Here is a 58,358-nt window from a genome sequence, read left to right as displayed (position 1 = left end):
GATGTTTACAATCTCTGAACTTGTACTTAAGGGATTAGAGCTGGTTTTCATTATTCATCAAAAATTTGTCTGATATCCCAATGATTGTGAACCTTTTATTAAAGGAAAACAACATTTGCTGTTTTTCGTTATGCCAGATTTTAAGGGGCAATAAGTCAAAAAATTAAATGTGATGACTTTCAACCCATGTTTCACTCAACTATGGCCAGCCAATCAACTCATTCTACTCGCGTGAATCAACCAATCATATGACTCGTATGATAATGTGCTCAATTCAAAGCAATTTGATTGGCCGACCAATGCAATTTGGTTGAATCAGTGTGAGACCTAATAAAGAGGCTAATTTTTCACACTTTCTGCAGTTTCTTCCTGATTATTTGTAAACAAATTCTGGGAAGAGGGGTGCAGAAAATATAACAAATGAAGAGATATACCTAACCCTTGACCTTTGCTCCATGACAAAACTCTGCGTTTTGGCGGGATTTTTTTCCCCCTTAATTTTTTTTTCCATTCAAAGTCTTACGATGCTCTATCTTGCTGAAAAACTTTTTGCAATCAAAATCTGTTCTCTTGACAAAATATCTCTGTCCTTTTGTTTCCTTCAAAATATGAGAAATTGAAAAATTCAGTCTTGAACTCTGATTTTGAACCATGATTGTCGGGCCGCAGTGAAGTATAACTCAGCTTGTCTCGCTGTAGATTGCAGTTCTGTAAATAAATAGTGAGTTTTCGTTTTTAGCGTAAAGTAGAACCGTACTAGTTAACTGTGTAGATTTTATAAACATCAATTCAGAAATATTCTTTGTAATTCAAACACCATAAACAGTTCTAGATGATAAAAACAAAATCTAATTATATATCATTGCAGGACTAAGTGAACATTAATAATCAAATCCAGAAGTGTAGCTTTTAGTTGTTGGCCGATTAAATTTTTTTTTTTTTCATGTGATTTAATTTTTGAAACTACGCTGCTGCACATAAGATTTATAATTGTGTATACCGAGGTACTATGTTATTTTGCATTTTTTTTATCATATTTTGCACAAATACGCTTATACTGAATCTGCATTTGTTTGAAAAAGAGCAAATTTGTGTTGCGTATTTAGCCGGCTAAACGTTTGAATCTGAACAATTACACAGTTCCTGCGCTGTATGTATGAACATTTGTTTATAATAAATTAACAAAATATTTGTTTTGACGATATCTTTTGATCAAAATACAAAGCCAAGTCCTACGAGCGGAAAATTATTTAAAGATGCATTCATTGGATAAGCAATAATTCCGGGAACCGACTACAAAAAGGCAATAGGCATTGCATTGCAATTTAGTTGGTAACCGGAATTCGCCAAACAAATCTTTCCCATGTTTATTTTGTCTGTGCCAAATTCAGTTTGAGAATTTTAAAATAAGGGCTACATAATCGTGCAGTTTGGAATGAGCCCTTTTCTTTGTCACATGAGATTTTGAAAATGTTTTGGTTGAAATATTGCAGAAAATGCAGAAAAAAATACCTTAATCTGGATTGTTATTAGGATATCATAAAAGTAAATAGTTGACAAAAAAAATGCTTCAGTTTTAATTCATCTGAATGTTAGATGAATCAGATGTCGGGAAGAGGGAAAAATCCCCCTTTTTTATAAAAAAAAAGGCAGAAAAACGACCACCCTGCAAAACGGCGTTTTATTGTGTCGCCTAAACGAACTTTTGGGAGACACTTACCAGTCCTAAATTCTGTATGGCCGTGGACCCGTATGTCTGTAGACCCGTTCATGTATGTTAAAGTTTTGAAAAAAAAAGTATAACTTCTACATGCTTTCATGGATTTTGATGAAACTTGGATGCAGTGACCCTTGGGTGGGAAGACACAATTCTTCATAGGACTACTGAGGTCAAAGGTCATGTAGGGGTCATTAGAGGTCATTGTTCAAATATGCTTCAAATGTGTCCTTGTCTACAGAATTTCATGGATTTGAATGTAAGTTGGATGATCCTTGGTTGATGGTTCATCACAAGTCCTCCGAAATTGAAGGTCAAAGGTCATGTAGGGGTCATTTGAGGTCATTGTTTAAAAATGCACAAAATTTGACTGTTTATAAGGACACTAAACCTAATGCGGATTGACCGCGGAAAAAGGCGACACGTGCGGTCCGCGGATCACTTGTGGTGTGTTCTTCACAATAAAAGTACCCAGCATTTCCAATTAATAACCTATGGCACAACACTTGATGAAAACAATGTATTTATTTCTTAATTCAACAACATGTAAATCGTTGCATGAAGCTGTGTGTTATAGTCAACAAAGACCACGTGTTCAAAACTCACAAAGATTGTGAAATGTTACTTTATACCTGAGAATTGATTTTTTTTGTATATTTCAAATGATATTGATCGGTTGTGTATTTGAGTATTTTTTACACAGAATTTAAAAAAAAGCAAAAGGATTATATAATGGATTATATATATTTATATTTGTGTATGTGTATAAATGTGACAGTTGTGATATATGGTATGTAAATAAGTATACATTTGTGGAAAAGATAAACAAAAAAACAAGTGTGGATGAAGAAAAGTGAATTTTAAGCTAATTAACGATAAACTTTAATGATAAACAAAGCAAAGAAATTTCGAGCAACACGCGTGCGTGTTTAGAACATTTTGCAAACTGCGCACACACGCACCTGACGGCGTTGAATACGCAATTGTAAGTTTCCTACGAAAATGGCGTGCTACGAAAGAGATCCATACAGACTTGGCAAAATCTGTTTCAGAGCACAAATACAAACAGGGAAACATGCAACAACAACAAAAAAGAAAAAAGGAAAACGTACTTGATGTATCACCGCAAAAATAATCGATGTGTCACATTTGTAGAGTCACATTTTTTTCAAAATTAACATTTCCAGAAGTGCGATTTTTTTACGAGGAAATTGAACGAATTTGCCTTGCTTAAAAGCCGATTTGAGCATAAAATAAGCATGGGTACCGATTGCCTTTTGACAAATACGTGTACTTCAGTAGAATTTGTAAAAGAAAAAAAACAAAGGAAAGTGTAGATTTTTGGGCCACTGTTGCAACTGAGGGCTTCACTTAATCCATTTTTATTTTTCACCTAAATGACAAGAAGACTTCATGTTAAAAATCTGAAACCTGCTAAAAATTGCAACATCCAATGTGATATTTTTTAACAGTGACTGCCTCCTTTAATTTTTATTACCTGTTTGTCACCAACTTGCTATGCTTTACTTTACAATCTGCATTTTGCAATCACAGGCACTTTGATTGGTCACCTGACCAATCACAGGGCACTTTGATTGGTCACCAATCCAGGTGACCAATCAAAGTGCCCTGTGATTGGTCTGTCTGATCCCAGTCAATTTTTCCTGAATTCAAAATGGCAGCCTCCAACAAGGCGTTTGTGACAAGGATGTTTCCCGAATTGAAGGTGAAATTTCTCTTTTCTTCCAAAAGGTATGTGAACCTAACCACCACCATTTGTATTTTCAATTCCCACTGAAGCCTACAGGGGCGCACAGGCAGTTTGAGGACTGTTTTGGGGGTGAAATCTGAAGATTTTGATAGGGGGAATGAGTGAAAATGGTCAAAATAGGTTATTGGTATTGCCATGTACTCTAAGATCATAGGACCCTACTATCGCCTGACTATCTCCAAATGTTAAAAAAAAGGCGATTCGTAGAGTCCTAGTTACTCGGACTACAGTTGTATCAGAGACATATGATTCCAAACTTGTGTAAGTTCATCCCATATATCGCCGTACCAGAACCAATGCATTAAAATGAAAAGAAAAGAAAAAAGAATCATTCGTGTACATGTATATATTCCAAAATGAACTAATAAAAACATTACAATCATCAGTTTTATAGGTACTGAAAAACAATTCCACATTTTCGGACAAGTGATCAGTTTCAACTTAAATCCACCATGATGTTGAACAATTGTAACTGTTTCAAAAATATGTCAGGCCAAAACTCTTGTAAAAATTGTCACATTAAATTATTGTGGGTTTTTTTTCATTAAAAAAAAGCCAATTGTCTATGATACAATCTGTAATTAGCACATATTGTAATAATACCCATCTTAACGAGGCGATAAAAGAAATACTAATAAGGTTAAAAAAAAGTCTGTGCAATAAGTCCTAATTGCTGGATGGCGTGATTGGTGAACATACCAGGGAATTTGTATGAAAACAACACTGCCCTGTGCAGTTGGGCACCGGTGAAATTGTGTCTGTTTTATCTTGCATGATGTAATATGAATGTTCACGAACGCTCGGAGTGTCCAGTTTGTAAAAGCGACTATAACATTCTTCACATCACCCCATGTTACACCATACAGGTATGAGATGGTCAATTTAATAAGAAGTCTGAAAATTGAATCACAGGTCGAAAGGTATATCTCTTTCTATACTGGTAATATCTTTCTCTCAGATTCAAAAAGTCCGATTTCAGACAAAAGTCTGAAAAAATCTCATGCCTGATCATACCAGTCACAGAACATGATCTCATGTTTTATGCTGAACTTTAAGAAGCGTATGTTGTATCATACATTAGTTGCAATTTGCTGTGACTATTCAATTATTATTGCACACAAGATTTTTCATATAAAAAAACACTCATTCAATATGTGTTCCATCCATGTGGCACTTGTGTTCATGTTAATCAGAGTTTGCAGTGAGCTAAATTTTTTGTTATTGCATGGCTGCTTTTGGCATACATTTATGCTACGTGTAACAAAACAATGGTTGACTTTACGGTTGTCTTGTGTGAGGAATGAGCCATGTTTTTTTTAAAGGCTTTTTACAAGGCATGGTGTCCACAACTATTTTCTGAGGTGGCGCCGTGGAGATGCGCTCAGGCAGTACGCACGTTCTCCGGGCTCCTTCGACCAATTCGGGTTGCCAAAATGCGCGTGCGCCTTGTCTTTAAGAACGCGTGCAGCATGCACGCGGATGTGGCACCACTTCAAAAATGGTTTCTAATTTTGTTCCCCGCATTAGTCTAAACGTTTCACAAAGTAATAACTAGTCCTCATGATTATTAAAATCAAAAGTCATCACTTTCATATCAAGTTGCCGCTATTGAATCAACTGAGATAAAGTCATGTGAAAATGTGATTTTCCCAAATTAAAAAGTCAAGCTTTAAATCAATCATTGATCGAGAGGATTTCTAAGTAAACAAGCCGTGAAAAAAATGTGTGCGTGTATCTACAATTACCTTTCTAAGGGAAAATCCCTTTATACAAATACACTAAAAAAAAATCTTGCATATGACTTGAAGTTTTGCATGGCGGATGAAAAATAAGTAGAAAGATTGCGGGCAACACCATGTGGAAAGTAATCTCTTCTTGGAAGAAGTTTGGTTCTGAAAAGAACCGATTGGTTGAGTGTAGAACTTCAACCAACCGGTTCTTTTCAGAACCACACTTCTTCCAAGAAGAGAATACTTTCAACATGGTGTTACCCGCAATCTTTCTACTTTAAAAAAAAAAAAATCATAACGTGTCATGTCCGAACTAACTGTGACTTTGTAAATAGTTTTGACAAGACAAAAAATCAATACACGAACTTGTATTTTGTAACCGTTGACTAAAATGTATTGGTACGGACTGTTGTTGTGAATTGTGTACACTGACTTGAAAACAAAAGCAACTTGTGTTTTGTAGAATATTGTAAACAAAACTGGAAAATAAGTGAATATTGTGTCACTGTTTGTATAAGAAATTGTACAAATTACTGCAGGATGTAATTTTTGAAATAAAACGTAATCCATCAATTGGAAGAGTGACGAGTGTCGAGTCATTTTATTTTTTAAGCTCTGGCAGGTGCTTCTACATGTCACTTAGTGGTCGGTCGGTCTGTCTGTCTATCTGTCTGTTCCCAGAAAATTTACCAAAAATATTTGGCCAAAAAATTGAGCAAGTACCATGTCATCGTGAGTTAATGCACTTTTAACAAAAGTTAATGGGTAAACGCGCTTTGTCTCGATCGATGCGCATGCGCGCCTATTTTGCCTATGTCTGTCCCTGGAAATTCGACCAAAAATATTTGACCAAAAATTGAGCAAATGCCATGCTATCGTCAGTAAACTCTAAAAATTGTTTGTAACAATTTGTAAAGTTTTTTATGAAAATTTTGTTAACGAAGGCAAAATATGTGCAGTAATGTTATACTCATGTGGTATTTTTTTTTGTATTGGTTGGACAGTATCCAGGATGAAATGAAAATTGACCTATATTATGGTGTTTCAAATGCGCCATCGGCGTCACATTTTTCGCCAGAAATTATTGTGCACATGCACTTGTTTAACACACCATTAACTTTTTTTAAAAATTATTTATACCCCCGTGGTATGCGACAAATCCTATAACCCAATCAAAAATGAACAATTTCACAATGAAACGGATTTTGTAGTAATTTTAAATTCTGTACGAATATTTTTCCAATGCAAATATTTTCTGTCTGCACAAATTCCTTCTTTAAGACGTCTGAACCCGTTTGTTTTTCCCTTTTTTTTTACTCAACTTTCCTTGGCGCATAATAAAAGTGGTTCAATCAGACAAAAGTACCACGTAATCGGATTAATTTTCCTCTTTCCAATAGTCAGCAATGTGACTCACAGTCTTTGACTGCTAAAAAGGCATGATTCTACTCAACACATTAATAACATGAAAACCAGAAACACTTGTCACCGTTTACTTTGAAAACATTTTATTGTATGGCATCAAGTCCATTTTGTACATACGGAAATCCTACTCTTGCCTTTTGACTGCTAATTATTATCAGCATATAATACAAGGTGGAGCAGCTTCTAATAGTCCATTTACTTTTTTTTTATCTTTTTTTTTTCGAAGGATGTTTATAAAGAGAACGCTTAATTTAAAAGACAATTAAGAAATATTGCTAGCTACATTCTACTAACGGGTGTTTATTTATACCAACAGTGTGTTAAAGAGTTCCTTTTCGAGACGCCCGCCGAAATGAAATTTTAAAGGATAAATGGGAGAAACAAATTTAGAACGGCATCCAAAGATTTCAAAATCCTGCTGTTGAGTTTTACAAGATGAAACCAAACGATTTACAAGAATGTTGGAATTGGTGAACGCCGTGAAAAAAAAAGTTAATTTCCAGCTCGGTGTGGAAATAATTGAAGACATCTATGAAGTTTTCTTATTTCTTATTTATTCCTTTGCAAACCAAAGAAATGTCAACATGAGAGTCCCTTTAATAAAAAAAAATTAAAAAAATTTTTTTTTTCAAAAGCTAAACAGCATAGTTTGCGTCATTAACTTGAAAAAAAAATGACTCGATGTTAGCCATGCAGAAAAAAATAACAAAAGAGCCTTTCAGAAAAAAAGGGGTTAGTTTGGGATGCACACTTAAATGGAGGATTACAAGAAAAAGTCATGCAATCGTTTTGGAATAAAATTTACATTTCTAGTCACAAGTTCACGAGAAAACTTTTGAAGTAGGAATTTAATGGGGAGTAAGACAGTCTCACTGGAAATTTGTTTTTTAATCGCAACTGCATTTTTTTTTAAAGGTCTTTATAAAAAAATAACAATTTTCATATCAGACCTTAAACGGTACGTCCAAATCATTTCAGTTGCATTTTACACCTTTTTTGGTTTAAAAGGAACGTAACACACAGTAAAAATAATGCCATCGCTGAAACTATATTTAAACCGAGCAACACGATCCAACACTACTGAACCGGACACAAACGACAAAATATCACGTTCTGTTTTTGAAATCTAAACATAAAAGCCACCTTTGCGATTTGATTGACTAGGGGAGTTTCCTCACACTAGAAGTGTAGCCCTTTTATACAAATCTCAATTTGCTATCGATGAAGAAAATTCTCAAAATATTTTTTAAGGACAAAACTGTTTTTTTATATACAAAGGGCACATAACAATGTTGATTAATTTTTTTTTTTAAGTTAAACCGTCTTCCTCCGGTGCTGAAATAATGCCGGGGACACTTTGAACAAATTCTTTACGAATAATTTGGTACAAATTACAGACGCTTTTGAAACGAGCTGCCTTTTTTTTTCTTTGCTTTCTTTCAATCAGCGCTTTCCCGTGGCCCGTCCTTGTCCGTTTTTGGCTTGCCTTCCTCCCGCGGTTTCCCTTGACCGAAGATGGAGCTGCGCTGCATGGCGTCCGCCAGTTGATTGACGGGCTCCTTGACGGTTCGCTTCTGGAGTTTGAGCTTCGGCCGTCCTGCCGAATCAGCTAAAACATTGTTCCAAAAAAAAGTATGTGCGTATGGTATTAATGGAAAGTTATTGAAAGCCGCAGTCCATCACAGGCTTTGATGGGGACAAACTGGCATTGTTTTACCATTGAGAAGCATGTAGGCCCATATTGGTCATTTTACAGTATGTCCCCAAAAAAGGAGTCCGTCTGACTATTTTTTAGATAACTACAAAACCACGCAGTCAATTTTGAAATTGTTTAATTGTGCAGATACTTCATATTCTTGGCCTAAATCCTTATGAGTTTCATTTAATTACCCTCGCGGCTCACTGCACTATGATCAATTGATCACAATAACATTTTTGGACACTGTGACCAAGTTCCTTGCCTTATTCAATTTCAGTACTGTGTTAAGTAAGCTGTGTAAAATCCTGCATGTTGTGAAAAGGGCTGCAGCGCAGTTGGGATTGGAATCATTTGCCTTGCTATCAGTCATCATGGCAAGACCTCAGTTTAATGCTCAAGGGCAAATGATTCCTATCCCAACCCAACCCTTTTGCACAACATGCAGGATTTTACTCAGCTTACATAACACAGCGCTGAAACTTCGGTACAGGCCAAGGATAAATTGTATCTGCACATTCAAAAAATTTCAAAATGTACTTCATGGTCTTCTAGTTTTCTATGGTTTTTCTCTTACCTCTGAACTTTGTAATTTGCCATTAAAATATCACTAAGAATGACTTCAAACAATTTTTTTAAAATTTTGTTGGGTAGTTTGCTGTTCACTACCACTCTTGGAGGATGACTGCATTTCTTTTGTTTCTGATACAGGAAATCTTGATAAGTCAAACTCTGATAACTCAAAACAACTGTTAAATCAAACAAAGAATCTATTGCCTTCAGTAGTATTACAATGATATACAACCCTGCTTAACTCAAAACTCTGCTGAAGTCAAATGCTGAACCCATTCCCTTGGGGTTTGACTTATCGAGATTTCACTGTGCAACTAAATTTCCACAAAAAATTGTCCACTCACCAGGGTCGGGCTCTCTGAAGTCGTCTGGCCTGCCAGTGCGTTCGAACCCCCCTCTGTCGTACCCCCCTCTGTCTCGGTAGCCACCCCCTCGGGATCCTCTCGACGGCCCGTAGTCATCGCGTGCCCTACTGCCTCCCCCACCCTGGTACCCGTCGTCCCCCCGTGGGGGTCCCCTGTCGCCCCTTCTGAAGTCGTTGCCTGGCAGTTGAAAAAGATGCAAACAGTAATATGAACTCTAACTATCTAATAAAAATAATAATAATGAAAACACTGGAGTCTTCTATAGCGCACGTATCTACCAACAATTAGGTACTCAAGGCGCTGGTAATTATGTCCATTTTTAAAGACAGGTAAATGAAGTTTGTGAGAAATATGAGACCCATTATGTAGCACCTTTTAAGGGTTTACAAGGTGCTGCGGCGCATATTGCAGCCACTGCCAGAAACACCGGGGCAAACCCCTTCTCTTAGCGATAAGTGTTGCTGGGTTCTTTAACGTGCATTACACAACACACGGGACCTACGGCTTTACGTCCCATCTGAAGGAGGAAGCAATAATGGTAAAGTGCCTTGCTCAAGAGCACAAGCACCATGTTCCCGTCAGGATTCGAACCCATGTACCACGGCACACGAGTCGAACACCGTAACCATTGGACCACAGCGCCCCACAAATGTGCTTGATCTAGACACCAGTAGAATTGTTTTTATAAGTAGATAATGCCAAGTTAAGGCAGGGAGCACCTATGGTCTGAAAGGATGCTTGACAAAGGAGACTAGAGATATGAGATGGAGCTTTTTGATGAAGCTCTTGAAAGGCTGTGGGTTGAAGGATGGTGGTAGAGAGTTCCTTAAAACCCTACCCCTGCCAGACGCAGCACAGTGTATCAGGTGGAAAAGTCTGGTGCACTTTGATGCATTCAGCTATCAACACCAGTGCATAAACAGCCACTCCTGAGACAATGAGAACTAGCCCCATAGAACAATGCCACAGTTGTATCCTGCTGCGTTGGGGGACCACAGACTCTGAGGCAGTGTGGCCTTGAGACTTTTGACCCGATGGATCTTGCTACACTGGGCAGGCTTGTCATTTAGACAAGTGTTGCATGTTGCTGCGTTTGGCAGGGTTTCTAGCCAAAATACCCATGAGGGTTAGGGTTAATTTGGATGGGTGGACAACGCAGGCTGACAAGTGAGATATACAGTGCGAGACCCAGGTACTGATACTGTGAGAGGGTCGGCATATATGAGAGTACATTGTCTATGTGAAAGAACGCAAGGAACAATGATGAGGACGAGTCTTACCTTCGTCCCTGAATCCCCCTCTACTAGGGCCGCCTCTGCCCCGCCCACCTCTACCAAAACCTGCCAAGAAAAAAAAAAAAAAAAAAATCACACTATCAGGCCAAGGAAATGGAGTTTGTTGCCGCCAAATTGCCGGCCTCAAACTTGTTGCTGCCACATTCGGCCAAAAATTTCAAATAAAGTACATGTATACGTGAAATTAAAAAATTCTTCCCTATGCCAGTTTTGTGTGTATACAAGGTGAGTAAAAAAAAAACGAAACCAAAATGTCGGGACCATTGTTTTAGTGAAATTCTCCATGTAGCACTTTCAAAATCTAGGATATGAAAGCCCAATTCATAAGCTTTCTTTTAGTACAAGAATCATTCAAATCACTCTTGTACTTTTCAAGTTACGGAAGTTTAAACACAACCACCGTTTTAAGGTTCTGTCCACGGATCACAAAAAAGTTGAGTGTTCTTTCAGCAAAACCAAAACAAATCACATACGGATGTGTGTGAATTGTGTTATTGGATAACACAAGTTCATTGTACAGAATACTGTTAAAGGTACTAAACTAAACAAATTATGTATAAAGACCAATAAATAAACTTTAAAAAAAAATCATTTCCAACCTCCCTACCTTGTTAATTTTTTGGCTGTTACAGTAAATAAACAATTTCTAAGCCTAAATTGACTATTTTATAACTGGTATGTTCACTACTGTACTGTACTGCTTCACAGTATGCCAATATTCAACTCAAGGAATTAACAGGATCCAGAATCAAATTAATTAAATTAAATTAATTGAAAAGGTTGTTTAAATTACCTCCCCGCCCGCCATCTCTTGGTTTCTTGCCATCAGCAATATCAACCTTCAATTGCTTGCCTTCAAAAACCTGTGCACAAATATGGTAAAAATCATGATTGATAAAACGAATGCTGTAACGTAAGAAGCAAACAAATACATAAACGCTGATCAAAATAAGGCAAGAAACATCTCCAAACTTACAAATCGGAATAATTTTTCCTAAATTTATATTCTCTGTTTTTTTAGCAAGCAGCTTTCTTGAATCTTTCTTGAATCTTGAATAATTTTTCCTTAATTTAGTTTCTCTCAAATATTTTTGGCAAGAAGCTTTCTTGAATCTTCCAATATATCCTTTGAACTTTGCAAATTCAAATTTGCAGAAAATGTCACAAGTATTTTTAGGGAGAATAAAGTGTAATTAACTATAATTTGTGTGAATTAACAATTTGGCAAGTTCTCATTTTACAAGTATTTTTTTTATCTTGTCCTGAACCTACCAAAATATTGTAAAACCAGGTTATTATATTTGGGTGGATTTGGTGGCTTTGTATAATACAGGAGTCTTATATAGCGCACGTATCTACCAACAATTAGGTACTCAAGGCACTGGAAATTATGTCTATTATTAGAGACAGATGAATGAAGTACATGAGAAATATGAGACCCATTATGTAGCACCTTTATGAGGGTTTACAAGGTGCTATGGCGCATTAAGCAGCCACTGCCAGAAACACCGGGGCAAACCCCTTCTCCTAGCTATAAGCATTACTGGGTTCTTTAACGTGCATTACACAACACACGGGACCTACGGCTTTACATCCCATCCGAAGGACGAAGCAATAGTGGTAAAGTGCCTTGCTCAAGAGCACAAGCACCATGTTCCCACGGTCAGGATTCGAAACCCATGTTCCCACGGCACACGAGTCGAACACCGTAACCATTGGACCACGGCACCCCGCTAGTTGTAGTTGTACTTACAGCACCGTTGTACTGAAGTGCTTCCTTCAGCGCCTCCTGGTCATCAAATTCTACATAACTGTACCCTGGGGAGAGGGGGGGGGGAACAATTGAGAAAAGAGAGGATTCACTTTGAGAACTGACAGTTAGTGGAAGACAGTAAACATTTACCTCACAGGAACATATGGCATATGATTTGAAGGTCTGCATGGTGAAGTAAGCTTCAGTGTTGTAGTCAAGTACTTTTTTCCGAGTACCGAGTGCTTAGGTTGCCGAGTACGAGTACTTGTACCTCCGAGTACAAGAACGGGTCTCCGAGTACGAGTACTTGTACTTCCGAGTACGAGTACTGCACTTCCAAGTATGAGTGCGAGTACGAACATTTCCGAATACGGCAATACGGCCATACGGCAAATGGTTCATTGTGCGTAATTGGCCCAGGCCCAGTCAGACCGATATATACAGACCCACTCACGGCTAGCTGTTAAATGTGTTTGTCCAGACGTGCACAGAGGAAAATCAGGAAATGTCGATTTCTCTACAAGCCAATCGACCATTTTAAACTGAAAGTATCGATAAAATAAGGCCATCGTAAGTGAAGCTATAACATCCCCCCCCCCCCCCGAGTACTGCTATTCGAGTACGAGTACTTTAATGATCGAGTACAATTTCGACATGTCGAGTATGAGTACTTTGCTGCCCGAGTACGAGTACCGTCATCTTGAGTACGAGTACTTTGACATTCGAGTAGAGTACGAGTACGAGTACTCCAAAAAAAGTACTCAAGTAGTACTCGAGTACGAGTACCGAGTACGAGTACTACAACACTGGTAAGCACTAAGACTAAGTTGCAGTTGCACAAGTGACCAAAACAAACCCCTCTTTGAGAGTTTTTGAGTTTCCCTTGGTCCTATTCAGAGCCTCACAAACTCACAAATGAGATATCTTGTCATGAGGTGCAACCGCCAACCCCTGCAAACTTGCTGGCCGAGTGGTAAAAATATTTGCACTAGTGCATTGGAGTTTTACGGTTCGAGTCTCAAGATATTTTGGTTTAATTTTTTGAGACGTTCCCCAAGTTCACTAGAATTGACATTAGATATTTTTGAAGGTTTTAAAATTGTCCTGTTATATTGTAATTTCCAGACATACATATATGGTAAACCATCAAATCATATTCTGAGGGCATTGTCCTTACAGATGTTTCACAATTTTGGAATGGATTTGAGGGATCTGTAGCATAGGTAGGATAAGACAGCGAGTGTACTTACCTTTAAACGTGTCTGTGTCCCTATCACGAACCAGGCGTATAACTTTAATCTTCTCCTGTCGAGAAGAAAAACCTCATGCTTAAATTAAATCAGTCTTTAGGGGCGAGTGGGGAGATACTGCAAAATGCACGAAATAATGTTTTTTTTTCACAGAACTGATTTATTTTTCTAAATGTAATAGGGATGTAGGCTCAGTTAGGCAACAAAATAAATAATAGGATGGTTGTGATATTTTAATTAACCCTAACTCCCTAGGCATTTATGTTGGATGTAACGTCAATTCTGCAAAATCGTCAAACTGCCTCCATGTAAAAATAGCATACAGCCTCAATCCTGCAAAATCCTGTGTTACTTCTTGAATGTGGTCCTTGGAGGGGTGACCACTGCCTCAATCATGCAAAATCCTCCGGCAATCACTGTTAATATGTTGAGGCAGAGCCAGTGACATCCTGGAGCAATGCGGAGGATTTCATGTATAATCTCGGCCTAAAATTATGCACGGTTGAGCATAAACAACACAAGTCCGGCCTAAGATCTTGACACAATGCATCTGCCGAAATCAGCCACACACTTTTGCCATATAGCCTCAATCCTGCAAAATCTTCCATTTTGCAAAGAGGATTTTGAAGGATTTGGGAAGGTTATAGGCTTAATATATTTTCTAACCCCAATCATAATTATTTGAGATTTACCGACAAACTTGAGAAGATTGTCTCCAGATCTCCTTGCAAGCAGTCGTTGGGTAGGTTGCCTACATATGCGGTGTAGGGGGGCTCAGTGGGCATCGGCTTCTGTGGCCTTCCCCCACCGCCTCCGTAACCCCCTCCCCCACCGTATCCCCCACCCCCACCGAAACCACCACCTCCAAAACCCCCACCGCCCCTTCCGAAGTCATTGTCACGATCACGTCCCCTGTGTAGAAGTGAAATGGTAGAAAAATCCTTCGTCAAAATATATTCATTTTACTGAAAATTCAATGATAATGAAAGTGAAAGACAGAAAGAGTAAAGAGGGAAATTTTTAACCAAACTGAATACATGTAAATTCAGCGAGCAAAAGTTCAAAACGTCGATTCAATGACTTGTGCATAAATTAAAAATAGGACTATTGACTGAAAATGAGGACCATGGATGGTAAAATGCAAAATTTATCACAAAAAGTTTCTTTACTTTTTATGTTTTTTTTTCATCAAATAGGCCCTACTACTTTTTATTGAAGTAGGCCTAGATATCATTTTTTTTCTTAATCAGGGGCTTCGGCTGATATTTTTTTAAAGGGAAATGAAGTCCGAGAACTATTTGGGTGATAGTCTGGTCGCAAGAGCCAGACGCTGAATATTTACAGGTCATGCAGGTCAGGGAACCAGACGGTCGACTGCCAAAACGATAGCCATAATGGCCACTGCGATAAAACAATTGAACTGTCATTTTTTGGGGGTTATTTATAACTTAAGAAATATAAAACAAACATAAACATTATGTTAGGGAGCAACTATAGAATGCAGGGCCACGCCGAAGCAAGGTTTTTTATTTTGCCTGGAGGCGTGGATGGAATAGGAGTAATAGATATGCAAACCTGCAAAAAAGTGCTAAGTACAGCGAAGGAATGCACTGCACTTGTCTTCAAAGCTTCTCATGAAGGATCGGAAGGGAGGGCGTGCTTGTAAATGTGTTGGGGGCACTGTCTGGAGCGGCGGAGGCGCGGAGTCTTGGAGTCGCAGAATCGCGGAGACGCGGGGCACTGGAGTGGCGGAGGCGCGGAGTCGCGGAGTCGCAGAGACGCGTAGCGATAGAGGGCGCAATTCTCGGCGGAATCTTTTTGAGAACGAAGCATCCATATCCATTTTAATTGGGCGGGCCAATTAGGAAGGGGGGGGGAGGGCGACGGGGCACTGTCTGGAGTCGCGGAGGCGCGGAGTCGGGGAGTCGCAGAGTCACTTTAATTGGGCGGGCCAATTAGGAAGGGGGGAGGGCGACGGGGCACTGTCTGGAGTCGCGGAGGCGCGGAGTCGGGGAGTCGCAGAGTCACTTTAATTGGGCGGGCCAATTAGGAAGGGGGGAGGGCGACGGGGCACTGTCTGGAGTCGCGGAGGCGCGGAGTCGGGGAGTCGCAGAGTCACTTTAATTGGGCGGGCCAATTAGGAAGGGGGGAGGGCGACGGGGCACTGTCTGGAGTCGCGGAGGCGCGGAGTCGCAGAGTCGCTTTAATTGGGCGTGCAAATTAGGAAGGGGGGGGGAGGGCGACGGGGCACTGTCTCTCAGTGGTGGAGGCGCGGAGTCGCGGAGTCGCAGAGACGCGCACCGATAGAGTCGCAGAGACGCGCACCGATAGAGGGCGCAATTTTCTGCGGCTCCACGACTCCACGATCGATTTTCAGAGGAAGGTCGACTGCGGTTCCACGCCTCCACGCAGCCGTACGGAGGCGCGGATGTAGAGTAAAGTGGCCCTGCATTCTATAGTTGTACCTATGTTAGGACTGAAGACAGGATAACATATAATCAGATGACATATTTGCAGAATTTGGCATTACAAAAATAATAGATTTGCAAGAAATGTGCACATTTATTAAATGAGGGCGCCCTCTTGCGCCAAAAGCCATGCTGTATTTTTTGTGCATAACATATTTTCAGGCTTCACACTTATACTTCAAATTTTTGCACAATGCGGGCAGTAAAATAATCAAAAATAACACACATTGAAACTAGATAGTCCAAAGATGTTTTTTATCGGTAAAATATAAACTGGCTAACCTCGAATAATTTCCTGCGCCGCCCGAAAATGCGTTGTAGTTATCAGCATGTCCCGACATCTTGGATTAGAGTCTAAAAAGACATCCAGATTGACCTTTTGACCTCTAAACTTCAAGAGATTTAACTGAATATGATATTTGTAAATTGGTTTTAAAAATAAAACAAAGGAAGTAGTGGAATATTAAAAATGTAATTTTCCAATATAAAGTCATATCTTGTAATATTTCTTCGGTTTAGACCCTGATTTCAACCCAAAATATCAAACTTATTGGAGTTACGAAATTTCGACCCAACAAACATTAAATTCCAAATAACAACATGGCGGCCGACAAGCTGCACGTGGACGCGAAGGCTACCGTGAATAAGGTTCACAAACAGCCAGAAAAACACAGTAAACAGGACAAGCAACTTTTGGAAACATTCTGGGACCTTGCGGCCACAGTGGATGATAAAAGGGTGGAAGCTGCGGGAAGACTTATTGATATAGTCAGCAGAAAGCAGACGGAGCATAAACCTGATGACACGGTCACGGCCGCGGTGCGTAGTGTGGTGCAACATGTTTAACATCGTGTTTTTCACTTTGGCATAGTGACACTTCGCCCCATTGTCAAATCGTCCCATTGTCATGATTGTAATTTTACCCAATTGCTGCTTGGCCCCATTGCAATTTCTCCCCCATTGCCACTCCGCCCCAGAAATGGAAGTGCATTTTGTTTAAAAGTTTAATGCGTGTTTCGTTTTGTTTGCATTTTAAAAAAAAATTTGACTGTGAAGACAGTGTGAACTGTGATTGTTCGATTGATTTTACATGTTTTAGTAGTTTTAAGGCGATCGTGTAGTGTAGGGCCCCTCTTTTATTTTGATCAATAGTTAGAGTCAAGGGTGTTTTTTCAAAAATGACATTTTCAACCTAAATCAGACTTTTTTCAATTTTGAATTTGATGACACCTTTTTTTTGGAATTTCGAACAGTTTCTTAGGAGGTTGGGGTAGAAATTGCGATTTTCATTCGCGGTTTACGGTTGGTGCCTTGCAATTCAGCGTGATATTGCATGTTCATGGTACATCACGGCGATCACCATCTACATTTGTATATTTTCGTGTTGCGTTTTGTCATCATCATCATCAGTTTACCCCCAAATTTCCTTCAAAAATTCAAAACCCTGCCCACTATAGTAATGACATACTGCGTGTTCTTAATGACGCCAACTACTTGAACTAGTTTGGTAAGTGAAATACATATATTTGAAAAGTGGATTTTGATCTCTGTAGGAACGGGGACCTATACGATCACCAAAAACATGACCAAAAAGTATCATAAACCACATTCCGCGGAAAAACAAGGAAATCCTCGGGCTTGCGTTTTCAAGCATTTTTTGTTAGTATTTTTTTTTTTAATTGAATGCCTGAAAATAAATAAACAGGCTAAATAAACCATTGCTTGTTCTGATTGACTTTGTCCATACAGGATGTATTGTGCGAGGAAGTCCAGTATGCTCTCAAGAGACTTGTCAGAGGGCTGGCTTCACCAAGGAAGGGAGCACGGCAGGGATATGCGATGGCTCTAGCTCAGGTGATTGATAAAGCCCGCACTAAGTCGGTGAAAAGAGAGGTTACTGCCGGGGGGGGGGGGGGGGGGGGGGGGGGGGGGGGGCTGAGGTCGTGCCGGGGGATTGAGGGCTCTTAAGTGAAAAATGGCCTTATTTGAGACAATTTCACTTCAGTGACGGGTACTTTTAGAACTGTAAGGTTTTACAAACCTTACAGAAAGACCAATTGAAGTTGCTGTAGCAGAAAATTCTCAATTTTTTCAAACCTCCAAACTCCCCTGTCATGAAATGTTCGGCCTCAATATTTCACAAGTATTATCTTGATGTGGATAGGTACCTCTAGGGTGGGTTGAAATCCCTCAAATGTGAAATTTACCAGAATTTTGTTCACCAGGATCATTAGAGTCTCGCACTCGGCCGTTTCTCATCATTTTGCTGTCAACTGAGGGCGCTTTAATTCTCTGGACCAACTACAGCGCGGCTTTCATTCCGAGAGTGTTTCCGTGCCCCGCGCGATGAAATGAAAGCCACACTGTAGTTGGTCCAGAGAATTAAAGCACCCTCACTGCTCTCAGTACTGAGTCCATAATACCCCAGGCCCTTTTGGCTAGGAAGCATCCTCAATCCTGAAAAATCTTCCAATTGCCACCATGTACAAATTATGTTCTGCCTTGATCCTCTACAATCTTCCGTTGTTTCTTGAATGTGTTCAGTGGAGGGGGACCTTTGCCTCAGTCCTTTCAAATCCTCCAAATTTCTTTTAAGACACTGAAGCAGTGCGGATGATTTAATGTAGGCCTGCATTTATGTATGGCTGAACATAAAAAAATGTAACATAGAGCTTAAAGGGCCTCTAGGTCCTGAAATCCCCGAAAATTACATGTTTTGGATTGTTTACTTATCCTATTTCAAACATGTGGTTGAAAGGAAACCAACCTAATGTCTTACCGTTCCCGAGAAAAGACGGGAAAAAACGGTTGTTTACATCGGACACGACGGAGTACGAATACGTTTTTCGTGTCGTTCTCTAGTGTACGATATACACGTTGTGTGTCTCAGGATCAGCGGTGACCAATCACCAATGCAAAAATCAACGTCCGCAAAAGGCGAACACTTGACGCGTACGAATGAAATCACAACTAGCATCCAAACGGCTCGAATTTATGGGGTCGCAAAAGTGGACCCCGAAATTCGTTCTCGCACACATAATACAGGAATAACACAAAAACGCCCAGTTTTGAAAGGGTAGTTGTGTGGATGTTCCTATCCTAGTTTTAAATGTTCTTTCCGATCAACATAATCTCGTTCAAAGCGCATTTTGTAGCCCAATTGGGCTGTTCCAGGACCTAGTGTCCCTTTAAGACCTTGACAAAATGCACATCCCTCCAAAATCAACTGACACTTCAAGCTATGCAGCCTCAATCCTCAGAAAATCTCCAAACAGTGCTCGTTTGATTTTGGAAGATGGAGGAGGGTCTTGGCTAGTGTGAAGATTTGAGACTCTCAATACTGTGTATGAGAGTCCCAAAACTTAAGTACAACCGTGCAACACAAGAAAATAGACTGGCACACGAAACAACCAGTCCAACACCCCTTGAGTACTGCATCAATCAACTGTGTCAAAAAAAAAATCTGGTATCTATTTCTACATATAGTCATGCCAGCAGAGTACCGAAGGGTCAATCTTTTCAAAAAGTTGGGCATGTACCAGTCTGGCCTTTGGCTTCAAATTAAAATCACTTGGCTTCCCTCTCAGGTGCAAAATGTTGAAGAAAAGTCTCCTTTAAAAAATTGAATTGAGACCTCGAACTTGGCAGGTGAAATACTGAGGACCTTGTCTTTGCCTCATGAAACTTTTGAAAACTGCTTGACTGGGACATGGCGCAACAAACAATACCATTTTATGAGTAAAGAATGTCGAAAGATACTTTGGTATCTAGTGTCTTCTACGTGTTTTCTTCTCAGACCACTGAAAAATCCATACTTTAAAAACACTTCTTGATTGATACTAACTGTATTCTGCATTCTTATTCTGTTTCCCAGCTGCTCGAGCACATAGAACAGATCTCACTCGCGGAAGTCTTCAAGCTTATCAAGGAACATCTTGAAATCAAAGGACATAAAAGCGTAAGTGAAACTGTTTTTGTTCAAACATGTTATCAAGTATGCATGTTCCAAACACGGGTGGCATGGGTGGCTTGGGCGTAAAGCGCTCGCCTCTCACCAATGTGGCCCGGGTTCGATTTCTGGCTCGGACCATATGTGAGTAGAGTTGTTTGTTGATTCTCTCCTGTACCACAAGGGTTTTTCTCCGGGTTCTCCGGTTTTCCTCCCTCCGCAAAATTTTTTTTTTTATCTCTGGCTGTGCTCCGTGGTCAGGCATGGGTCATATGGCAGCAACCTAAGGCGTCTTTACAAGTTTACATGCATTCGGCTCGACCACATCATATCCCGTCCTTCGCAATTCAGCTTCTCGGCTGCGAGTAAGGATGATTAGCCCCCTTTATTATTATCATAATCTGCAACTGATGAAACTTTGTCTTACTGCATGCTATTGGCTTGTATTTGAGTTACTTTTATGCGTTTACATTGCAAGGCTTACCAGGTATCATTTTAGATTCTATTACAATAACAGTGTTTGTACATACAGGGTGAGTTAAAAAAAATGAAACCCAAATGTTGGAACCAGTGTTTTAGTGACGTTCTGCATGTAGCACCTTCAAAATTTAGGATATAAAAGCACAATTCATAGGCTTTCTTTTAGTACATAAATCATTCAAATCACTCATGTACTTTTCAAGTTACGGAGTTTTAAACACAACCACCGTTTTAAGGTTCTGTCCACGGATCACAAAAATAGTTCAGAGCTCTTTCAGTGAAACAAAAAACAAATCACATACATGTATGGATGTGTGTGAATTGTTTTCATTTTGCTGAAAGAACACACAACTGTTTTGTGATCCGTGGACAGAACTTTAAAACGGTGGTTGTGTTTAAAACTCTGTAACTTGAAAAGTACATGAGTGAGTTGAATGATTCTTGTACTAAAAGAAAGCTTATGAATTGGCTTATGTATTTGACTCTGTCAAATTAGACTTCCAATTGAGTACATGTATGTGATTTTAACAAAGATAAGTATTCTGGTAGCATAAAATCTGTTGGACCACTTGTCTAAAATGTTTAGTCGCAGAATTCATTACACTGAAACTTAAATCACTGGACTCTGTCGTACTGTTTCACTTTTCTTTCTCCTTTTTAGGAAGAGAAGCAATGTTTGTTTGGGAAAGCCTTTGCCTACCTATCGATCATCCAGTCTGGGAAACTACAAAAGGTTTGTCATCTTTTGAAAATCAGTTCCATATTTGTAGAGTTACCCTAGTCTGAAAATGTGGGACTCTCAATGCTGTGTATGAGAGTCCCAAAGCTAGAGACAGTGAAAACATGCAACACAAGAAAACAGACCAGCACATGAAACGACCAGTCCAGCACCCCTTCAGTGCTGCATCCATCAACTGTGTCAAAAGAACATCTGGTACCTTGTCTCTGTTTCTATTTCTTACTGTACCTGACTGTCCCCTCAAATGACAAACGTATTAGTGAAGCATGGCCGAATCTGCCAGCTTGCCCTGAGCCTAACCACACAAAAGAATTGTGTAGGGATTTGCAGTGTTATCCATATTCCACACAAGATTTACCGCAGAAAAATTTGAAATGTCGGTGCTAACTGGTTTTGTAAACCTTGAAGGGTTGTGAAGTGCAGACGACTCAAGAGTTAGTATTCTGTGGAGTCATTTCACACAACTGCAATAGTCAATTTTTTGACGCCTGCATGATATGTAGTTGCTCTTTACTTTTTAAAACCTCAAATCTTCATTTACGTAACTCAAATCCGGGGAATAACTTAGTTCAGCATCACCCTGGAATACCAGTCTGGTTTGGGAGTGACATTCCCCTTATCTGATTTGTTTTTCCCGGACTGCTTTTTATCAGGAGGACGGTCGCTTCTCAGCCGAGGTGATCAGACAGCTTCAGAACCTGTGCGTCCAGAAGGGCTTCCTGGAAGACATCTGCTTCAGAGCTGTGACTGACCTCATCTCAAGGGTAAGCTGCTACAAATATCCAATTTGTAACAGTAAAATACTGATTATTAAATCACGGGTTAAATGGAATGTCATAATTAGCAGTTCTTCCTTTCAGAGAATTTTTAGAAATCACCCTTGCACGGAATTTTTTTTGTTTTGTTTACATTTAGTAGCATTACTGTATTTTTTGGACAAGGTTAGGTTTGGGAGGGAGTCTGGCCTAATGGTTAGGGTTTGTGACACATGATCAGAGGGGCAGGGGTTCAAATCCAGCTGCTGGCCGTATCTTGTGTCTTTGGGCAAGCCACTCTACCCACACTTGCCTCTCTCTATCCACCTAGGAGTATCAATGGCTACCAGCATTAGCTGAGGAGTAACCATCCCATCCAGGGGGAATAGAAATATTCTCACTTTTTCATGCCACTGAAACCGGAGATAAACCCGGCCTGCTAGTCCATATTGGCTCGTGACAGACTTTACTTACTTAAGTTTTAGAGTATTTTACAGCATAGATAGAAGCATGGGGAGACCTCTCTTTTTTGCTTGGGATAGTGTTATCAATCTCCTGCAAATTTGAAGTCTGTAGACCCAATGCTCGTTGAGAAAATTTGATTTATATTTATGCACATTCTCGCGCTCATTGCTTATGGTCTAAATGAAATAGATGTAGTTTGTTGAAGAGAAAATTGTGAGCTTTTGTAAGTGGCACAACAAAACTGGATCAGAGCGTTGTGAATCTCTCACCCATCATGTTTTACTCATATTGCACTGAACCATTGCTTGGTCACTCAGAGTAAACTGGAAGCTTTTGAGGAGGACATCTGGCCGACGTTACAGCAAGAGTTACGACAGGGCTGGGGGTCCTGTAGTCCCCACACGCTGGCCTTGCTGGCTGTCTGTAAACGCAGCTTCCCTGTAAGTCAACTCATTTGTTGTTTCCACGCTTTTTTTTTGAATGGAGGTTGTCCTTGACAAGTTTAGAAGCTGTTTAAGGTTAGAGGCTGAATGAAACGGGGGAAAACGTTGAACAGGCAAAAAAAAGGGTAGTGCCAATGCCATGTTTTACTGAGATGAGCAGTCATCTCACAAAAATATGGGTAAAAGCCCCTGAGAATATGAAGAAACCGAGTGCAAAAAATGAAGACATAGTTACTCAGCTGTGTTTTGAGGGAGAATGCTGACCCTTAGAACCCTTAGGGAGACTGCCGACCCATACTGAATCCCAAAACTGAACTAACATGAACACTAGCATAAGAAGGAAACCAATGTATGTTTGTCTCCTTAGAGTATTGTCGATAAGAAGTTCATGCAGAAGCATTGGGACCGTCCAGATCTGCTGGATGCAAGCAACCTGCCCCACATAGCCAGAATCATAGCGGTAAGTACTTGAAGCTGACAGACTTGTAGTATACATGTACTCCAGGCTTGACTCGAACCTGTCTTGTCATTACAATAACGATGCACAAAGCCATGTAGCGTCTTCGTGTGAGCATCAGGCGTCATTGGCAATGCGTTTGAATGTCCCTGCCAGTGGTCTCTCCCAACTCTCCCTTTGTAACCATCGAGGGGGTACTTGTGCACGGAGTCCATGGGGTATTCAAATGCTTACATTGTTTGTGAAAAAACCTGAGTGTGGTGCGGTATTGACCTATTGCCGTTTACGAGTTAGCCACGCCCCTTAGACAACCCTATGGAATTTTGTACGTTAACTTTTGTTTGTCTCAGATTTTGCGCGTACCGCGTCATTTGTATATCATGTATAAAAATTGGACAATATTTCACAAGCTGTGTTGACGCGATTCTACCGCGAAAGGTCAATTGTATCAAATGGGTATTGTATCAAATGGGGAGTACTCAAACATAGAAATTAAATTATTCCAATAGTGCACAGTAACATGTTTTGCTGCGAAGGTTACATTCCAGCACTGTGTTGATTTTGATGATTTGATTTTGTTTATTTGATTTTGGTGATTTGATTTTGTTAATTTGATTTTGTTAATTTGATTTTGTTGATTAGATTTTGTTGATTTGATTTTGTTGATTTGATTTTGTTGATTTGATTTTGTTGATTTGATTTTGTTGATTTGATTTTGTTGATTTGATTTTGTTGATTTGATTTTGTTGAATTGATTTTGTTGATTTGATTTTGTTGACTTGATTTTTACTTGTGCAGAACTTTTGTTTCTTTATTTCCAGTCTGCAAAATGAACATCTTTAAAAGCTTTGTTAAAAATCTGCCTTGTGTATCATGAGCAGACAACGGATCCGTCATTTAAAATGTGTGTTCTCTCCTTGTTTGCCCATCAGAGCTCCACGTCCACCTCCCACCCCAATCCCCATGCTGTATGTGACATCCTCCTGTCCTGGGTGTTGGACAAAAGAGAGAAATTTCCCGTATTCTGGGAAAAGGTCGTAGATGGTAAGTTTTTTTTTTAATCTTGCTTTACCCATTGTTTACCCGAGAAAATGCTGACTTCATTTGTAGACATCGCCAACTGTATTCATTTTGCACTTGATGACAAAGACTCTGCAGTTTTTTAAATGTGTGCAATTGACGTTTGAATCTTCCAATTCATTTATGTTTTGTGTGATACCACATGTAAAACAATGAAGATCTGTTACACGATACCCTGTGGAGACATGGGTATAATAGGGAACAAAAAAATTGTATATGTCTCCACAGGGCAATTTCTATAGATGAATGCGTCTCCACAAGGTTATCATGAAATAGATACATGGATTTTACTAAAAAACTAGGCATTTCCAAGGTGTGTTGATCCGTCGCAAATGGAAGTGTTTTATCAAATTAGGTTTTGCCCTTCACCGATGAATAAACACTGTATACTCAGTGTGTTTCCTCCCGAATGAAAGTTGGAAAAAAATCACGCAGGTGGGACTCGAACCCACGACCTCCTGCTTTTTAGTGCAGATGTCTTACCACTTGACCACCGAGCTCACGGGATCGGTTGGCTGGTTCGAATCTGATGTACATAGCAGCGGGTACCGCATAAACTATTATAAGATGGAATTTTGCATCGGGGTGATATAAATCAAATTAGGTTTTTTGCCCTTCACCAACGAATAAACACTGTATACTCAGTGAAAGTTGGAAAAAATCACTCATCTTCCTTGCCTTCTGCTTGTTGAAAGTGTTTTATGTAAGGGATATTAAGTCCGAATTTCACCTCAGGAAATTAATTCTGGTAAAAAATATGAGCATTTTGAAACTACACTTTCAAACTCTAAAATTTTAGTACAAGACAATAAAGAAATGACTCCACAAGAATACAAATTCCAGTATGTGTGAACTGATGAAGTGTTGAAATTGTTAGTACAAACCCCTTTGTGCACACCAAACAACCTTCCATGTGATAAGCATACAAAAAACTTAACCGGATACAGTGTGTGTTTATGTTGAGATGAAAAAGTTCCACTTTGGGGGTTGATCAAAACTCCCACCACCTATCACCCCCACTTACCCTCCCCCAACCTACCTCCCCCCACCTACCCCACCACTCCACCCCTCGGTCTCAGATCAGACAATGTGTCTGTTGCTATTCATACATGCATGTTGTCCAATCCGGCTACCCACAGGTCACCTTTGTACCAGCTCACAGGACGAGTGCATCTTCCTTGCCTTCTGCTTGTTGGAGACCGTCCTCCCAGCATGCACCACGGCAGAGATACGTACGGTCTTATCCAAGAACCTCCTCAGAAGCTTCATAAGCAGTCTGGCTAACCGACAGGCTGGGCTCTATGCAGCCGCCAACAAATTGGTCAGTTCCAAAGTGTCAAGAGTTTGGAGAGATTTATTTGAGTCATGCTAACCTGAAACTCTTGTCGTTTGCAATTCTATTTTGATATGTTTTGGTAGTCTTTGGAATAGACTCTTGTCAAGCAAGCGTCTATAATATCCGAGCAGATTATGCAAAACAGCACTGTGTTTTGACCTCCAGATTCTGACCATTCAGCGGGGGCCTTCTATTAGGGTCTTCAGTAACATGATGTTGTATGAGAAAAAAACATGGCAGCTATTGACCAATCAACAGCTTTGGCCCAATTTCTGCTCTAAATGATGTCACAACTTCTAAAAGCAGCTCTGATTGGCTGGCACACAAGGTCACATAAAATTTACATGTGCGGATATATCAGACGTTCATAGTGTGGCTCTGCACACATGTTTTTGGTAGATTTTTGTTAATTTTACACACCTGAAATTTCTTATCTTTGGACTTAAAAGCTACAGTTCATCATTTGCAGCTATCCATTATTGTTCAAAAAAGATACATGGTTGAAAGATAGTAAGGGAACTAAACTCCCTGTGAAATTATTCTAAAGACGCATCGTTGGAAGTTTCCATTAGAAGTTCATTATTTTTTATCGGCAAAGTACGCACAAGCGTTGACACGACGCACACGCGCGCGTAGTTGCTATTATTGGTCGGATCAGTGCACGACATCGCGTAGCTACAATCGGCTCAGTGAGAACGGGTCTCGGACGCTAGTTCAGGCCCAATAAGCCATTTGCGTGTAACCTATACCCTTTGGGATTTACATTTGAAAAACGTCTGGTACAATGACTTGCTCAGAATGCTTGGCACATTTTAACTGTGAATTCTCCAGACCAAAGACACTGTTGCTAATCACATGATTCGGGGCAAGCTCTTGCAGAGTTACGTAAGAGACGCTCAGCACCAATACATCGTTCACAATGGGTGAGAATGGCACAAAGACACCAGACCATGCCGGAGCTGGGGGTTGCTAGCATAAGGCTTGCCCCGAATCATGTGATATAGTAACAGTCTCTTTGGTCGGGAGAATGCTAGGTTAAAACGTGCAAAGCATTGTATTAAGTCAGCGTTCCAGATTTTATTCAAATTTAACACGCAAATGGCTTATTCAAAACATGATTCAGCAACTTTTGTTTTGAAATTTTTAAAACGATGGTTCAGCCTCGTTGGAAAATGACACAAAATTCCACTTTTCTTGAAAATTTCAGTACACCAGGCGCAGTGATTTCACAGGATGCTTTAGGCTATTAGTCAAGTTAGGTATTTCATAATAATTTTGGTAGTTATCGTTTTTTAATGTTTGCAAAATTTATGTTGTACATTACCTTTGATATTACCCACTCTCTTTGGCTGTTTTGGGGATTCTTATGCACTGGATAAAATTAATTGTTTAAATTGTCATTTGTCAACGCATAAATTGTCTCAATTATTTTTGACATTTGACCTCCGCAGAGTGGCTCGCTAGCCAGCCTTGTCAAGAGCATGTCAGACCCTAACACCCAGCTGTCAGTGGTACAGTGCCTGCTACTCAGTCCCGGACACTTCAACTTTGATGAAATCACCAAAAGCAGGACAGTTTACTCAATCATTAGTAATGTAAGTGAAAAATGAAAGTGAGGAATGTGAGATTTCATTAACAATTTTTGTCCCCCTGGCTTTTAAGCCAGAAAGGGGGATATTGCGATAGTGTACTCCTGTGTGTATGTGTGTTCCATTTTGGTAATGTTAACTGTTTAGTGCTGTCATATGAGATGTCAGACTTCAATCTCAACCAAACTTGGTGACAGTAATCTTTGGGTAGGGGGACTTCATATGACTTGAGACATTTGAGGTCAAAGGTCATCTAGGGGTCAAATGAGGTCATTATTGATTTTGGTTAGGTAAACTTAAATGTGCTTATTAACACTGTATAAATACTGCCAGCGTGCCAGAGGGATCGGGCAAGTTTAACTTGCAGCATTTTATGGTTTTATGCTCATCAAGAGGAGAAAATGGGCCGATATCATGGTACTCAAGTGAGTGGGATATCGTTGTACATATTTATATCATTGGCAGCGTTGAGCCTGGAACGACTTTGATAACAAAGTCTGTGTTAGTCTGGGTTGTCGGCAACATTCCTAGATGAAACATTTCCATATGATCCACATTTTAGTTATTTACTCTGATAATAGTTCTTGCCCCAAGATAATTTGTTTTTGTCTTTAGACTTGCAATTGAATATGAATACATTAAGAATCCACTCAAGTTTTTTTTTCTGTCGTTTGTTTTCTTCAGTTCAATCCAGAAGCAGTTAGGCTCTACCTGAACTGGTTGAAAGGACTGTTTGTGTCCGGTTCAGTCAACACCGGGTAAGTTTAGTTCGGACAGTAATCCGTTGAATCTTGCTTAACCCTCCTTTTGTTTGATCAGCCACAGACAGTCAAAAAATCATTACACTTCCCTTGCCATGCTTTTATACGCAGGCTAGTCACCAACAGTGAGATGATATTTCAATAGGCAACGTGACCAGTCAAATTCCATCAACAGACAAAAGCAGGTGACTGGTAGGCACAGCTGGCTTATCAATCCCCTAATGTCAAAGTATAGCTGTTGCAAGACGGAGTCATGAAATTTAGTTCTTTGGGATCAGGTCAGCCTGATATAAATAACAATAATAATAATATTGGATGACTTTTTTTTCGAAGGATACAAGAATATATTACACTCACTGTAACAATATTGCACTTGTCTTTTGACTCGCGCAATATTGTTATAGCTCGTGGAATAAATTCTTGTATCCCCCTCAAAGCCATCCGATATATAATTAATTGAGACCAAGTTTTGTTTTTTCTCCATTGTAGAAGCAACGAAACACCAGATATTGACAGTGGGAGACAATGGGTTACGATACAGGTAGGGGCTTGCAAAGACATTTTATTTGACCCACCACTCCAGCTAGTCAAGTTCTCCTCTGGAATCCTGAAGCCCCTCGACGAAAATGTCGTCCCAACATGACCCTGAAAACATCCATCGAGCTAGAAACTGGTCTGAGTGGTCCATCTCTTTCCAGCACTATGATCGACAGGGACAGTTGGGCCCAACTCATCAAGTCATCATGAAAATGAATGAATGAAGGAGAAGACCACTCCAAAAATGAGGCAGAAATTGGTTAGGGCTGTGCATTTTTTCAAATAATTTAGTTATTCGATTATTCACAATAAATATAAGATTTTTGTTCTGTCCCCAGGTGCTGTCCTTAGTCCGGAATCCTCGTCTACAGAAGGAGACAGACTGGCTGAGTGATTGCTTTCAGTTTCTCTTCCTTCATGCATTCTTCAGAGTGAAGACTAGAAGCAAAGCCCTTCCTAATGTAAGTTCTTGAGTTAGGACCAGCAGGCTCATCGCCAAGGGGTGCCTGGTGGTGCAATTGGCCCCCCTAACAGCAAAAGCCATACATATGTATTTTTGAATTTTTTATGGTAGTGGCCCCCCTAGTTGGTACTATGGCCCCCTGATGCTCAGGGCTGGTGACGGGCCTGAGTACCAGGGATGTAGTCCAGTCCATCACAAGTCCCTGCAAGTCCATCACAAGTCCTCCAGTCCCAATTCAACTCACAAGCTATTCAAATGAGCTTTGACAAAGGCATTCCTTTGTTTTTGTTCATCCACTGTTACTTGGAACTCAACTTGTGACTGGACTTGTCAGATTATCTGAACAATAGCTAGCACAATCCTTCACCATTGATGAGGGCCTTTAGAATGGATGACGTGATTCGTCAAAACAGGGCGATTAAAAAAAAAAACGAAACCCAAATGTCGTGACTGTTGTTCTAGCATGTAGCACTTTCAAATCTGGGATATAAAAGATCAATTTATAAGCTTTCTTTTAGTACAAGAATCAGTCAAATCAACCATGTAATTTTCAAGTTACAGAATTGTAAACACAACCACCGTTTTAAAGTTCTGTCCACGGATCACAAAAAAGGTGTGTGTTCTTTCAGCAAAATGAAAACAATTCACACATATCCCTATGTGATTTTTTTTGGTTTTGCTACAAAGAACAGTTACCTTTTTGTGATCCGTGGACAGAACTTTACAACGGTGGTTGTGTTTATAATTCAGCAACTTGAAAATTACATGAATGATTTGAATATTTCTTGTACTAAAAGAAAGCTTATGAATTGGGCTTTCGTATCCTAGATTTTGAAAGTGCTACATGCAGAACGTCACTAAAACAATGGTCCCGACATTTGGATTTCTGGGTTTTTTTACTCACCCTGTGGAAATGGTGCATTTAGATTCAGGAATTGAAATTCAGATGAAACAAAATGTAATTTGTATTCATTTCACACAGTGCGGCACTGTGCTCAAGGTACCGGTCAGCGAGTCGCTACGGCAACAGATTGCCCAGCATTTCTACAGTGCCCTCGGTGTTGTGTGTAACCTGTCCACCAGGGCACCAGTGAAGGAGGAGGATACCAGCGCAGACCCTGGGGAACTGTGGGTCTACGTCATTGTGAAATATGCACAGGTAGGCAGGCTAACCCTATGTATATTTGTGTTGCCTAAACGAGCTTTTGTGAGACACTAACTAGTCCTAAATTCTGTATGTCCCGTACATGTATGTTTAAGTTTCGGTTAAGTTTTTGAAAAAAAATATATAACTTCTCCAAGCTTTCATGGATTTTGATGAAACTTGGATGCAGTGACCCTTGGGTTGGAAGACACAATTCTTCATCAGATTACTGAGGTCAAAGGTCATGTAGGGGTCATTAGAGGTCATTGTTCAAATATGCTTCAAATGTTTCTGTGTCCATAAAATTTGATGGATTACAATGTAACTTGGATGGAGTGATCCTTGGGTGGGGTTCATCACAACTCCTCCAAAATTGGAGGTCACCAAGGGGTCATTTGATGTCGTTTAAAAATGCACCAAATTTGACTTTTTAAGAACACAAAATATATTGGAATCGACCACAGACAAAGTTGACAAATGCGATCCACGGATCACTTTCTAGAAGGCACTTTTCTGTCCCACGTCTATTTTAGCTCCTAAATTTTTAGATCCCAATTATTGTTACAATAAACTATCCAGTGCAGTTCCAGCGTTATGAAAGGAAGTTTCATGTCCGTGACGGAGCCAATTAACCACGATATCTAATTAATGATTCAGAGAAATGATCAAAAAATTCCTAGTCTGTAATCTCCTTCACCATTCTAGATGATGGATGTCTAAGATTTGATTAATACATATTCAAGCCTATTCACTGAGCTCTTAAAACCTCTGTCCCCTTTTTAACCACTTCGCACCGGGATTATTTTGGCCGAAAATGTCGATTTTCACAAAGGCAAAATTTTCCAGCCAACTTCTGATATACAGCCAAACGCCACAAATGCTGATTTGCAAGAGTCATTTCAACAGTATTTGTACGATATTTCTTGCCGAAACCTCACATGTTTCAATACTCCGTGGTGTGCACTGAAGCAGAAATTGTAAAACAATAGGCCGTGCATAACGGCCAGTTCAAGATCAACACATGGTCCGCCTCCACAGACTTCACAGACTTTCTGTGTGTGTACAAAAGACACAAGGGATTAGCATGTTTAGACGTCACCCGGAGGCGAGTTGAGGCAATCTTGATGTTTTAACCCGTCAGCTGTGCCTGTTTATAAAAACAGCCAGTGGGTGTTAACATGTCCTCCGACGTGAATTGGTTAAAGGAATTTACAATTTCTTCTCTTTTCAACAGGAGCTCCTAAACTCTCCAAATGTCGACTGCTGTGTCACCTTTCAAGATGAGGTATTTTAAGTCATCTTTTCTTTTGATAGAAGTTGATTAAAATAGCTGTACTTGGTTTAATTTTCTTGCCATATTAAAAAATGCATTGTATTCATATATTTCAGACATGGACAGATATTGCCTGAAGGGGTCTTGAATTTAAGTAGCTTACTACCGTAAATATTAGTGACAAATTCTTGGAGTAATTTCATTCTGCTTCAGTTAAAAGAGTAACAATTTGGTTTGTCAGGGAGTAAGTAATATATTCATCATCTTGACAAGTATTTTAAAGAAATTTTTAATAGGCCTTTTACATTGCAATCACTTGTTCACAAGCAAGAAAGAAAGATTCTGTGGCTTTTTAATAGTCTGTCTGGAATCTTTTTTTAAAAAAAGTATGACGTAATTATATTTGTCATTATGAGTAAGGACTGTTTTCTTTCTTTGAACAGGAAATTACAATCACATACTTGGCTTGTTTACTTCATAACGCTCCTCCTGTTACAGACAATAAAGTATTCAGTGCATTTTCCCTTCCATGCCAGTCAGATCATGGTCTTTGTTAACAATGTGACTAGTCAAATTCCATCAACAGACAAAAGCAGGTGACTGGTAGGTACAGCTGGCTTACCAATCACCGTCACTCAAAGCATGGCTGTATCAAGTTAAAGCTATAGTCCATCATTTGCAGCCATCCGAAAAATTACTGGCGTAATTATTGTTGAAAAACATACTTGGTTGAAAGATAGTAAGTGGACTAAACTCCCTGTGAAATTATTCTTTCTGGCAAGCTGTCATTTTGAAGTAATCGACGATTGAAGGCCTTTCCAACGGTGCATCTTTAGACGCACCGTTGGAAAATTTAAATTAGTAGTATGTTTTGTTATTCGGCAAAGCGTGCGCAAGCATTGGCACGACGCACATGCGCGTGCGGTTGCTATAATTTGTCGGATCAGTGCGCGACATCGCGTATAGCTGCAACCGGCTCAGTGAGAATGTGTCTCGGACGCTGAATTCAGGCCCAATTCAAAACATGATTCAGCAACTTTTGATTTGAAATTGAGATCCTAGAATGCTGTTTTTCTCGGAATATACAACTGAAGCTTAGCTGAAACTTCATCAGGTTAGTTGTTCAGTATCCTTCATTAGATTTTGAACACTTTTGTTGCTTCAAACGAACAAAATGCACAAATTACAAATGATGGACTATATCTTTAAACATCCACAGCCAGTCAATAGTGCTTTCATGTAGGCATAGATAACCTAACAGTTACAAACAGTCGCTTGATTGATTTTGACTGCTGAGATGACTTTTTTCATTTTTCCGACTAGAGTAGAGGGGTTTGTTATCGTCTTGTTTTTTTCCCACCAGGCCCAAGCAGCATGGAATGAGATGCTGTCTGTTGTGGAGAAGCTACGCAAGAAGTCCAAGCCAGGCAACAAGACCCAGTCAGCCAGCCCTGCATTCCAGCTGCTCTTCCTTCATGTTGGACTGCAGATGTTTAGCGAGACGCAACAGGCTGTGGATATACTACAGGTCAGACCAAACCAAGTACCACCAAAGGATGGAATATTTTGAAAAAGGCATTTACAAGGCTTGCCTAGCTGAGCCACCAACATTGGGACATACCTCATTCCTTTCGTGGACAGAAGCTCGCACACCCAGTAGTAACTGTACAAACTGCCATTTGCACAATTGTACATATGTACACAATACACAATACACAAATCTATCAACTACCACAACAGGAACATATCCAAGATTCGTTAATACATAGACACAAACACATGCCACGCCGCTGTCCGAGCACTTGTACTATCCAGACTCGATTATTGCAACTCTCTTCTCAATGGTATTAATCAGTATGAGGTTGATCGACTCCAACGGCTTCAAAACAATGCCGCTCGTATCACATTATCTCAACCCAAATACACACATGCCTCTCCACTCCTTCAACAATTACATTGGTTACCAGTTAGACATCGCATCAACTTCAAAACAGCAGTTTTCATGCACAAAGCACTTCATAACACAATGCCGCAGTACATAATGGGATCACTCAACCTTAATGCACCCAGCCGTAGTGGCCTCCGCTCCAGTAACAACCTTAGAGTTCCACGCACATTCAAAAAGGCAGGGGACAGGGCCTTCTCAGTGTCTGGTCCCCGATGCTAGAACTCCTTGTCACACAACATCCGCAACATCAGTTCTCTTGACAACTTTAAGGGCAGACTGAAAACTGATCTGTTTTCTCCACATAATCTGTAAATTGTCTTCTGGAGTTGTCCTTAGTCGCGCATTGTTACTTGCGAAAATGCGCGCTATAAATCGTGTTATTATTATTATTATTATTACACACACAGCGCGACGCGATGCTAGCATGCCCTAAGGTCATAATCGATCAACGATTGACCACATACTCTGGCCATGCCGTGCTAGCCCGTCAAGTTATTCTGTTGAATAAAGGGCAAAACAAGATTCAAGATCATGTTCACCGTTTCTTAAATTCCGAAATTTTAAGCAGCAGAGTTTCATAAATCTTGACTGGAATTGACGTCCTTGTTGGTTGTGTGATATTATTCAGGATCTCCACGGATGTTATGAGAGAGCTCTGAGCAGGAGAAAGTCCCTCAAGAAAAAGACAGAAGAAGGTAACAAGAGAATCTAACTGTGAAATCAGTTTGTGGTCACAAGCAATGAATTCACTAGCACTCCTTGAAACTGCACACGTTCTTGTTCCGTAGTTGTGGGGACATAAACTCGTCTGTGCAAGGTATTTGTGGGGACCGAAAACGCTGTTGGGACAGCAGAAAGTCCCCATAACTCGGTCCTAATTTGCCTAACAAATAATGAGGTGTAGGCCTGCGCAACACTACTGCATTTTACACATATTAACACAAAATACCCAACATTTGATGATAAAAATTCTACTGTTCGAAGTCAAAAACAAGGACAAGACCGGTGTTGTAGTTAGTCCATCACAAGTCAATCACACGTCATCCACACCAATAGCATGAGCTATTCAAAAGAACTGTGTAAACAATTGTTATTGTTCCCCTGTTACTTGTGACTGAACTTGTGATGGCCTCTACTACTACACTTGACTAAACAAGAATGGCTGCTTTGCACCAAATTGTCAGCACATTAGCAAAACTCATAAGTGCAAATATTTCTCCTTTCCAACCAAGCAAGTCAGAACTCAAAGCATGGTTTTGACTCTGTCCTACGTAGAAACAGTCATAGCTACAATGTTGGCCAAATCTCGCTGGGCCATCCTCCCCTTGCCCCCGGTCAATGTTGTCTCTCATTGCACGGTCTGTGGTCCAGGCTGGAGATAACAACATTGACCGGGGGAGAGGGGGACCGGGGGACGGTATGGTTGTTGTCATGTGTCCCAACTATTTTGGCCGGGATTGTAGTTCCAATACAGAAAAAAATGTGAACTAGTTGGCAATGAGCCAGTAACCTTTGGGTGTTGTCAGAGCCACACAAATACAGTGGAACGCTTCTATTATGAACATCGTGGGATCCACAGAAAGTGTTCATTATAACGATCATTTGGTATAGCGATTTTGAACCGCCAGTACCCTCTTTTGAAAAATAGTGAAGTCACTGAACTGGCATTTCTCACATCCCGCCACCGCACGTGGAGTTGTCACAAAACTTTAGCAACGGGTGGTTTTCCCTTTTATTCCTTGGGGAAATAATAGCCATCTATCGCTCTTCAACATTCAAACACAATGAATCCATGGGTCGTTTGATGTTCGGGAATTAAAAGTGGTCCAAACAGTGTTTAATACATGTACGACCAGTAGGTTTTTTTGTTAATCTGTTGACTTTTTTCAACAACGATGTACGGTACATTTGGTACATTAAAACCGGGAGCTAAAGATAATGTTCGGTATAGCCGAATGTTCGGTATAGCCACGTTCCACTGTACAATCATTGTTTTCTTTGCTTCTTGCAGAGCCAGAGTGGGTGGAGGTAGTCACAGAGATCTTACTCAGTCTCTTGTCTAAACCATCGCATCTCTTGCGGACAGTGGTCGACGGCGTCTTCAAGATGATCTGTCCTCACATGACCAAAGAGGCACTGCAACTTCTTCTAGATGTAAGTTTTTTAGCCCAAATTCCTTGCATTTTTCGTTAAATTTGGATCTTGAAAACAGGTACCATTACCCAGAAGCAGAAATTATGCGCAAATTGAGGACCTGTTGAGGACAAGTTGCGGGTAGAATCATTCACTTTGTCCAGAAGAAGCTCTGTATTTGTCACGGACATGTTCCGGGGAAATTTTCATTTAGCAACTGCTTGACTCACCAATACTGATAACTTCATTGCGGGAAGATTGCGGGGAAGTTGTTCAGCATCCTGCAACTTATACCCGATGCAATGTCAGCTACCTGTTCGGAAGTCCTCCCTGCAAAGTCCCTGCACAGAGTATGCAGTAGGACAGAAAAAAAGGATGAAGCTTTATTAAACATTATGACTGGAAATTCTTGCAAGATTTTCCCATCATGATTCAGACGAGCCTAGAATGTTAATACATTATGCCCCTTTTCCCCCGCAAACAAATACTGTGTTTATTAGTTTCGAAATGATATCTGCTTCTATTCATTGCACTTTTGTTTCTTTCTGACGAAGTGAATTATTGTTTCTTTATAGATTCTTGACCCTACCCAAAGTGTGGAGGATGGGAACATGGAGATCACAGAATCAGGTAAGTTCAGAGTTGTTCAATCCTTCCATTTAAATAAGTATCTGTGAATCACATTAAAAGTCTGGCATTCATCGGTCCATGTACCGCCCGAAAGAGCCCTGCATGCCTTCTACTCTTTGTACTGCCTGAAATTGCCCGAGGTCTCTGTGCTTTCATAGATTCTTCAGAGAGTAACTACACTGTAATATAATGTAATAAGGTGCTTATTGGTTAATAAGAACACTTCCTTTTCAGTCTTGAAAACCAAGCCATTGATTTTTTTCCCAAATCCAAAGAATTTTTTTTTTTTTTTCCTTATTTTAACTGGGTAGCCCATTCAGTGGAATCCACTGATCTCCCATGGGTCCCAGTAAAGAGAAGACAATGTGAAGAAAGTACAGTTTTAGAGGTGGGAGGAAAAACCCAGAAGAATATTCTGGGGAAAACCCACGGAATCAGGCAGGGACTGAAAACCCAATCCACATATTGGCCCAGGCGGGATTCGAACCCGGGTCACAGCGGTGGAAGGCAAGGAAAGTACCGCTACACCAACCTGACTCCCCACTCCAACCTGACTCCCCTCAAGGGTCAAGAATCTATAAAGAACTGTTCTACTGCACAGGAAAACAACATCAAGGATGTTTCCCAGCAAAAGAAATGGCCAGTGATTAAGCATTTATTAGGCCAAAAAAAAGTCTCCGGTTTCTGGTATGGAGCTTGCCCCAAGAGTGGTGCGGCGACGCGGCTTTTTTTTTTTTTACCTGTTTTTTTTTTTTTTCCGGCTTCAAATGTCGGCTGATGACTGCAAATGTTGCCTGACTAAACTTAGTGCAAATATATGGGAGTCCAGAGAGGCCACATAAAGCTTATTCTCGATCATAACCCCATCTCAAAACACGTTAAAATTGTGCAGCAGCAGGATTCCAGTCAAACCAGTGAGTTTGGCGGTTTTGAGACATCATCTTGTATTGAAAAAAAAAAATTTCATTTTGCCGACGCGCATGGCTATGGCGACGTGCGCGCATACCAGAAACCGGAGACTTTTTTTTTTGGCCTTATACAACACCTGAATAAATCTCCATAATCCGATCATTGATCAAGTGTCATTGAATTATTCGTCCAAACCCATTTAGATATTTGAGCAGATTCGCTAACCCGAGTTGACCCGGGTGAGCTAATCGAACGCACTCATAGTTTGTATAATAAAACTATTATGGATTTTTTTCAATAGATGATGAGGATGGAGAAGATGCAGAAATGCCAGAAGACGATGATGATGATGATGATGACAGTGAAGATGATGATGATGAAGATGATAATCACGATGATGAAGAGGAAGAAGGAGAACCAAGTCCAGCCAGCAAGAAGAAACCTGTGTCAAATGGTCACGGAAACCACACAAAGAAGGTAAACAAACAGAGGCCAGTTTCAAGGCTATGCCTGGCATCTTACCTGAGGCTTCATGCAAGACTTGTTATGGATATCATCATGGGATGTGTTCCCATGGCCTTCCATCACTAGTTCCCGTCAACCAAACTTTCCAGGTTTTTAATCACTTTGATGTGTTGTCACATTCATTCACTATTAAAGTTCCAAAGTCTTGTGCTGCGACATGTTCGTGGGGTCATAAACTCAAACTGTTTCTCCTTTGAGCCCTCCCCCCCCACTCCCCCCCCCCCCCTTCTCCCCCCCCCCCCTCTCCCTCCCCCTCCAAATCTTGTTTCCTTTGTGCCTATTAACGTTCACAATTCAGAGAACCCAATCCTAAAGCAGACATATTGTGCTCTGTTGTAAGAGCTTTTCAGCTCCATATAATTGATGTAACAACATGACACGATGCCATAAGAAGAGTTTATTTCCAAGTCACAATAAACGCCATTTTGTTAACTAACAGAATCCTGCCCTCTCCTGGCTGCCCAAAGTCAGTTTCGACAGCTGTTATGTAAACACAATTTAAGAATACCATAAAACGAAAAATGGACTTCAGAAACAACTGTTATATCGTTTTTATTCTTCAAAGTTTCATTACCTTGCAAACTTTTCACCTTTTTCAAATGGATATATCGTGTTTGAAAATAAACTCTTAATATATTTTCATCACTTTTGTACAACATTTAACCAGGCGTAAACTTTGTTCAAACATATTAATTTATTTTTATTTTTTTTAACCTAGAGATTTGATTTACAAAAGTGATGCCAATCTTATTGCTTTCTTAACAACTGGCAGAATCTTAAATGAACAGTCTAATTTTGTTTTGTTCTCTGCAACAGAAGTTGTCAGGTAACGGTTCAGACAGCGAATCCGAGAATAGTGAGGACAGTGACGATGAAGACAATGATGACATTGACGAGTTCTTCCGAAACGACGTCAAGACAGCACTGGGTGAGGCCGCAGCTGATGAGGTAAGATAACCAAATATATATGTTTAACTTTTAAACTGAGGTTTTATCGCTGGTGATGTTTGAAGACACTTGTGAAGACGATTCTTGAAATCGCATTCTTGGATGAAAGAGGTTTTAGGGATTGAGCAATTTCAGTAATTTTTCCATCTAAAAATAGCTTATGAAATTGGCTTTCCAGTCATTATTATTTTTGGTCCTGCATATTTTTTTAAATATGAAATATATTTTTGTGAGTTTTGGTTCTGTTTTTTTTTACTCACCCTGTATATTGTATAGTGCGCTATTTCCACATTGTGTAACTAAAAGGCATGTGTAGCTGAGGGCTTGCGAGGGGAATATGCAATGTTTTAGTTGTTTTCCTTTTCGTTCCAATAGTCAAAACAAGTCAAAAAAAATTAATTTCTGACGATTTTGTTCAACAATTTTACTTCTTGTTTTTTGAAACACCCCTCTAGCTATATTATGGTATGTCCCTGACTCACGAAGAAGTCGTAAACAACTTTTTATTTGGAGATTGGCAGGCGCGTCGCACGTACTGCGCGATGTGCCGCAGAATGCAGCTGTGCCGGTGTATTGTGAATTTAGGACTGTGAAATACTGAGACAACTGGTAGTATTACACTACCTATATGAGGATTGGGAACGTTCAACCAATAAAACGGTACAGAACGTTCAACCAATAAAATGGTACAAGGCCCCAGATTTCATGAGACATATTTCATGTGACACTAGAAATGTGTTTAAGACCAGCCAACCATGTCAACCGTTTAAAACTGGCCACGTGCCGGGCTCTCGACCAATAGGAATAGGTAAACTGTCTCATGTATTTATGATTGTCATTTCAATCTACGTCAGAAATTTTATTGAATTTTGTTAATAACCCTCCTCGGTTTGGTACACTCTAAAGTTTTCTCCTCTGGAAGATTTCTCTGACTATTGTAACCCCCCCCCCCCCCACCCACCCAACCCTTCATTTAGGATGATAGTGATGACGTCGCCAGTGACTTTGACGACGCCACCATGATGAGGCTGGACACAGCACTCTCCGGTCTCTTCAAAGCCAAGATGGCCGACCGCAGGAAAGGCAAGAAGGAGACCAACACCGTACTACTGCATTTCAAACTCAGGTAGGTTTTTTGTGTGTGTGGAAGTCCAATTTTCCTTAGGCCAACAAAAAAAATAGTTCTGCTTCTGATTATATGGCATTTGAAAATAGGGTAGGTAGTTTTTTTTTTGCCAATTTTTTTGTGTACGATCATATGAAGGCGTCTGCGTGTAGTCAAGGGTAAAAGGTATAAAGTGATGGTTTTGGGTGTTTTTTTCTCATTTTTCCTATAAAAAAATTAGGGTAGGGGCTGTCAGAATAGGGTAGGTACGGAAACCGGAAGCAGAACTATTTTTTGGGGGGGCCTTATCCAAATAGTTAATTGTTCAAATTACTGGTGCCTACCATTGCAACTTGTGAAACGTAACTCATCAAGTATCTACAAATTCTAACAGAATGTTTAGAAGGTTTCACATTTACATGGGACTTGGCACCCCTAGTGTTTGATTTTAGAAGATTCAAGTTGTGATGAAGGTTCAGAATGGTGGAATTTGTAGATACTGGACGGGTGGCGTGGGTGGCTAGTTCGTAAAGTGCTCCGCTCTCACCACTGTGGCCCAGGTTGGCTTCCTGGCTCATGTCATATGTGAGTAGAGTTGTTGGTTGATTCTCTCTTGTGCCATGAGGTTTTTCTCCGGGCTCTCCGGTTTTCCTCCCTCCGCAAAACTCAACACTTTCGATCTCTGGCTGTGCTCTGTTGTCATCACACATGGGTCGTATGGCGGCTGCCTAAGGCACCTTATATGCCTTCGGCTTGACCACGTTGTGCGTCCTTCACAATTCAGCTTCTCAGCTACGAGTAAGGATGATTAGCCCCCCCCCCCCCCCCCCAAATTTCTTATTATTACTATTATATCTTGCCAAAGCGCTGAGGGGATTGGGGTTAACAAAATCATCTGTATTAGTTCATTATCTCTAGAAAAGATAGGGATTTCTCATAGGTGCTAGCAGTCCAGAAGCCTAAATATACCTAAAAGAAAAAGTTACAGGAAATTGTCATTTTCAGGAAAGTTTTGCATATCCTTTTAATTTCTTAATTCTTTTTTTCCCAATTTGTTTTTATTTTCCACAGGGTTCTGGATTTGTTGGACATATTCATTAAGAGACAGCAGTCAAATCCTTTAATACTGGTACGTGCTCCTCTAACTTTGATCTTGTTATAGCTGTTGTAATATATTATTGTATCTTCTCAAAGCCATCGAATATTATATAATATCAATCATTTGGAGAACATCTTTTCTTCTAGATACAAAATGCTAGATAGGCTAGAAAGTCTGAGGCAGTCATTACTCATCCTTGATTTCAGATGTTGTTTCACATGCACTGATCTAGTACATGGGCCTACTTAATGTCCCATCTGAATGATTTGAGTCTCGTGGATATTACTATTATTATTGGTTAATCTCACTACAAAAGTATGTTAACGTGATGAAGTGTGGTAACCAACAGGTGAAATTGCAGTATTTCATGTACACACTAGGTGTCTCTCAAATGACGTCATTTCCTACAGACCAGCCACGTGCATCGGCATTTTGAGCGTCAACTTGCATGACGCGCATCGGCTGTGTCGTATTTCGAACACATTTCGAGCAACAAGCAGGCGTGTTTGGAACATTTTCAACACTGCGCAATGCGTGCTTGATGACGTAAAATACGCAGTTGCAGTTCTCCTACAGAGATGGCCGTCTCTGAGAGAGATCTATTGAAACAAGAGAAGATGAAATTTTTTCAAATGAAACTTTACAGAATAGTAATAATTATTACGGGAAATGGCACCTTATGGAGACATTCCCATAAACTTGTGCACACAAAAAATCCCAACTTAAACGAGCCTTAACCCTAACCTAAACTTAACCTACCCTCACCAAATTTAGGTTTTGCATGACGAGGAATCGATTTAGGCTATTTGCGAAGGTAAAATTATGCCTAGAAATAGGTCTTGAAACATTAGGGAGACATTCCAATGTCTCCCTAATCTACCTGGTCTCCCTAAGGTACAATTTTTTAGCAAAAGTTGTCTCCCTAAAAGACCTTTTACACAAATTAATAATAATTATTAACCCTAACCACTCTGAATCCATCAAAATCCATACCCCTGTTTTAGAGTATTTTGGTGGATTCAGGATACCTCTATATTGATCAAACTGTGGGATTTTGATGGATTCAGGATTGTAAGCCTAGATGAACTTTATGATTTTGATGGATTCAGAATTCCTCCATATCATGCATCGGGGGACTATGATGGATTCAGGATCTCAACAGTTTAACTCCTTGGCTATGTTTGTTGGTATTTGCTGTTGGATTTTGGCGGATTCAGGATACTTTCTAGCAAAAATAACCAAGGAGTTAGGGTTAAAGTAAGAAATGGACGTATGATAATAGAAGGTCTTGTATATAGAGTTTAATCCTTTTGGTTTCCTCTCGTTCCACAGGAATTGGTGCTGCCATTATTGGTAGTCGCACAGACGGCATCCGTTCACAAGGACCAGCATGTCCTATCAGAGAAAGCAGTCAGCATCTATCGCAACAAGCTGTGCAGGGTTAGAAAGGTAAACACCAAGCTTTCCACAATCCACCTTTGCTGTCTATTTGAGGCTTTTACCCAAGGCTTCTGTTCCCTTATTGAGATGTTGGTTTCTTTCATACAGTTTTGTAGTCAACCTGTTACGACTCATAAGTGTGGCCTTGTGGTTAGGGTTCGTGACTCATGATCAGAGGGTCAGGGGTTCCAATCCAGCTGCTGGCCATATGTTGTGTCCTTGGGCAAGCCACTTCACCCCACTTGACTCTCTCCACCCAGGAGTATAAATGGGTACCGGCATTAGCTGGGGAGTAACCTGCGATGGACTAGCATCCCATCCAGGGGAAATATAAATATTCTCAGTCGTTTCATGCTACTGAAACTGGAGATAAACGCCGGCCTGATGGGCCACATTGGCTCGTGACTGACTTTTACCTGCCTACCTGTTATGACTCGAAATCCGGACATCAATTCAAATCTAGTCACAATGATTCAATTATGTGCCCCTTTAAACTAGTCTGAGTATCACCCGTTATCCACAGAGCCCAGTCTCTTGTCTAACGTCTGATATATCTAAGCATGCGTGACGTCATTTCATTCCGAAATCAGGACTAAGATTGTGATTGGTCAATTTCGGTACCACGTTTTTGTAATACAACAAACTGTACAAAAATGCTACTCATCGTTGGCGTGTTGTTTACGAATGTGGGGAGCTCGAATTACGCGCGTATAGAAGGCGCCTGCTGATTTGTCAGTTTCGTCAGGGCCAGGGTCTATTACATAGACTACTTTAACTTTTGTTTCCAATATTTTTATTTCATTTTCATTGCTTTGAAATACATGTTTTTTTCAATTCCGTCTTGCAGTACCCACACAACCTAACCGATCAGAGAGAGTTGCTACATGACACCATTGAGGCAATCTTGCAGATAGCTAAGAAAGGTAAATCATGCTTGGACATGTTTCCTCCTTCAGTTGACGGCGGTTGACGACGTTTATTGCTCAAGCTGCAAACTTGTTCACTTCACTCTAACAAAACAGTTTCCTCGTTGTTGTCCACAAGAAACAAATTACAAAAGCTTCATCACTAGAAAACAAAGTCAAACTGCATAATGGATCAGTGTTTTGAGACATATTAGAAAAAAAGTCCATGTCATTGGGCCTTATTGTTCAAAAATTCAACAGCTATCCAATGGCAGGCCTCGTAATATATTCATGTGTTCTAGATAGAGTGCCATTTTCTCCCTTGTGAAAGTGAATTATAACTTGTCATTGTCAGATTTATTGTCCGTTTATTGTAAAAAAAATAATAATAATTTGTCCAATAACAATGTCTGTTTCTTTTTTTCAGCAACTTCTGTCATGACTGTGTCCCTTTCATCTGCTGGCTGCTTGTTTCTGGTAATTCAACTCTTAAAAAAAATCTGGATATATTGTACTTTATTTATGGCATGGAAACCATATTTACAGTCTAATTTATACTGTGGACACAGTTCAGCACTCTTTTCAATGTTAAACACTGGGAAGTGGATTTTCTCAAGGCTTGTCAATAATTTATCATAGACCCTTTGCATATACCAGCCATCTTGGAAGTATTTTTATCTGGATCTGAAGGGCCAATCTATTGTCCGCAACTGAGGGCCCATCTCAACTCATATCCGGGACGAGTTCAGGACAAGTTTCGGACATTGTATCGGGTATAAGTTGCAGGATTCTGAACAACTTCCCCGCAATCTTCCCGCAATGAAGTTATCAGTATTGGTGAGTCAAGCAGTTGCTAATGAAAATTTCCCTGGAACATGTCCGGGACAAATGCAGAGCTTCTTCAGAACAAAGTGAATGATTCTACCTGCAACTTGTCCAGAACTCTTCCTGGATATGAACGAGATGGGCCCTCAGTCACTGAGTATCCCCTAGCTCAGGTTGGACGACGTCTTCATTGCATTACGACTGATGTCCAGGGTATAAATTCTACCACCATAGATAGCGAAAACAATTATAACACATTTTTAAAATATTTTTACCTGACGGAGGAAGCTGAACTTTCACTTAAATATTCCTTGTGTCCAGAATTGTGCATGCGCTGGGTTTAAAAAAGGCAAATATGTCCGTGGGCGCATGTTTACCGAAAATAAACCGCAAGTTGTATGCTTTCGTTGAAAACATTTTCAGAACGAACTCCCCGCGTACGTGAAGACACGCGCATGTCGTTTGCTGCCGTGGCGGCAGCGTGCTAGGTGTGCATGCACGCGGGCGCGAGTAATCTTCACACTAAAAATGTTTTCAACAAAAGCGTGGAATTGCGTTTTTTTTTCATTAAACACGCCACCCGCGGACATATTTGCCTTTTCTAAACCCAGCGCATGCACAATTGTGGACACAAGGAATATGTAAACGAAATTTCAGCTTCCTCCATCAGGTAAAAATATGGACTCCATTGCGTACACAACAGAGTCCAACCTGGGCTAAGTATCCCCTAAACTGAGACGTTTGGGCCCAACTTCAATAGCGCCCAATGTACTAAGGGTATACATGTACTTGTGCACATCCCAGCAGAGCAAAAGCACATGCCTCCAAAATGGCTGCCGTGAAACAGATCTATGTAAGTAGTGACATTTAAGCAAATCTATGTTTTTGTTTCTAACCTGCTCTCCTTTTTGTCACGACAGATCCGAGTGTTACGAGGCAACGTGGAGATGACTGGGCCATCACCAGTCAAAACTAGACATCAAAGAGCCGAGGAGAAGAAAACTGTCCAACAAGAAACGGTTCCGGAGGTATGGAACACCTCCACTCACTGATTCCTTAAACCTTTCTTGAGAGCCAAAGAAATAGACCCTGTCATTGTATTGGTTCAACAGTTGATACACGATTGAAATAACAATTTTTACTTTGATTGTTTTTCTTTGTGTTACAGTCAAACTTGTTGGACACAGACAGGATAGGCAAGCTGTATTGCAGCGCATTAGAAGACTTCATGACACATAGGTGAGTCTTCAATGCTTCTTCCTCTGAGGATAACAAATTCTATCAGCGATTATTACCTCCAAATGATGAGTGTATAATCATTTCTGGACATACCTCTCGTTGCGAGATCTCTGTTAAAACAAGGTCCTCAGACAAGTTATGTGAAACTGACAAGCTTCAAAAACTATTCATTGACCCCTGACTTATACTTAAAACCCATAAGTGTTGAATTCAAGTACATTTCCATGAGTAAGAGTATGAATATGAGTAGTTTGCCATGAGTATCAGTGTGAGTGCTTTGTCATGAGAACAAGTACAAGGCAATTTTGTTCCATGAGCACGAGTACCAAAGAATGTACCCGAGTACGAGTAGAAGTACTTTCCACAGGTAGTAGCACATTTCAATGTATCGCATGTTTTCAAAGGCTTTTTGCTGTCAAACTAGGTATTAAACAAATGCAGAAGCCTCCAAAACTGTAGAAAACTGGTTCTTTTTCTGCATGAAGCTCTTAAACAAATTTTAATTCTTGCAGAAGAACATTTGCAAGAATACGAGTACGAGTACGGGTAATTTTGTCTCGAGTACAAGTACATTTTCAGGAGTACGAGTACCAAAATCAATACGCCAATGAAAGTATGAGTATGAGTATGAGTACGAGTACAAGTACTACAACACCTGGTAATTAAAAAAAAATTGATAATTAACTCAAATTTTGAGACATATAATCAATATTACTTGAGTACTAGAGCTATTGCACAAGCAAAATGCAATTTGACAATCAAGAAACTTACTGGCGGATTTCACCACATTTCTCATCTTCTACAGGAGCACCAATCTCCACTCTCTGCTTTTCTCCGAATTGATTGAACGCTTTCCTGTAAGTATTGACCACAAAAGCATCCCAGCATTACAATCTGCCTTCCATTCTGTGATTCTTTGATTCTTTGATTTTTTTATAGAGCTAGATCTGGCTGTCAGATTAATTCCCCGTGTAAGTTTCGACTTTCATCCCAAAAAAATAGTTTATATACTGAATTATTGTAGGTAGAATTTCCTATTATTGGCTGCCAGACAATAATTCCCTTCTCACGGGGTAGGCTGGTACCCGCCGCACAATCAGTATCGACAATGTACGGATCATGAGCCTGTCTGCTTGCAAAGCACTTCTGTTTGTGTCCAAAACAAAAATCTTTTCTTTTTTTTATTCAGAGGGTTGCAGACGTCCAAAAAAGGGGGGAAAGAGGTTGTTTAGTTGAAGCTAACCATAACCAAACTACATTTATCATGCAATGTTGCTCGTAATTTCTGCATGTTTGACATAAATTCTCTTATAATTTCTCTCTTTCTATTGCCAAATTCTTGTCAAACAGTATCTTGCTTGGCACTTTGCTGAAGAACTGGTTCAATACATTACCACTGGTTGCCAGCTGTACAGAAAGGTAAAGTCCACAACAAATTTACACTTCCTTCTTTTTTTAATCAGAATATTTTGATTTAATCGAAGGCATGTTCCATCAGCAGTTGGGAACCTAATTATTCAGATTCGAATCAGCCAACTGATCCGGCGAGCTCGATGGTCGAGTGGTAAGACATCTGCACTAGAAAGCAGGGGGTCGTGGGTTCAAGTCCCACCCGAGTGAATTTTTCCAACTTTCACTCAGGAGGTAGCACATTGAGTATACAGTGTTTACACGTCGGTGAAGGGCAAAATCTAATTTGATTAACATCACTCTTATGCAAATTCCATCTTATGAATTGTCTAATTTTTCTTGTCTTTATTGTATTGCAGACACAGGCCTGCAGGTTGCTAGCTCTTCTTATGGCCAGCAGACCGGTCCAAGTAAGTACAGTTAGAGACGTTTAACACCTCCCCCCCCCCCCCCCCCCCCCCCGAAAGTTGTGAATTTCTAATTTGTGAAACTCATTTTTTTTTCTCATTTCAAACAGGATGACCCAAGCATGTGGACCAGTACAAGCAAGAAACTCATGAAGGATGGCCAGGAGGTAAGATGTGGATTTATTTCAATGAGGGAATTTTAAAAAGAAATTCACATAAACCACAAAGGGAAACTGACTAGGTGCATTATAATGGTTTTTATAACTGGAGCGGGGTTGAACCTGCGACCTCCAGATTGCCTGTCCGATGCGCGTAATTTTTATTCCTAGGAGGGTTAGGCCCAAAAAAAAAAGTCTCCGGTTTCTGGTATGCGCGCGCGTCGCCGTAGCCATGCGCGTCGGCAAAATGAAAAAGTTTTTTTTTCAATACAAGATGATGTCTCAAAACCGCCAAACTCACTGGTTTGACTGGAATCCTGCTGCTGCACAATTTTAACATGTTTTTAGATGGGGTTATGATCGAGAATAAGCTTTATGTGGCCTCTCTGGACTCCCATATATTTGCACTAAGTTTAGTCGGGCACCATTTGCAGTCATCAGCCGACATTTGAAGCCCAAAAAAAAAAAAAAAAAGGTAAAAAAAAAAAAAAAAAGCCGCGTCGCCGCGCCACTTTTGGGACAAGCTCCATACCAGAAACCGGAGACTTTTTTTTTTGGCCTTAGGGGCAATGTCATGAATAATTCATGTTTATCCATGAGAACGGACAATGACATCAACAGCATTGTTGTTAGTTACTCAACTAGTTACAATACATTAAAGCATTTTAAAGAACGGTTGTCGTCGAGCTACCACACAGTAGCCTAGTGGATAGCGAGATGAGCTATGGATACAAAGATCCCTGGTTCGAATCCATGTCGTCGCTGCTCATTTTCATCAGCTATTTTTCTTCTCCAAATTTATCACTGAGATAATTTTAAATTAAGGGGCAAATAGAACGAGAACCTAAGTCTTGCAATGATTCAAAGGAAAAACTGAATTATTCATGACATTGCCCCTAACCCTCCTAGGAAAAAAAATTACGCGTCCGGTGCTCTACCAACTAAGCTTTTCAGCCCCATGTCGGCAGTTCCCTGCTTCTGACTAGCGCCCCTTGAACACAGACATGGACACAATGTGGAACCGCCAACATAGGGCTTATCAGTTGGTAGGGCACTGGAATGGCAATCCGGAGGTGGCAGGTTTAAACTCCGCTCCAGTCAATTTCTTTGTTCAGCTTATAAAAATTAGAAAACTTAAAAGGATAAAAGGTGAAAAAAGTAGATTGTAACTAGTTCAGCCGAAATTGAATTCAGTGCTAACTGATCAGCACACTTTCATTTTCAAATTATTGCAATCAGTAACATCTTCACACACTGATTAAAGATATTTGTACACACAAATTGGCACTTTCCTAATCTTCTATAAGGGGCCGTTCACAATTATCAACATTTTCACGAGCGTACAAACCGTACGCTGGGGGGGAGGGGGTTAATGGCCGCCGTACGTTTTTTTTTTTTTAAATGTCGATATGTTTTCTCGCCCGTTAATGCCCGCCTAACGGGTTTTTTTTTTTAATGTCGATCTGTTTTCTCGCCCGTCGCCACAGCCGACAGCCGCAACCGATGCCGATCGAGCACTTGCCGAGCCGGTCGCGCCACGCGCCAGGCCCCGCATTGCATCCCATGAACGTATTGTGTACAGCATGTGCGGCATTGTCCTACACATGTACATGAAAATGTACTGTATGTACATGTACGTGTATAGTCCGTATCCACTGCGTGTTTTTAACTACAGTGGAATGCAGACCGTGAAAAGCTGTTCGACGAAGTCACATGCAAGTGTCTACATGTATATATAGACTTGTGTGAAAAAAAATCAACATTTTTTTCGTACACTTTTAGGGGGGGGGGGTCTTGAAAAAGTGTACGCTGTGTACACTTGTGAAAATGTTGATAATTGTGAACGGCCCCTAAGTTGGCTCAGAAATGTTAAAATCGTTCTCACTGTTTTCGTGAATTAATTTTTTCGTGTAATAATTTTTGGGAAGCATAATTGCAATATGTACAAGAGTTAAACAGATCTTCCACTGTCAAAATTTTACATGGCAATTGATGATTAAAAAGGAAAATTTACCAAAAATGTATCAATAATAAAACAGAATATAACAATTGCTCAAGATCTAATTATTTATTGTTTTTTAAATTTTTTCCCCAGGTATTGCAGGGCATGTTGGATGGAGAGCAAGTCATCAAACCCAAATTCCTTCTGCAGGTGCTGATTCTTCTGAGGGAGTTTGCCAATGCTTGTCACAGCGTAAAGAAGGTAACTAGACCAAAAACATTTAGCTAAATGTTAAGAAAACCACAACAGAATCAAAGAAATGCAAAATTGAATCATTGCATCTTTGTTTCAGAAGCCAATCAGATTCTTATACCTTTGTCCAAGCGGCCAATCAGATTCTCTCACCTTTTCGCAGCAGCCAATCAGTTTCCTGTATCTTTTCCCAGCAGCCAATTAAATTTGTGTATCTTTGTCCCAGAAGACTATCAGATTCATGTCCCTTGAGCAGCCAATAAGATTCTTGTACCTTTGTCTGAACAGCCAATCAGCTTCCTGTACCAGTAGCCAATCAAATTCTTATCTTTATCCCAGGAGCCAATTAGATTCTTGTATTTTTGTCCCAGCAGCCAATGAATTCATGTATCTTTGTCCCAGACAAAGACTATCAGATTCATGTACCTTTGAGCAGCCAATCAGATTCTTGTACCTTTGACCGAGCAACCAATCAAATCCTTGTTATCTTTGTCCCAGCAGCTTCCCAATTTCTCCAAGATGGAATCCGTGCTTGAAGAGCTCCTCAAGAAGGTTGAAGTCAGTCGGTCTGGTGAGCTGACCTCAGCAGTCAGGGGCGTCATCAAGGCATTCAACAACAAGTAAGTATAACAAGCTTTTTGTTTAATTTTTTAACATTTTATTTTCAGTTCCATGACTAAGGGATGGCATGGGGCACAGGACTCCCCCCTCCCCACCCCCCCCCCCCCAAAAAAAAAGACAGTGGCTCCCCACTTCTTCCCCCACCCCCTCAAAATTTTAGGGAAGGCAAAAATGAGCTTTTTATTTTTAACAACCTATTGACCGCCTCCTCCTGAAAATGAGGCACTCTTTCCCTTGCAACTTGAACTCAAGTTAGGACCCGACTCAATTCATATCCGGGGACGAGTTGTGGACATTGTATCGGGTATAAGTTGCAGGATTCTGAACAACTTCCCTGCAATCTTCCCGCAATGAAGTTATCAGTATTGTTGAGTCAAGCAGTTGTCAATGAAAATTTCCCCGGAACATGTCCGGGACAAATGCAGAGCTTCTTCAGAACAAAGTGAATGATTCTACCTGCAACTTGTCCGGAACTCGTCCCGGAATGGAGACAAGCCCTTACACCACTGTTTATTTTGGAGGTAGGGTTCCCAATTTCATGTGTATGTGAATTTTGAGACTTCTGTCATTACCAGCGGAGGTCACATATAACTTGTTGTTTCTTTTTCGTTTTCCATTTCAGACCCGCCGAGGGCAAGAGAAGTAAGAGGAAAAAGAACAAACGGACGAAAAAGAACAAACGAGTGAAACCAGCCAACCATTAGGTGAAAGAACACAATACTTTATAACAACTTGGCCATAGAGTGTACCATTTTTATGGGGGTACAATATGATGTACTACAGGGTGAGTAAAATAAAACATGAAACCCAAATGTCGGGACTATTGTTTTAGTGAAGTTCTGCATGTAGCACTTTCAATATCTAGGATATGAAAGCCCAATTCACAAGCTTTCTTTTAGTACAAGAATCATTCAAATCACTCAAGTACTTTTCAAGGTATGGAATTTTTAACACAACCACCGTTTTAAAGTTCTGTCTACGGATCACACAAAAGGTGTGCGTTCTTTCAGCAAAACGAAAACAATCCCTAGATTTTGAAAGTACTGCATTTAGAACGTCACTAAAACAATGGTCCCGACATTTGGGTTTGGTGGGTTTTTTTACTCACCCTGTATACATTGGCCTACTTTCAAAACGCTACAAGTAAACTCTTTACTTTTCTTTGAAATTGTCTGGGTCGTTATTTTTTATTGTCTTATAACTGTCTGGGTCATTATTTTTTATTGTCTTATAAATTAATTTTTAATGGGGAGAGATACATCTGCCGAAGCCTGGTACAAAACTCATCAGCATCATTGCATACAGGGTGAGTAAAAAAAAAATGACCGAGTTCGATAAAATGTTTTAAAAATATGTGGTTCGCTCCATTTAATAACAATAACATAGGAATAAAGTACATGTTAATCAATATTAGGTTTTGCCCTTCACCGACGTATAAGTCGGTGTAGGGCAAAACCTAATATTACTTTACATCACCCAGACGCAAAAATTCCATCTTATGAATAGTTTAATTGCGGTACCCGCTGCTACATGTACATCAGATTCGAACCAGCCAACCGATCTCGCAAGCTCGGTGGTCGAGTGGTAAGACATCTACACTAGAAAGCAGGAGGTCGTGGGTTCGAGTCCCACCTGATTTTTGTCCAACTTTCACTCGGGAGGTACATGTAACACACTGAGTATATACAGTGTTTATACGTCGGTGAAGGGCAAAACCTAACATTGAATTACATCATCCCGACTCAGAAATTCCATCTTATGAAAGTACATGTTATTGACTAATAACTGAAAATTTCACATGATTTGCATACTCTATTCACAATTATTTCTAGTTTAAAAGAAATACCACAACATTGCACCTCTTTTCCATCCTCAAAATCAAAATTGATCTCGTACAACTTTAGGGTCTGGGTGTTTCGGAGCAAGGCAGAAGGGTTCCTACTACTTGAACTGGTCAACATTTATGGTTACAGCTGTTAAATTTAAGCATGGCTCTCCAAAAAAAAAACAATTTGTTAAAATCATTGAAATGATCTTTGATAGTCTTACTGATTGGCAGTATTCCATAGAGTATAATCGATCACTTATACATACAATGTTGTAAAAATGATCATGTATGAATAAAATCAAAACAATTTACATTCAATTGGTGTGTTTTGTTTTTTTTCATTCCTTTGTTACCCAGAATTTTTTTTTGGGAATTCAGTTTTAAAGGTAATACATGTATACAACATTTATGATGCGATCAAGCTAAATGAGTCATTTGTCTGGAACTTTCATTTGGAGATACAGGCCAAAATAGGGCCACTTCATCACATCACTTCACATCTCTTGGTGTTCCGACCTCCATAATTTTTGAACTAAAGATGGTATCAGCATGCGGTTTTTACATCAGTAATGCTGAGATTGTGTTCTTTTCAAATCTGTAAAAAAAAATGACTAGGTCGACAAACAACTCATTTAGCTTGATCGCATCACATTTGCTTTCGATGTAATTTTCAGAAATGGGTGGATTTGGGAGTTAGTATGCTATAGCAAATATTGTTGCACTGACCTGTTTAAAGTTTTGTGTTCATAGATGCTGGAAAAACCAAGAAAAAAATATTTTCTGGTAGTCTGATTCCCTGACCCAACTTCAGACGAAACACAGCTATTTATAAACGTCTGGGAATTTGTCAGGTCAGGGAACCAGACTAGCTGGCTTGCACCCATTCACGGATGTGTAATGGATTGCAAATAAAATGTGGACTAACTAAATTTGATAAATTGGTGGTAGTATTTGAAGAAGGCTGTTTTTTTTCCAACGATGGTCGGCCAACCATCGTTGAAAATTGATCCAAACATTTCATTTTTCTTGAAAAGGACAGCATACCAGGTGCAATGATTTCACAGGATGCTTTAGAGTATTATTCAGTTACAGCCAAGTATGGTATTTTGTAATAATTTGGCAGTTTAGTTTTTTGATGTTTGCAAATGTATATTTTAACTGCAAGCCCTTGAATCCTTTAACATCCAACGGGTTTTGAATGGATTTTGTTGGACTGATGAAGATAGAACCCAAACATTTTTACTGTACAGGGCGTCAAAAAAAGATATTCATTTTTAATGTAAATTATCAGAAGTGTACTGAATATTTTAGGAGGCAAGAACAAGGGAAAAGGCCAGGAAAAAGTCCTCCCAGTGATATTCAGTTCATAACGTCATTGTCATGGATGACTGAGCAAACGTGGCCTCTATGAAAGAGGTCAGCACCAGCACTGTGATTAGTTTTTACCTGGGCGGCCAAGGGCAGACAGGTGTTCTTTTGCTGTTACTTATTGTAGGCCAGCCCGCCTAATGTAGGCATATCTGGATAATTATGATCGATGACTTTGTGGTACCCCAGATGGAGCAGATCTTCCCGAGACAGCCACGTGGAGCTTTCAGACGGGTGTGGTGGGCTCGCGCACTGCCACACAGACTTGTCGCTGTGAGGCATCGTTTGGCAGAGCTTTTGGTGATTCTGTTTTTTTTTTTTCACCGTCTTAAATTCATTTTAGACCCCGGATGTAAGCCTTGATATCCCCAAAATAGCAGTAGAAGTCACATACTTTTAACATAATTGTCTCTTCGGTTTGATATAGCCATCAGTTTGGCATATATACAGATATTACATTGTTGGGTTGACTATTCATTTTTTTTTTCATTGTTTAAGATTCTGTTAAGACATAGCTCTGGCGATTTGTCATTAGCATAATTTGTTGGGTTTGTCAACGACCACTTTTGGAGGATTCGACAAATTAACCAAAAGGTTTAAGTTATACCATGAACAAAGCAGGCCCAGGCCAACAAAATGTTTTGACCTGGTAACTTTTATTGAGGCTGTCCGATTATTCATGTCCGATTATTCATTATTCATGTGTTAAGATCAACTACCCAAGGAGCTGTATTGGCTTAAGTTAATTGTTGCACAGCATTACACAACAATCAAAAAGAAGTAGAACTAACAATCCTTGTTTGAAGTGTGCTAATATTTTGGCTTCAAATCAAGCTCCGATAGCTGAGCTCAGTCAAGCAGATGGAATGTATACCTCCGTGGACAAACAGGTTTCGCACTTGAAATGTTCAAACTACCATAGCTCAGACACAAAAATGCAATTGCAACGATTTTTCGTCACTTATGCTTATAAAAGGCCAGTACTTTAATAGCTACAAATCAAAAGTTAAAAATAATTTTAAAGATAGGTGAACATTGCTGTCAAAAGGGGATTCCTTTATTTTGAACCATTGTAATATTTCTTGCGCTTCCAATTTCGGATAATCATGATTACAAAGAGAGGTTGCATAGAGCGCCCTCACAGTGGTCAGGTTTTATTATTTGATTTCATATGAAAATTCAAGTCGTCTACTCATGCGCATTATATAGCTCTCGGTATAGCAGGGTAATGCCATCAGATAATTTATTACAACTTTTAAAGGGAATATACAACATTTGCAAACATCGAAAAATAAAACTACCAAGTTTTTACGAAATACCTTACTAGGATGTTGGTAAATGACAGTCTCAAGCATCTTGTAAAATTATGGCACCTGGTGTGAAGTCATTTTCAAGAAAATGGTATTTTTGTAAACATTTCCAACGGTGGTCGGCCAACCAGCAATGGAAAAACCTAACTATTTTTCAACTACTATTCCAAATTTACCATTTTTTTTCAGTACAAATTTTGTTTGCTATTGGTTACATGTTCATGAACGGGTGCAGGCCAGCTAGACTGGTTCCCTTGCCTTACAATTTTCCATCATCTATAAATTGATCCATTTTATCTTTTGTGGAGTCAGGGAACCAGACTACTTCAACATTTTTGTTTTTCTTGGTTTTTCCAACCTTCTCGAACACCAAACTTCAAAAATGTCAGTGTAACAATATTTGATCTATTATACTAACCTCTCAAATAGTTCATTTCTGAAAATTACAGCAAAAGCACATGATGTACATTCCCTTTAAAGGGACAAGTATATGGAGCCCAAAATTTCCGTACGGTTATATATCATATAGTTAAAGGCGCGCACATAAAATCATTTGGATTTATATCCCAACAGTAACTTATCAAATTGATTATGATAAGTTATCATTGAATTATATTTTCCCAGAGAAAGGTTATTCACTGAAGTCCGTATTTCAGAGATATAATTATTATCGTTTAATTCCGTGTTCCCGAGATAACTTTATCGTCAAATTCCGTGTTTCCGAGATATGATTTCGTTGAAATAATCATGAATGATATTATATTATGTGATTCCTTGATAAGTGAGGCTATCATTGAATTCTGGGAAACGCTGTCACTGAATTCCGTATTTTAATTATTGTTGAATTCCGTGTTTCCGAGATAACGTTATCGTTGAATTCCGTGTTTATGAGATATGTTATCGTTGAAGTCTGTGTTTCCATGATAAACTATCACTGAATTATGAATTCTGAATCTATGAATTCTGTGTTATCGGATAAATGTTTCTATGTTTCCAAGATAAATTATCTCAGTAGCATGGTAAATTGGATGGTCGTAATAGGCCTACGCTTCCGTATACTGGTACTAAACATTCCGTGAATTTAATCCGTCTGGCTTGCTGTCATTTAGAAGAAATCAAGAAATGTAGGTGCTTTGCAACGATCAGTCAATTGACACATTTGGAAATAGAGTGCTGTAGGCCTTCATGTATACTAGACGAAATCCTGTTTCGTTATCAAACGGTTGTGCACGGTTTTATTAGTGGTGTGGTATTATTATTGGAAACGAACCATAACGCATGAAAAGCAAATAATCCTGTATCCCTTTAAACAGGAATCAATTAACAAAGTATCAACTTTAATTAAAATTTCCATCTCGAAATAAATTGAAAGATAATTTGAACAATGATAATTACTCCGTCTGGGGCAAATTATACAGACTGGAATATTGAATTTAAAAGCCCATTGGTTGTAAGGCCATGTAAGGACCATTTTTTTAAAAGCAATTATCTGACATCTAAAATCTACTGACTGAGAGAAAAAAAAGCTTATCAATTTGAACGAATTGAAAATGGGCACGCGATTTGATTAGGCCTAACTTAACTAAACGGAACAGCCGCGAGATGAAAAGAGCCGACAGCAAAATTGAAAAATTTTACCGAAGGTCGTTTTGAGGTGATTTTTTCCCCAGCAAGTTATAGAACCTCGATATAATGCATGTGCAAATTATACATCAATATTCATATACAGTCAACAAAAGGACGCCTTTAATTACTCAATGCTGCAACATGTGGCACAGTTATTAGTGTGATACCCGATTGACTTGTTGTAGGTATTACATTATCCATTGGGCCGAGGCCAGCGGAAGCTCGATAATCGCACGTTATCAGACAAATTAAACGTCTGGAAATACACTTCAGATATCCTAACGCCCGTTCATGCGTTGCTGATAATACAGTGCACGGTATCTTGAATCTGTTCATTCCAATTTATGTGACAACTTGACAATCATATACAGGGTGAGTAAAAAAAAAAAGCGAAACCCCAATGTCGGGACTATTGTTTTAGAGAAGATCTGCATGTAGCACTTTCAAAATCTAGGATATGAAAGCCCAATTCATAAGCTTTCTTTTAGTACAAGAATCATTCAAATCACTCATGTACTTTTCAAGTTACGGATTTTTTTTAAACACAACCACCTTTTTAAAGTTATGTCCACGGATCACAAAAAAATGTGATTTGTTTTCGTTTTGTTGAAAGAACAAACAACAACCCAACAAATTTAAAACGAAAAACCCAACAAACGAATAAACAAATAACAAACCACCCCCCCCCCAAAAAAAAAAAAACCACTAATTGTCATTGAAGAGGAAAGTGCAAGATGCCCAACTATATGGTGTACCGAAAATGCTTTGGCAGAGGCCGACAATCAGAAATTATGCACGAACGTTTATTTTCATAATTATACAGTTGGTTTTGTTTTCGAAACTTATAGGCCTATGCGCTATTGGTCATTTAAGTGGTAAAAATGACCGGTTGTCTAATGGCTAACGGAATCTGAAGGATTTTTTTTTGCTTAACCTCGTGAGGCAAAGATCCTAAGCCGGATATGCTTTCCTAAAATATCTGTGTACACAGGGTTTTTCCACTGAAGACTGAAATGATTTGCGTCTTAAAGACAAAAGAAATATTTGAGTAAAATAAACTGAATTGTTGTTGAAATCCCACTTCCAGTCGCCTAAATTCTGAGGAAGTTCTAATGAAATGTAATATGAGTGAAGCATACTGGTATGGGGTGAACAAACTGGAATGTTTATTTCATTTACTTTCCCGAAACACTGAGAACATCTTGAAAATGCCAATCTGCCTGTTCGTCAGTCTGTCTATAGCCGTCGCCTACGGCATCACGACCCTAGACTCGGGCCTATACCTTGCTGATAAGACGTCATTGTCACAACGATGTACAGAAAGATATGCCTTGCTAGAGATTATTATCACAACGGCGAAACCGGAGGAAAAAAATGAAACTCCAATTTAACAACGACGTCCAACACCCGGCAAAAATATATGATCTAATTTCTTTCTGCCTTAGGCAACAAAAAAAGTCACGCGTTGTTATTGAAGCTTGCAATCCGCTACTGCTATTTTCAGTGTTTGGGTGAAGAAAGAAAAAGAAAAAAAACACACATCCTTGACAAAAAGTGAGTATTGAATAGCGAGTTTGGACAATAAATTGACAGATTAGGTTGTCGGTTGTGTAGCGGTTACTTGTGAATTCGTGCGTGCAGTACAACGCGGGCACCAGCTGTTGTTTGCAACTTTGAATACTGCTCGTAGGTAAAGGCTGTCGAACAGGCATGACTAAAAATGAGAGAAAAACATAAATTAAAGATGGATGGTTTATTTGCGCTCATCAATCTTGGTTTGTTTTAGATCCCGAACCGGATATAATGTCTTGTCTTTTCGTGTTACTTTTTCACCCGTTAAGTTATCAGTCATCTTTTATTTATTCCTTTCAGCATAGTTTGTTGGGAATTATTTGTCGATAATTTGTTTATCTTTTAAATTTTCACCCGTTAAAAAAACAATAATGCAAAGGGCCATCCCAGGCGCAGATCCAGGGGGAGGAGATTTTCGGGGTCGAACCCCCCCCCCCCCCCCCGCTCTGATACCAAAAACAAATTATAAGTATTAACAATGAGCTGCATTATTATGTCAACCTGTCCGCAACAATCGGACATAAAAAAAAAATCTGACGGGCCTGCCCCCCCCCCCCCCCGCAAAAATTCCTGGATCTGCCACTGCATACTTAAGCATGGCAAGTTTATCTTTTGGAAATTAATGTAGTTAAAGGAGAAATAAA

The 58,358-nt window shown here is 39.8% G+C and overlaps 2 protein-coding genes across 4 annotated transcripts; one reads left to right on the top strand and one right to left on the bottom strand.

The window, feature by feature from the left end:
• Positions 1–3,401: 3,401 nt before the first annotated feature.
• Positions 3,402–50,804, top strand: LOC119728220 (myb-binding protein 1A-like protein). 2 transcript variants are annotated; one of them, XM_038200382.1, is made up of 35 exons: positions 3,402–3,443; positions 17,793–17,897; positions 19,918–20,001; positions 21,134–21,205; positions 21,865–21,975; positions 22,749–22,871; positions 23,242–23,334; positions 24,264–24,375; positions 25,551–25,732; positions 27,199–27,342; positions 28,021–28,094; positions 28,587–28,638; positions 28,973–29,095; positions 30,080–30,256; positions 31,476–31,526; positions 32,878–33,042; positions 34,091–34,157; positions 35,474–35,616; positions 36,171–36,225; positions 37,436–37,611; positions 38,476–38,607; positions 39,585–39,733; positions 40,784–40,841; positions 42,144–42,260; positions 43,099–43,174; positions 43,584–43,633; positions 44,902–45,009; positions 45,150–45,220; positions 46,026–46,077; positions 46,571–46,639; positions 46,990–47,040; positions 47,148–47,204; positions 49,291–49,398; positions 49,891–50,009; positions 50,633–50,804. In XM_038200382.1, exons 1-35 carry the CDS (start codon positions 3,426–3,428, stop codon positions 50,712–50,714), a joined length of 3,426 nt encoding a protein of 1,141 aa, XP_038056310.1. In that variant the 5' UTR covers positions 3,402–3,425; the 3' UTR covers positions 50,715–50,804. The 2 variants fall into 2 exon arrangements, with proteins under 2 accessions (XP_038056310.1, XP_038056302.1); XM_038200374.1 differs by lacking the exon at positions 3,402–3,443 and adding an exon at positions 16,546–16,862.
• LOC119728234 (eukaryotic translation initiation factor 4H-like) lies at positions 6,704–16,465 on the bottom strand. Of its 2 annotated transcripts, XM_038200393.1 has the most exons (8): positions 16,326–16,465; positions 14,268–14,487; positions 13,576–13,630; positions 12,326–12,390; positions 11,366–11,435; positions 10,558–10,617; positions 9,257–9,454; positions 6,704–8,252 (listed from the first exon to the last, which is right to left on the bottom strand). In XM_038200393.1, exons 1-8 carry the CDS (start codon positions 16,382–16,384, stop codon positions 8,083–8,085), a joined length of 897 nt encoding a protein of 298 aa, XP_038056321.1. In that variant the 5' UTR covers positions 16,385–16,465; the 3' UTR covers positions 6,704–8,082. The 2 variants fall into 2 exon arrangements, with proteins under 2 accessions (XP_038056321.1, XP_038056328.1); XM_038200400.1 differs by lacking the exon at positions 10,558–10,617.
• Positions 50,805–58,358: the final 7,554 nt, after the last annotated feature.

This window comes from Patiria miniata, unplaced genomic scaffold (genome assembly GCF_015706575.1).
Source record: "Patiria miniata isolate m_02_andy unplaced genomic scaffold, ASM1570657v1 HiC_scaffold_1, whole genome shotgun sequence".
NCBI classification, from domain to species: domain Eukaryota; kingdom Metazoa; phylum Echinodermata; class Asteroidea; order Valvatida; family Asterinidae; genus Patiria; species Patiria miniata.
This window is presented reverse-complemented; position numbering and strand designations above follow the sequence as displayed.

Bases quoted from the DNA above. Each gene is read 5' to 3' on its own strand.
- LOC119728220 (XM_038200374.1), top strand. From the start codon at position 16,644: ATGGCGGCCGACAAGCTGCACGTGGACGCGAAGGCTACCGTGAATAAG. The intron at 23,335-24,263 runs GTAAGTACTTGA...TTTGCCCATCAG, and splicing joins ACATAGCCAGAATCATAGCG to AGCTCCACGTCCACCTCCCA. The intron at 38,608-39,584 runs GTAAGATAACCA...CCCTTCATTTAG, and splicing joins GTGAGGCCGCAGCTGATGAG to GATGATAGTGATGACGTCGC.
- LOC119728234 (XM_038200393.1), bottom strand. From the start codon at position 16,384: ATGTCGGGACATGCTGATAACTACAACGCATTTTCGGGCGGCGCAGGA. The intron at 14,488-16,325 runs GTTAGCCAGTTT...ACTTCTACACAG, and splicing joins GGCGCAGGAAATTATTCGAG to GGGACGTGATCGTGACAATG. The intron at 8,253-9,256 runs GTGAGTGGACAA...ACAATGTTTTAG, and splicing joins CTTCAGAGAGCCCGACCCTG to CTGATTCGGCAGGACGGCCG.